The sequence below is a fragment of the Fonsecaea erecta genome, assembly GCF_001651985.1.
Source record: "Fonsecaea erecta strain CBS 125763 chromosome Unknown Scaff22, whole genome shotgun sequence".
In the NCBI taxonomy this organism is placed as follows: domain Eukaryota; kingdom Fungi; phylum Ascomycota; class Eurotiomycetes; order Chaetothyriales; family Herpotrichiellaceae; genus Fonsecaea; species Fonsecaea erecta.
In genome coordinates, this window is record NW_017387265.1 from 1 (window position 1) to 55,218 (window position 55,218).

The 55,218-nt window shown below is 49.9% G+C and overlaps 13 protein-coding genes across 13 annotated transcripts; 6 read left to right on the forward strand and 7 right to left on the reverse strand.

Moving 5' to 3' along the window:
• Window positions 1–8,700: 8,700 nt before the first annotated feature.
• On the forward strand, window positions 8,701–9,298 carry AYL99_12001 (hypothetical protein; the record flags this gene model as incomplete). Its single annotated transcript, XM_018843505.1, has 2 exons — window positions 8,701–8,788; window positions 9,030–9,298. 2 exons carry the CDS (start codon window positions 8,701–8,703, stop codon window positions 9,296–9,298), a joined length of 357 nt encoding a protein of 118 aa, XP_018687149.1.
• Window positions 9,299–10,597: 1,299 nt separating this feature from the next.
• On the forward strand, window positions 10,598–11,337 carry AYL99_12002 (hypothetical protein; the record flags this gene model as incomplete). The annotated part of the gene is made up of 2 exons (XM_018843506.1): window positions 10,598–10,981; window positions 11,008–11,337. 2 exons carry the CDS (start codon window positions 10,598–10,600, stop codon window positions 11,335–11,337), a joined length of 714 nt encoding a protein of 237 aa, XP_018687150.1.
• Window positions 11,338–12,099: 762 nt separating this feature from the next.
• Window positions 12,100–12,671, reverse strand: AYL99_12003 (hypothetical protein; the record flags this gene model as incomplete). The annotated part of the gene is made up of 2 exons (XM_018843507.1): window positions 12,100–12,349; window positions 12,403–12,671. The coding sequence occupies 2 exons, from the start codon at window positions 12,669–12,671 to the stop codon at window positions 12,100–12,102; spliced, it is 519 nt and encodes a 172-aa protein (XP_018687151.1).
• A 2,447-nt stretch (window positions 12,672–15,118) lies between these two features.
• AYL99_12004 (hypothetical protein) lies at window positions 15,119–15,958 on the reverse strand (the record flags this gene model as incomplete). Its single annotated transcript, XM_018843508.1, has 4 exons — window positions 15,119–15,124; window positions 15,181–15,371; window positions 15,657–15,851; window positions 15,901–15,958. The coding sequence occupies 4 exons, from the start codon at window positions 15,956–15,958 to the stop codon at window positions 15,119–15,121; spliced, it is 450 nt and encodes a 149-aa protein (XP_018687152.1).
• Window positions 15,959–18,765: 2,807 nt separating this feature from the next.
• On the reverse strand, window positions 18,766–19,238 carry AYL99_12005 (hypothetical protein; the record flags this gene model as incomplete). The annotated part of the gene is made up of 3 exons (XM_018843509.1): window positions 18,766–18,914; window positions 18,976–19,070; window positions 19,138–19,238. The coding sequence occupies 3 exons, from the start codon at window positions 19,236–19,238 to the stop codon at window positions 18,766–18,768; spliced, it is 345 nt and encodes a 114-aa protein (XP_018687153.1).
• Window positions 19,239–21,612: 2,374 nt separating this feature from the next.
• Window positions 21,613–22,071, forward strand: AYL99_12006 (hypothetical protein; the record flags this gene model as incomplete). Its single annotated transcript, XM_018843510.1, has 2 exons — window positions 21,613–21,898; window positions 21,956–22,071. 2 exons carry the CDS (start codon window positions 21,613–21,615, stop codon window positions 22,069–22,071), a joined length of 402 nt encoding a protein of 133 aa, XP_018687154.1.
• A 1,968-nt stretch (window positions 22,072–24,039) lies between these two features.
• Window positions 24,040–24,615, reverse strand: AYL99_12007 (hypothetical protein; the record flags this gene model as incomplete). The annotated part of the gene is made up of 1 exon (XM_018843511.1): window positions 24,040–24,615. One exon carries the CDS (start codon window positions 24,613–24,615, stop codon window positions 24,040–24,042), a length of 576 nt encoding a protein of 191 aa, XP_018687155.1.
• Window positions 24,616–27,204: 2,589 nt separating this feature from the next.
• AYL99_12008 (hypothetical protein) lies at window positions 27,205–27,930 on the forward strand (the record flags this gene model as incomplete). The annotated part of the gene is made up of 3 exons (XM_018843512.1): window positions 27,205–27,293; window positions 27,335–27,536; window positions 27,643–27,930. 3 exons carry the CDS (start codon window positions 27,205–27,207, stop codon window positions 27,928–27,930), a joined length of 579 nt encoding a protein of 192 aa, XP_018687156.1.
• Window positions 27,931–30,339: 2,409 nt separating this feature from the next.
• Window positions 30,340–31,287, forward strand: AYL99_12009 (hypothetical protein; the record flags this gene model as incomplete). The annotated part of the gene is made up of 1 exon (XM_018843513.1): window positions 30,340–31,287. The coding sequence occupies one exon, from the start codon at window positions 30,340–30,342 to the stop codon at window positions 31,285–31,287; it is 948 nt and encodes a 315-aa protein (XP_018687157.1).
• A 464-nt stretch (window positions 31,288–31,751) lies between these two features.
• AYL99_12010 (hypothetical protein) lies at window positions 31,752–34,647 on the forward strand (the record flags this gene model as incomplete). Its single annotated transcript, XM_018843514.1, has 2 exons — window positions 31,752–32,870; window positions 32,977–34,647. 2 exons carry the CDS (start codon window positions 31,752–31,754, stop codon window positions 34,645–34,647), a joined length of 2,790 nt encoding a protein of 929 aa, XP_018687158.1.
• A 2,006-nt stretch (window positions 34,648–36,653) lies between these two features.
• On the reverse strand, window positions 36,654–36,923 carry AYL99_12011 (hypothetical protein; the record flags this gene model as incomplete). Its single annotated transcript, XM_018843515.1, has 2 exons — window positions 36,654–36,775; window positions 36,845–36,923. 2 exons carry the CDS (start codon window positions 36,921–36,923, stop codon window positions 36,654–36,656), a joined length of 201 nt encoding a protein of 66 aa, XP_018687159.1.
• Window positions 36,924–49,042: 12,119 nt separating this feature from the next.
• AYL99_12012 (hypothetical protein) lies at window positions 49,043–49,627 on the reverse strand (the record flags this gene model as incomplete). The annotated part of the gene is made up of 1 exon (XM_018843516.1): window positions 49,043–49,627. One exon carries the CDS (start codon window positions 49,625–49,627, stop codon window positions 49,043–49,045), a length of 585 nt encoding a protein of 194 aa, XP_018687160.1.
• Window positions 49,628–49,650: 23 nt separating this feature from the next.
• AYL99_12013 (hypothetical protein) lies at window positions 49,651–50,385 on the reverse strand (the record flags this gene model as incomplete). The annotated part of the gene is made up of 2 exons (XM_018843517.1): window positions 49,651–50,173; window positions 50,318–50,385. 2 exons carry the CDS (start codon window positions 50,383–50,385, stop codon window positions 49,651–49,653), a joined length of 591 nt encoding a protein of 196 aa, XP_018687161.1.
• Between the last annotated feature and the right edge of the window lie 4,833 nt (window positions 50,386–55,218).

The following is a 55,218-nucleotide window of genomic DNA, read 5'->3' on the forward strand; positions in this document are numbered from 1 at the left end:
CTGTATCTTGTCACCCGGGCTCCCCGGCCGACAACACCCCATAGGGCCAGTGGCCCCCGAGTGCCAAGGCGGCCCCCACGAGACACACACAGAAAGAGATAAATAGGACCTCTATTCTCGCACTGCTGGAGAAGCCCTCAACAGTGCGAGAAGTCGATGTCTCAATGACAGCTGTATACAAATCAAGATAGGTGTTCAACCCTCTGACTCTCCGTCTAACGATCCCACCCCAAGGCTCTCTGACAGCCTTGATCTGTCTGCTGCTGAGTGTGGAATTTGCCGCCGACATTAGATGCAGAAGCCCGCAACCCCGAGAAATGTAACAAATAATGCTGATCCGATTCCACCTGTGACTAGTCAGTAAAACACTTCAAGATTTCGTGAAACCCCGAAAGGCGTCCGCTCAACTGACTTACGCGCTTACGCAAACCACGCGGCAACCCCGCCTGCGCTTTGCACCGGCAGCATATGCCTAGTTGTACTGACAGAAGCGACTGTCCGACGTCTGGTCACGACACCGCGAGTCGAAGAAAAAGGGTCACCACAAACATGGCCCAGTCGTTTAGACCACGAAAACCACACAATGAATCTCGTAAATGTTGCATGTACTGCCGAAGACGGAGGATCAAGGTAAGTCTCTTACAATGGCTGCGCCTCCTTCTTGGTCGCCATATATGGATATTTCCGCAGTGTGATGAGCAACAACCATCATGTCTCAGATGTTCATATCGGTTCCAACCATGCGAATATCCGACTCCGGCCCAGGAACGTGAAGTGTTCCCCGCAAGGGAGTCTGCATCAGAGCGAAACGTGGGCGACAAACCTCGAGCGGAAGCATCGGGACTGTCAACCTTACCCCTCCGCCTTCCACGTTGCCAAGTGAGTATACACCGGGTTTTGGCAGGAAAGAATCTGCATGCTCCGACAGCGAGACGTCTTACGGGACCTCGGAAGTCCCTATCGTCGGATAGTCCTCGACCGCTACGATATCGGCAACACAAAAACATCTTTTCCTATTCGATCACTATATGGAACACACCTGTCACGATCTGGAGGTAATTCCATAGGTGTCCATCGCCGGGAAAGTCCCAATTCCGCAGTTGGCTGTCGAAAACTCGGTCATCTTGTGTTCGATACTGGCCCTTGGTGCTGAGTGCCTGTCCATCGATGTCTTAACGGGCCAGATCTCTGACGACCAATTTGAAAATATTGAGGATCTCGATAAATTGGCCAGGACTGGGGACTATTACTGTCACGGCCGTGAAGGCGAAGGATAGATCTACCCAGATCTGGATAGATCTATCCACACCTGACCATGGGGAGCTAACGCCATGACTGGCTAGCTGAAAGCCTGTACAAGGCCCACTGGGACGGGACTAGTAGGCGGCCCTGATTGGCTACCATAGTAGGTGGGGGCTTGGTAGAGGTATTCGCCACACAAAAGTGACACCAGTGTATTCTTTCTTTCTTTCTTCCTTCTCTCTCTCCAGCTTAGTCTCTCGTACATAGGAATACACATTTTTGGAGTGCTCTCCATTACATATGTGCCCTGCCGTCACAATTACCACCGATTGGGCCTCCAATTGGCCCTGCATCAGATGAAAACAAACCAGACCGCGGATCTGGCGGAAGCCCACGCTCATGCTATATTGCTGTTTCCCTACGCATTGACAAGAACAAAAATCTCACATCTTCTGAAAGGTATTGATAGGACATCGACTTCGGAAGTCCATGTGCCTGCAGACCACCTGAGCAGTATAAGTTGCATGTTCATTCTTCGTGGAATCACCACGACACGTCTAGCCTACTTATCCAACAGTTTTGATGATATATCTGATTCAGGTAGGTGAAAGACTGCAGAAGGCTCATCCTGTGGTCGCGGCACACGTCCTTTCCAAGCTTGCAAAAATAATGGACCAACCGTTGAGGTGGAACTGCTTTCAAGGCCGAGTGGCTTCGCAACATTTGCTTTTCCCCGTGGTTGCCTCAGCCCTAGTCGTGGCGCTGGAAGCTCTTGGGTAGAGGGGTGAAAGCGTTCTTCAGCTGATGCGCAGTTATCACCGGCACGGTCGTGCGCTCGATGACGAGGCGTGCTGACTGAGAATGGCTCGCAGTACCGCTCTATCGGCTAGCTTGATGGCTATAGATCTACTGGGTGACCTGGCCAACACACTCTTTGATTCCACATCCGGCACCATGGTACCAAATCCAGAAGTTCTAGCTCCCTCCGAACCGGCATAAGGAGACTCTTCTGTGACGTGGCTGCGAGGATATTCAGCTCCACCTAGGTATGATCTAGCACTTCCGGCACTGGCGACCATTTTTTCCTGGATCAATCGTGTTGCGGAAGAGTATTTCCAGGTTCCCTTGAAGCCTTGCAATCTCTTACAGATCCTCAGCGAGGACAATCCGTGTCGACAGATGTTGATCGCGAGATCCAAATGTTGGCATGGGATACTTTAGCACGCTGGCTTGTCTTCGCCATATTCATCGAGGAAGGAATCTTACCTCACGGCTTCGGTGGGAATACCGGGCACCACATTTCTGGCTCTGTGGCTCTGTGCTTTAACCACAGACCCTAGCGCCCCGGCCGTGGGCGCTTCAGGTGTGGGACTACTTCGTTCCATTCTTGGTTTTCTGTGTGACTAGAAAATCTCTATCTAAATAGTGGTACGCTAACTCGCTAGCGCGTCTTGTGGCAGTTAGTGGTGCAGTGTTACCCATCGGCTAACCTTCCCCATAGGGTTAGGGCAACACCCCCCCACATAAGGCACAAGTGCCACAAGACCTGCAAAATCCATGTTGGCAGCCTGTGCGAGCATGTGTCGTAGGATGGCATTCATAGCCAAATTAACTAGGCAGAGCCATAAGTAAACATCAACTTTTGATAAAATATCCTAACAACCAGGCCTCAGGCAGTGTCCAATTCTCTGGTCACTCCTAGCCTGTTCTGACTACTTCTGGCCAATCCCGTCCTCGCGATCTGATTGGTCCGTTTCTATTGTTGTAAATCCATGTTGTTCAAACAGTAAAATAGCCTATTCCATTCGCCTTTTTGAACCTTTCAATCATCCTCATTCCTGACTTTTCATTAGGACGCGTTCGTGACTCGCTCTAGAGTCGTCATCCCAATTATCTCTCTGAACTTCTCAAACATGACTGGACTCAATGGCTTAGTCAGTCCATCTACAGCCATTTCAGCCGTTGGTATAAACGAGAATGCCACTGTTCCATCTACGACCTTTTCACGCGTGTAGTGGTACTGGAATTCGACGTGTCTCGTCCTCCCGTGTGTAGATGGTGTTTCTGCTATCGCTAGTGCCGCCTAGTTATCTCCGTAAATGGTTATTACCGTAGTGTTTCCACGATCTAGTTCGTTAATAAACTACCTTAAATAAACAGCCTCCTTTGTTATATTGCACTATCTAATATATTCGGCCTCTATCGAAGATGTTATAGTCGTCCGCTGTTTCCTTGATGACTACGTAATCGGTCCGTTTACAAGTGTAAATAGATAGCCTAAGGTTAACTTTATATTAATCGAATGTTTATCTCCCCAATTACTGTCTGAATAACTCACGATCTCGTCGTACTTTACGTCTTTTTCATACAGAATGCCCCAGGACTTCGTTCCTATTAGATATCTAAGTAAGTAACTTATGCATTTAATCGCCGTATCAGACGGATTAGCGTTAAACTACGCGATCTTTGAGTGAGTATAGGTAATATCTAGCCTAGTCTAATTCGCTAGCTATACTATAGAACTATTCATTTCCTGAAAACGCTTTAATACCGCCTATAGGTATTGATCCTCGCGAGGTCGTAACACTATCTTATCGTCAAACGGAGTCCTAACGGATCTACTGTCCTAATAACCGAATCGTTCCAGGATCATATTGTAGTAGTCTTATTAATAAATAAAGATCTTACCTAGTAGACGTAGGACTTGAATCCCAACGAATATCTATAAATCTCTAAGATCTCTTAGCTTATAGGACGCTAGTAGCTCTATCTTCGCTATCTCGATAGCTTATTTATTCTATACAAATAAAGCGAGATCGTCCATATAAAGAATGATTATAACACCCTAAGTATTAACAAATATAGATTAATCTCCCTAATATCTACGAAAGCCTATCTTTTTCAGCTTATGCGAGATATCTAGCTACTATTCCCGTAGCGACTGATATAATCCGAATAACGCTTTCAGGAGTAAATAATAGATACCTTTTTCGCCAAAGCCTATTAGATAGTATATATAAATAGTCTCTATAAGACTAGAATTAAGAAAGGCGTTAATTATATCTAACTACGTAGATTTAAGATCCTTAATATAAGCGATTATAAGGAGTAAATAAATCGATTCTAATCTAGTAGTTAACGCGTAGACCTCGTGATAATCGACGTCGTAAACCTATTTATTCCTATAAATAACCTAGCGTATCTTAAATCGATCTAGTTTCTTAACTAGTACCTAATGGCCTATGAGAATATTTGCTCCCGGCTTGATAGTCATAACTATCTATATACTATTATCAATATAGGCCTGATATTACTGTTTAATAGTGTACTTCTAACGGTTACGATCTAGACCTTTTATAGCCTAGCTATAGGATATAATCTTATACCTAGTAATAGCCGCCGCGTCGAGATATATCATAATAATATTAGCTATTATCTATTCTACTGTTTCTTTAGCCTTTAACGATAGCTTTATTATTCTACTACTACGATAAGGCGTAGGTAGCTAAGCTTATTATTTAACTATCGATAACTCGATCTATTATTAAGAGATAGTATTATTATCTTATATTAGATTAATAACTACTCGTTATTATTCTACACGAGATTATAGTAAATCTAGTAGTTCCTCACGTATAAAACCCGAATAGTCGACTAACGGCGTATCCTGGATATCCTTATCACTATCGAATTCATCTACTATTTTAACTAGTATAAGATAGCGATATTAGTCCTTATCGAAGACTACGTCCTTTGATTGAAATACCTTACGATTAATAGGATCGTATATCTAATAGATTAAAGGCGAATTACTATAACTAAGCATAATATAAGTCTTTAATCTATTAGCGAATTTACTCTAGCGCTTCTCTTTCGGTATATAAATATAAACGCGAGATTTAACAATTCGTATATAACTTAAATTAGGTCGTTTACTAGTGAAACGCTCGAATAGTATAATCTAACCGATCGATCGATTAGGACTACGATTATATAAATAGATAGCGGTTTAAACTAGATTCTCCTAGAGGAACTCCGGTAACTCTAAGTCTTTCCTTATTAACCTTATCTTACTTATAAGTATTCGGTTAAGACGCTCCGCGACTCTATTTGACTTAGAACTATAGGGTATTATTAACTCCTAATAGACCTCTATCTCTCTAAGATATTTGAGTAAGGTAGAACCTTTAAACTTACTACCGTTATCAATACGAACGAAAGCTATAGGTATACCTATATTCGCTACGATAGTAATAAAATATCTTATCCAAAGCTCCGCCTAAGACTTATTCTTTAAAAAGTAAAGGACTACTCGTCTAGAATAGTTATCCGTAATAGTTATTATATATTTAGATCTATTAATCGATATAGATATAATTAGACTAGCTAAGTCGGTATAAATTAATTAATATAATCTAGTAGATAGGCTACTTATTTTTCCCTTACGTAGCGTACGAGATTAGTTAGCTAGGATATAATCCTTATAGAGTTTACTAAATAAATCCGTGAAATCGATACCGTTAGCTACTATTTTTAGTCGATTAAGATAGTTAGGCGATAAGTAACCTATTCGTCAATACTATAATCTAGCCGTTTTACTATCTCGTACCGAAAGTACTATAACCGAATCCTCCCGATAGAGACTAATAAGAGACGAGATATTATCTTTTATACTTAATAGGTAACGAAAATCTTTCTTTTATATACCTATAACTCTCTTATTACTCTTATAGAGTCTAGTATTTATAAGCTTAGGAATACTCTTAAGAATAGTAGATATTTCTTATTCCTTAAGTATATAAACACTTAATAGATTAACTCCCAAAACTGGGAAATACTAGACCTTATTAAAGCGAATAGGTATTATAACGCCGTCGCGGTTATAATCTAAGATAATATCGCTATAGCCTTCTACCTTAATCTCGCTATAATCTACTAATCTTACTATTATTAATATCTAACGAAAGTTAATATAGTTTATTCTTATATAGGTTATATAGTGAGATATACTACTATCGATTAGAAAGCCCTTTTCTTTGACTTCATACGCCGTAATATCAGACGAGATAACTATATAAATATAGGCGCGATTGGCGGATACCCCCCTATCTTCGCTAGGATCTCTAGAACTCGCAGTACTTCTGAGATAATTAAGTATCTTAGGCGTTAACTAGTCTACGATAGAGATATTAGTACTACTCTTATTATTCCTAGACTTCGATTTACTCGATTCGTTATTATTAACACGATTAGGATTCGATTTGTAATTTCTTTTATTTATAATCGTTTATCTTATATATTCGATAGGCCTATTTCTCCGAGTCCTTATTCTTATTTTAACTATTATTATTATTAGTATTCTTATTTTATTTATTACTAGTTTTAGTCTTAGCCTAGCTCTAAGTCTTAAAGGTATTTATCTAATTCGATTGACTATTACTAGTAGTTTAAGTATCCTTTCTTATATCGTATTAGAAGACCTTCTAAATAGTGTTATTAAAGACTACTATATTTATAGGTATATCGAGGATCTATAACACTACTAATTTATAGTCTTTACCTAATCTCTTTAGGAAGACTAACACCTAAAAGTCGTTACTAAACTAGTATCTTAATACGTTAAAGCTAGACCGATTCGCTCTTAATTTATTTATATATTCCTCTAGAGTATTGAACTGTTTAAGCGAGTAACTATTGACTAGAATTGTCTATTAATAGATCGCCGTAAGACTATATTACTCGTAAGCCTATTTAAGCTTTATAAGTATATCTCTTATAGTCTTTTTATATACGATTAATAGCTTAACGTGATTCGCGTAGAGATTATAGATAATACTCTATACCTTCGAGTTTATAACTTCCTATTTCTCGAACTTCTTATCTTCTAACGCTCGCTATTTTCTATAGTGAGCTATTAGTACGTCCTCTAAAAAACCTTCTTTTAGTCGAGTCTCCTTAGTCGCTAACTAATCTACTGTTCTAGCCGCTCGTTCCTTTGCGTTTAGGGTGTGAGGATCGATAACTAGGGGACGAGATACTATACTATAGTACTCTTATACCCGTAGTTCTATCTCGTATACCGATAGCTATATTATATAGTTAGATTTACCCTATAGAATTAGGCGATTTTTGTTTCTATTCTGGAACTCTTGCCCCCCTATTTTGACTGTTATTCCACCTTTTCTGTAGCGTTATGGAGCCGTCCGGCTCGGCACGATATTAGAGTAGGAAAGGTTTCGTCCGATTCGATAATCGATATTGGCGCTCGGCTAGTGATCAATTCAACTAGGTTAGAATAGTTACACACCCCGCGGTGTTAGCCTATCTAAGAATTGATAGATAAATAGGTAGATTCGTGATGGAATTACCCTTAGTGAAAGGGTCGCGATTTGTATTGTCTTCGCTATCTACGAGGTTCCGTTTAGGACCCTCTCGCCGTATAACTATAAACCCGCCATAAACGAAGGATAGGTTATTCCTACTAGATAGTTAGGAAAGGATGACCTAGGATGAACTAAACGATGAAGTAGCGACGCGTACCTAAGCGTTTAGGCGCTTATAACCTGTGGGACTACTTCGTTCTATTCTTAGTTTTCTATATGACTAGAAAATCTCTATCTAAATAGTGGCACGCTAACTCGCTAGCGCGTCTTGTGGCAGTTAGTGGTGCAGTGTTACCCATCGGCCAACCTTCCCCATAGGGTTAGGGCAACATCAGGAGCTCGCAATCAATATGGGTGGCCCGGGATCATGGACTCTTAAGCACAAATGCTGAGAAGATACGAGAATCAGGAGCTTAATGTTTAGAACGGAAGCATATTTCACAGTTCTTCCTGTTGATTCTAATGAGGTGCGGGAAGAGTGCTACCTAGTGATTGTCACATGTGTACAAGAACCATTGAGCGCTCGAGAGAAGTAAGGAAGATTCTAACGGCAGCATACTCGTCCCCTTGTGGGTGCAGGGGTTCATGGAAAATGCATTCTCACCACCACCAGCCGTGGACTGTTGGTAACTGAAGCCTGCCTCATGTAAATAGCGAGCTGTGAGAATCTCGAGCATGCATAGCGAAGATGGACGTGGAACGCTCACTACCCGCAGAGTACAGCCCGCAGCTCAACCCCTGCCAAGGTTTGGACAACACAATCACCGCAAATATCTCTGATCAGAAACCAGGCTCTACAAATTGGGGCGTTACGCTAAGACAAATATTCGCAACCGAAATCGACAACGCAGTATCTCTAGTAGAGAAGATAGGAGGTTCGAACCGCGAGGTTCGCACGGGTTACGGGCCAGTAGAGTCTCCATCACAAATCAGTAGAGTCATGGCTATTTCGACGTTGAATTCAAGTGCATTGACGGCATTCACGCCTGTGTCGCTGGTGGCGGTTGGATGACCGGGCGATTTGAGTTCGAACGATCTCATGTGCAGATTTGTGGCGGATGATGTACCGTCAATCATGGTCAACATCGACTATCGTCTGACGCCAGGGCGCACTTGGCTCACCCAGCTGGAGGATGGGCTGAAGGCTTACAAATGGGTAAATGGTAAGGGGGTCGTCGAGTCGAAACCACTAGAGATTGACACGAAGGCAGGCACGGTAGGACGCTACTTTCTTTGGCGGCCATCCGAACAAGTCTTGCGCTATTGGCGGGTTAGCAGGCGGTGGATTGTGAAATATCCTTCCATGCGCAATGGAGTCTGCGATGTTGCTGCAATGGTGCCGGCAACGCTCCACTACGACCACGTTGCCGCTAAATACAAAGGCTTGATTTGAAGTATACGCAGGCAGCAAGACGGAGGTACCGATCATTAACAAGAAATCGATGGAGATGTTCAACAAGTACGCCGGCGTGGACCCCAAACACAGCGATGTGTTAACCGCGCTGTCCACAGACAACGGCAATAATTTCTCTCCCGTCTACTTCGCCAGCTGTGAAACAGATCCACTGAGAGACGACTCGTACGTGATGGGGGCAGCATTGCAGAAAGCGGACGTTCCAACCAAGCACGATCACTACGAGGGTCTACTACATTATGTCTGGATTTTCCCGTAAAGCCAGCTTGTGGAAGACATGGTCGGAGGTGTGAAGTGGTTGATTTCGCAGATGTGAGGCTCTATTGGATCTCCTGATGGATCTATCCATACTGACCCGGTACAATTATTTGAAATGCGGTACCATCTAACGTTGAGAAGATCTTGTAGAGGAAGAGATATCGAACACATGCGCTTCTAATGTCGTCGGATGCAACCCCCGCAAGTTGGCTGTATACATGCTAAGTAAGAAGAATGTCATCACTACCTTAATAGGTTCGATATAGAGTATTCCTTACATTTTCCATGCAGAGGCAAACCTCGCAGTCGATGAGGGTCTGGAGTAAATCGACGCCAGTCCTTGCAGCGTATACAGCTACCTCATTGGGCACAGTTTCCACATTGGGCAAGGTTAGTGAGAGTAGAATGGCTTCAGCAGGCAAAGAACCAGTCCACATCAAGCAGTATCACGTCAGGGAGAAGGACGTTCTGTCACCCGGTAACCAATGTAGCACACTTGCGAAGGGTCGCAAAGATCGTTGACGTGAGCGGGGCGAAGCTGACGCCCCCGCCAGGCACGTACAGCCTCCTCTGGGAACCTTGTACGCGTCTTGCAACAGAACATCTCGTGTTGCCTTCCAGGCATGTCAAGACCCTATCTCGAGACCCTGACTGCAAGCCTTGACAGTCCCCTTGACTCACAAAGCGACTGCCTCTCCGTCTCGAAGCGCACGCCCACAGCCCTAACCACCAGACTTAACGCTGTCCTATATAGCCGCCTACGCCGATCACGAGATTCGAGATACTGTCACGGCCATGAACACAGAAAGGTCAGATCTAACCAGATCCGACCACACCGGACTAAGAAATAAAGCAGTATGATTAGCCGATATCGTCCCGTACCATGTACAGGATAATAGCGTACTCTGATTGGCTACCTAGGTAGGTAGCGGCTTAGTAGGTAGGGGAGGCGGACTTAGTAGGGGTGGTAGCTATATAAAAGTGCGGCGACCTATTCTTTCCCCTCCTCCTTTCCTCTTCTCCCTCAGTTGAGTCTCTCGTACAATAGCAAATCACATCTTTAGAGCGTTCTCTGTTCCAAATGTGCCTGACCGTCACAGATACCCTACGACTACTCGATGCGAGGGCCAGTCACAGCATGCCGTAGACTGGCGAATCGCTTCGGAGAAGTCTCAAAGTCAATGCGGTAAGGGAGGTAATCGACATCAACGCTCGATTCGTCCACGACTTTGGTGCCGTAGCCAGTCAACTAAAGCGCGTGGAACCCTAGCTGGACACTCTGGACTCCACATTTCAAGTCATGAAAAGTCACATCTTGGCTGTAAAGCAGGAGAGTCGACCCATGATCGAAGGGGCGAATTCATTGCTGAAGCGCAAGAGAGAGACCAAGACAAAAGAACAACTCTTTAAGGTATTCACAGCGCATTTTCTGGTCTCGGACGAAGAGTTAGATGTTCTGACCAACCCAGCGGTCGAGAATGACGAGCGACTCTTCGTGGCACTGGCCAGAGTCAAGAAGGTCCACGCCGACTGCTCCGTGCTATTGGTTTACATGAATCTGCAATCCCGAGTCGACATCACGGTGCGGACGGGCCGTGATCCCATGCTAACCTTTAAGTTTTTCAATCTGCTAGACTTCCATCGCGGCATCCTTGCCCAGTTGCAAAGCTGTCGGGCGCAGACGGTAAATTGACTAAGGCGATCCAACAGCTACAGGCTTCGACACTCATGTTCTCTGAGACCGCGCTGAAAGAGGAGATCTCTGCCGCAGTGGCATCAACGGACGCTGAAGCAGTGCAAGAACTCACTCCGCCAGCTTTCCTCGCCACTGTATTGTCGCAATTCAGCAAGGTCTGTCGCGTGAGGGGTCCACGAACAGCGGATGTCGAACTAGAGCGCCTGTACACCGTGATGCTAAGCGGAATGGCCAGCGCTTGCGGCGAGACGGCTGCTCGGATCACAGACACTCGACAACGCACGATATACCAGATAAATTATATGACAGCGTTACGATCGGCCTTGGTGAAAATGATAGCGTAGATCTCTGCCGCACAGGCCCCGCTTGAGAGAATAGACCAAGAGCTTCGAACCCCGAGTGATTGGCTGATAGATCTCGCGGCGACCACGTTCCACCAGTACTTTGGTGTGGAAAGGCTGATGTAAGAGGTCGATGCATGTCGTAGCCACTAGCATTCACGAGAGTAGCAGCGGAAATAGTTCATCGAGAATCTCGACCAAGCAGCCCAGCAGCTCAAAAATTTCCTCGAATCTGCCCTGATGAATGCGCAGGAGGCCGTAAAGCTTCTTCTCGTTCGGAGACTGGTTCAGAGCGTGGTAGCCGAGGCAGCCGAGTGATTCTGTGGCGAAGTCGACGAGTTGAGGGCATGCTGAAGAACATTGACGTGAAGGCTGTAGGAAGCGAAGACGCCGAGACGTCCAAGGATGGCAATAAGACAGAAGCGTCAATGGACCGGTCGAGTCACTGAGGGAGTCGTATCCCAGAACAGCCGCGGAGGTTCGCACTTACTCAGCTAGCCTATTATGCGTAGATAAACGAATGGGTATTTCGGACGGATGGAGTTGAGGAGTAATATTGCCATTTGTGCCTTGTGGATTAGTACCGAGAAGCTTTTCATGATTCTTTGTTGGATATCCATCCAGACTAACTTTTGCCGGACCACGAGTATTTCGTTTGTTTTCGGGCCCTTGCTGCTGTACTCACGTCTGGAGAAAGCGCCGATGAAATTCACTATTTACTTGGGGCATTCACAGTATCTTTTCGGTGGCGGAAACTGTCCGTGGTTAGCGTTCTTCAGAACAGATTGTAGGGAAGGCCAGACTGGAGATGCCGGTGCCATCAGGTTCGACAGACGTCTTTGAGATCTTGCCATTCTCGGTGAGGACAGCCGATCGTTTGCTTCGATTGTTTCCACAGGTCCTGGCCGCCTCCAGCTCTACGTCCCAAGCGTGAGTGAATGCTCCAGCTGGGTCAGTAAGGAATCGGATGCCGCTGCTCTTTGGCTCGTCTAAGCTCTTGCCCCAGGCCTTCATACTGCAATGACCGTCAGCGAGCCTTCTGATATTGTTTGTAGAGAAGCCACTCACACGAAGGCTTCGTGGACACTGACCACGAAGGCTCCGCCGGCATCTTTCAGCTGGTTGCTGTTGATATAACCGGGGACATGATAGTCGGAGCAGCCGGGAAAAAGCTGCTGGAACGCCTTAATGACGTCTTTGCCCACAGCCAATTCTTTAGCGAGGTTCACCTTGTTACCGGGAGAGTACTCGTAAAGGTCGATGTCGGGGATGGAGTCGCCTTGTTGGACCTGGTTCGGGATCAACACGAGCGACCCAACGAGAGGGCTGTAAGTCATTGCGAACCATATTGCAGTTGTTCTCGGGAATGGTCTGACGGTGGATGCGGAGGAGAGAGAGGTGCGCAGTGGGTGACAGGAGCACAGGATGGAACGAGTGAACATCTTATATTAAGCTTGAGCGAGGTCCAAATAAGCGCTTACCCTGCACACAGTATTTGGGATGAACGGTCAGGTACGCCTCACTAGACTCGATCTCACGTTCAACTTGCATTGACTTTGCTCTCACTTCTATATTGCCAATTAGTGCAAGTGGCTCCGTTCACAGGGGTGCGTACACACCGCAACGATATCAGAGCTCCGAGACCGAGAGCTGGTGCGGTATCGAGCTTGTTTGCAGGCCCCTCTGCAGAGCTCATGCTAAAACCCCCTCAGGGACCTGACCAGCAGCTCAACAGTCACAGACCGACATGCAAAGGCCACCGTGAGCCCACCATTCGGATGATTAATGAACCATTTGTCTGTGGGGTGCAATCCTGGACTCTATCTTGTTGCCAATACAGTTGTCAAAGCCACGAAGTAACGATCCTATCGTGCGTCTTCGTTTGGGCAAGCAGCTTCTCTCCAGGCGCGCGAAAAGATTTGCGAATGCCGCTTCATCACCGCGCGAAACACAAAATCTTATCGAAGTGAGGGCTGTTGGTCACGAGTCGCTCCACATCCAGAAAGCGTACAGCGGGTTCGGAATAAAATTTGACGCAATCAGCACTGGCTGCAAATGCAGCTAGAGCCGGAATGGCCAAGGATACAGTCGATCTTTTCGCCAGTTTCCATCTGATTATGACGGGACGCAAGCGTGAACATGATGGGTTTCCCGCGACTTCCCGACGGCGGAATACCCAACAGGTGTGCGTATTCGGTTTCGGATTCAGGTCACCGCACTTCCAACTTTCCCCAACTTCAACAATATCTAAGCATCTCTGTTGAGCCACAGCCGATGTAATTGACATTTTTGGCAATGCTAGATGCGGTCTCTCTGGCCACAGCCCTCCCCTGGAACGGACAAATTCCACTGCGGCACAACCAGCGGTTCCAGATCCTCGGGGCCCGGATTTCGAGTTTCACAAAAGTCTGGGCTTCTCGTTAACGAACCCTAGCATCTTGAGATCCGGAGCTACCGCAGGTGCTCATGCAGAGCTACGGTGCGTGCTAGCGTAACTCTTCGTTCCTGCTGTTCAGGTACCTGCTTTGGAACGTCTTCTTTCGACGTGTGGTCCGAATAAGACGAATTGGCATGGTGACTGGTCTCTTCCTAGGGGGCACATATCTCACTTGAGAATGCAAAATCTTAACAGGGCTTCTCGATCGCAATCAACCTCCTATGTATTACATCCCACATTATGCAGTAAGGACGCTGCCCATTTACAGTAGGTCCGCAAAAGTCACCGGACACTAGCCTCTTGGCACGCTCCCCGACCACTACACCTGTCACCCGGGGTCCCCGGCCGACAACACCCCATGGGGCGAGTGGCCCTCAACAGTGCGAGAATAGAGGTCCTATTTATCTCCTTCTGTGTATACCTTGTGGGGGCCACTCGCCCCATGGGGTGTTGTCGGCCAGGAAGCCCGGGTGACACATTGTAACAGCCAATGTAACAGCACTGGGGTGTTGTCGGCCGGGAGGCCCGGGTGACAGAGGGATAGTCGTCACGTTAACATGCGTCTACCACGTCTTAAAGAATTCGCTCATTCTTGGAAGCCATGATTCTGTAACTAAAGAAGAAAAGGAGAGTAATTGGGTACGTACGAATGAATGGAATGAAAGGTAGTGGGTAATGGATGGCGTATTCCACGGTGACGCGTTACACGGTTGGCGCATTACAAGATGGTCCGACTTAAGGATCATCTGGGTTTTCTATAATGCTATTCCGGACCAAATATGCCACATGACGTAACGCTCATATCGCTCGTTGATCCGGGGCTTCAGCTGGTCCAGAACGTTGAAATATCGTGTTGAGTTGGGAAATTGGGAGTCTGGAGCGAGTGACCGCAGTCAGCCGTCACTCATTTCAGCAGCCACCAGCTTAAGGAAACACATTACCTCCAAAACCACGAATACAAATGGCTGCAGCTATCCTTCGCCACTTCCTGGCCTCTCTTGATGGTTCTTTTATCTCCCCACAGAGCCTTTCTGACGTACACCGATCAGCCAGCAGGGGCCATGTTTCGAGACTGCTGGTTATTTATCCGAGTTCCTGTATCCGAACCGATTGCGGAACACAACCAAGAAATACCTACCTCGTCCAAAACCGAGCATTACCGATATACAAATTGCTTCTCCAGCCGAAGTTGAATCCGCCTCTAGTTGTGTAAGTGGTCGACTGACAACCGTAGCTAGGTCATCGCAATGGCGACTCCACAGAGGCAGTGGCTCCTTGGGTGATTTGGAATGATAATTCGCCAGAAGCTAGATAGTTACCTAACGAATACTCCGTATAGCAGCCCTTTCATGGCTTGTCATTAGCGCTTCCTCATGACACCGGGCAATTCTACCTCAACACAACCACACTTTCGAGAGCTTGGGCAGAAAGTCCTTGACCAGATCGATATTTTCAAGTAACTCGGCGAGCTTCACGTCGCCTGCAATCTTTTTGATGTGGCAATCCAGGTAGTCCGAGACTAGGTTTCGCAACCCGTCATTCTCCCGGTCATGAACTGGGGTGTTGTCCTGGGTGTATTTCAGCAATTCGACCACGTCGCCTAGACGCTGTCGATGCAGTTTGAACCGTGAGAGCGTGACCCGAAGCTTTTGTAGAACAAGGTCCTAGAGGGGCTCGATACTATACTAGTCGGTGAAGAATCACAGTTTGGCGTGACAGAGAAAGGTCCTCGTTGACTTCCAGCGTCCGTGCTTCCTTCTCCGCTATGCGTGCCTGGCTAGAACTCGTCGGGTTGCTCGCATTAGCGCAATCCAGGCATGCAAAACCATTCGACTGAGGATGACGGTCTATGTTTAAGCAGTCATCTTGATTGTGTCAATCTAACTGTCGAGGGCCGCTTTCCTGGCCGCGACGTTGGAAGCGTTGATGTCGTCCTCCTCCGAGCCATCTCCCCCATTGCCGGCAGCAACGAGGTCCACCTTCTGGATGTCCTGTTTCTCACGGAGGGACACTTTCTTGATCAGGTTATAGAGTGCGTGTAGCAGTTTGTCGTATGGTTCTCTAATTTTCTTCATCCGTTCTTTGCCCGGGATCAGCACTTTCATCGTTTTAGGTTGATGTCTCGATACCTACATGGATCTTGTTCAGCCCGGTCTCGAACGCATCGTATTCTTTCCACAGTGGCATAGTTGCCGCAGTGGGTGTGGGACTCCTTGATTCAATTCTAGCTTTTCTGTGTGACCAGAAAATATCTATCTAGTAGTTGCACGCTAGCGCGCTAGCGCGTCCTGTGGCAGGCAGTGGCGCAGTGTCACCTATCGGCCAACCTACCTCATAGGGTTAGGGCAACAGTGGGAACAGCAATTGCCTTTTGGTACGCCTCTCGCAAAGCGTCGACTTTTGCCCCCTCCTGCCAACCACTCCTCTAACAATTCCCGGACCAGTCTTGAGGAAGTTGATATAGTCTTGCCATAATTGACCCGAGTCCTTGTCCATGCCGATGGTCTTGAGACCCCCAGTCAATGAGAGAGGCACGTTATTGAAAGCGAAACAGCTTAGGCCACTGGGGCGAAACAATCGCCATCCACGGCACAGCTGCGCCTACAGTATAGCGCAGCTCGAACACGACTGACCTTTCCGCGAGAAAGGCACCCCTATTCGCTGTGAGGTGCGCTCTGTACCTTCATCGAGAGAACCGTGGTTTTCCTCCAACAAACAACTGCCGTCAAGTAGGCCTAATGGACGTGCTAAAGGCCAGTCACCCCTCGATGCTGTGCTGCGGAGCTCGAACGGACACCCTCCCAGGACACGGTCGAGTTCATCGTCCTTAACCCAGATCTTGCTCTTCTCCTGGCCATCGTCAAAGCCTCCCGCAATGGCGCCGTCTACGTTGCAAAAGTCCGATTCCCTCATGCATTGGTCATGGCCTTCCTGTTCCGATCAGGGACGATTCGAGAAAAGGTCCGCCTTCTCCTGAGAACGACTAGAAAACACGCGCGAAACCTCGTAACCGTCTACAAATCCTCGATGTCAATATCGAGGCTACTGAACCCCTGAGCACCCGGAAAAGAAGGACCGTATGATACCTTTTTTGCCGGTCAAATGGGCGGATTCAGAGAGGGAGGAATAATGGCGGGAAGATAATCTCGGTGTTTTCACAGCACAAGATAGATTAATCATATATCCTTTTCCACTGTTCCGTAGCACAAGGAAAAGCTTTTGTATGGAGTACTGGAGCCAGAGGCGCCTTGAAGGAGGGCAGAGCGCTGGGAGCAAGATACACTGTGGTCAAGGTGGAGGAAAAGGCCTATAGGGGCGGGGGATGCAGCATATGTATGGCGAATAAAAACCGGGCGAGTGATGGCAAATGTGTATATGAACTTTTAGAGGATACGTCGTGTCGTGGGAAGAGGGAGTATTTACGCCGCCGCGTTGAAGATCATAAGACCTTAGTTCCCTCTTTAAACGGCGCTGAGTGAATCCACCTATCCAAGTGATGGAGAAGCGCAAGCGATATCGACAACAGACGAGCAGTCTCTGGGAGGCCTGGAAGCAGCCATTCTACGTTGCGGAAACTATTTCTGTCTCTTCTAATATTAAGGACTGGTTGGCGACGGTACGGAGCCCTCATACCATCTTTTTCTTCTCCATCCATATCCTCTCCTCCACAACATCTAACCCAGAAAGCTTCTTTACCACTACATCCAGCCATCCCACAGGCAAGGCTGTTGTTCCGAACCGTGTAAACATCGCTCCCTGTCCCCTCCAAATCCGATGCGGGGCCCCCTACCGACCTCGCTTGGAATATACCATCCCATCGCGGCATCTTATGGCCGGAGTATATAGACCACCTGTGCGCGGCCAAAAGGAGCTATGAGGCGTTGGCACTTGAAAGCGAAAATGGATGGAACGCGACGGTGTCCAGCGCAGCAACAGTAGTCCGTGTCTTCAAGCTGGCGTAGGATGTTTGTACGAGATGTCAAACCATACAAAGTCAGTACTTGGTATACTCCCTGGCGCTGGTATTCCTTTCCCAAAATCAAGCCCCGAGCCCGTTAGCGCGGTAGGTAAGAGGTGGAATTTCTCTATTATGATAAACCATTGCACAGGTATGTCTCTTACGGGACAACAATGGGTGCTCAAAACCGCGGGGATATCAAGCCAGGACGACAGAGATCGACCGTCAGTCCTCAAGCCAGCCCAGAGAAGAGGCGGAGTAGGCGAGCAACCCCGTGTGGATTGGAACATTCCTCAGTTGTGCAGCTGCAAGTCATCTCGATTCCTCGCTTGAGAGCTTGGCTTTCGTGATTCCGTCCAATTCCCAGCCACCTTCTTTTTCGTGTCTAGATCTCCGTGCTGGCGTTGCTCGTCCGCGAATACGCACTTGCTGGGGATCCAACAAAAAAAAACGCTAAAGTACCTGTATGCGCGCTCTAAGATTGCAGGAGCAAACAAGTCCGAGAGGGTAAAATAGCCAAGCAACATGGCGTTTGGAGGGTCTCACGTCTCAATCGAGGTCCATGTCCCGCAGGGAGAGCTACACCGGTCCGAAAAGGTGCGCGTAAAAGGGCAGAAGCGTCGAGGCTGACAAGAGCCGTGCTGTCGTCCTTCAGATCTCGTCGAGGCGGTTGAGTTGAGAATATTACACGATCAAGGTACGGATCGCTCAGAGGAGCAGATTGCAGAAACTAAGATATTGGTGCTTCAGAAGACGACGAGGCTCCTCTTCGATGTAAAGTGCCGTTGGGAGCGGGATATCGCTCTCCAACGACTCCATCAAAAACTGAGCATTGTTCTTGTTAGGTTAGGGGGACTGTCCATTGAAATAAGCGACGGCTCGTGTCACTGCCATAGCATGAGCTAGAATGGCTGCTTGCTTTGCGATGTTGTTGGGACAAGTGATTCGCAATCTCATACGTCCACGCATGACCGGAATGCGTTGCCAGGGGATCAAAGCACGGATCGCCTCGAGAGCCTGCTGCTTGACGGGTTGGTTAATCACACCCCGAGTCCACGTCGGCACCACTTCTCTTCCTCTTAGAGTTGCTTCCAGACGCAGACTCGTTGTCGTTGTCGGTCATTGGCGTGGCTTGCCCACTCGTCTCGCTAGATCCCTTTGGTGCGGCATCGCCCTTCTTGACGCCTTCACCCAGATTTAGCTTGCCGAGTTTATGAGCCAAAAGAGTCCTGCGATGGGACATGACCACCCTGTTTCGAGAGGACGTCGAGTCCTTTCTTGATCATGCCGGTGGTGTAGACCCTCTTGGTCTGTGGGTCGACGGTCTCGGGGTGGACCGTGCTGCAATCCACGATCAGCTTACCCGTGACGTCGGTTTATGTGCTCCAGACTCGGTATGGTCCCGAACATAGCCAGCTCCGGAGACGAGTCGAACATACACTCCAACAAGTCCGGGTCGTCGACTTCTGGATTCCACTGCAACGGTTGTCTTGACATCCGGGCCGGCATAGACGCGTTGCCTACCCCCAACGCCTCTCCGTCGAGATTTGTTGCAGTAGCTTGGCCGTCGTGGTGACGGTCGTGGTCGTCTGCCCCTTGCCTTGTCCTCGTTCGTGTTGTCATGTCATGTCCATTCCGTTGCGGGTTGGCTTTCTTACTTGCTGATGGCGATGGTGTTCGTGATGGTGGCGATGCTGCTTCTGCTTCTGCTTCTGCACCTGTATCTGCATCTCCTTCTACACCTGCTTCTGCTCCTGCTGGTGATGGCGATAATGGAATCCCGTTCGTTTGATCGTTGGTGGTGGAAGACGACGTACATACGTACCCCTCCTCGCCTCGCTTCCCTACTCCGGTCGGCACGCGGGGCCAGGCCTGCCATGTCTTGCCTTGCCCTGCATTTCCTCGTTCTGCTTGGTCTCTTTTCTCTTTGCTTCGCTCCGCTCAAACTTCGATCGATCGTGGCGCGGCGCCGACCTGACCTGACCCTGTCGTCCTTTGCCTACTGGCTTACTTACTCACTGGCTGAGTTCCTGGCTTGCTGGTGCTGGTGCTGATGATGAGGGGGGTGGTGATGGTGCTGATGATGATGACGGCGTCCCCTTCGTGGATGGTGGAAGACGACGTACATACATACGTCCTACCTCCTCTCGTGCTTCCCCAGAATTGAACTCCCTAAACCGCACAGGGCCCGGAAACCCAAGGTGGAAGAGAAACCTCCTCGATTCAACCCCCCACCCGCCCCTTTCCGCAGAGCTTTTCCGAACAGGCCAGCCATCTGGGCACTCCCTGTACGTCCTCTTAGCCTCACTCTATACTCCTCATTCCCGAGCCTATCGTCTTCCCACTCCCAGAGGGTAATTGGCGGAGATACGTCCGGTCCGGGTGTCCGAGGGGGCCCCCGGGACACGAAAGCTAATCTTACGCCCGCGCCACATCCCGGAGAGTAATTTGTCGTAAACCTCCGTACGTTTCGCGACACGCCGGTCACGATAGATTTATTTCGGGTCGAAATTCGGTGATCGAACTTTTGGCCCCAAAATCGACGGGTTAAAAAAACCAACTTCGCCGAATCGCGTCCGATCCGTATTCTGATTATCATCCGACGGAGCGGCAGAATAGGGGATGTTAGTATCATGCTCGGTTTGCCCGTGCGGGGCGTAGTTAGTGGACAGTCACGTCGTCGGCGGGGGCCGGATTTGACAGCGTTAACGGCTCTAGAGCGTCGGTATCCGGGCTGGGCGCTTTATAAATATGCTCAGGAGGTTTCCCTTAGTCTGCCTAAGGAGCTCGGTATTGTTTAGTCTGTTTTATTGGCACGTCGGGTCGTATAATCGCGAAAATCCGATTCTTTTTATATCGTTTTGGCTCGGCGCCGATAACTATACTATTCACGTAATCTTATATCTCTTTTGGTTTTATGTGTCTACTGAAGGCAATCTTCCCTCTCTTCAGCTGTCTACCACTCGCGAAGTTAAAGGCACCAGTAGTTATAGTTTTGGATGGGGTTCGAGCTCCGGCTGTGTCGGATCGGCCCGAGACGGGACCATTTTCCGCCAATTCCCAGCTCAGGAGCCGTCGATCTCGGCATTGTCAAATATTCAGTCGTTAACACCATATTTATCTTGCGTCTTTCAATACCGAATTGTCCTATAATGTGTCGGTGGACTGGTAGCGTGGAGGAATTCTCTGCAAAAGTCGATTTACAGGTGACTCTCGAGTAGACTTCCGAGTCGTCTCGCACCACCATCACACAAGATATTCAGGACCACGATCCCAATGCTGTGCGTGACATGCTGGTGCACTAATTTGGTGACAACACCAACGGCTGCACCAGTGCTGGTTCTCACTGTGGGTCCCTAAGCGACGCCGGTCCACGGGGTTCTGAGAGGAAGAGCGACAACAAAAGGTTGATATACCGATGTCGAATGTGCTTCCAGACAACCCACACGGTAAGTCCCACGGTGCCCCAACTGATTCGTACCGACAGGTCGGTGACTCGGGTTATGCTCTGTGGTCTGCTGCACTGCGCTCGGTAAGTCACAGAGGCACAGAGCACGGAGCATATCGCGTCGAAATGGCCGCTCGAACAGGGACTACAGCATTGCGGACTGCTCCTCGGGGCCCAGACACAGCAGTCTGCATGCTCTCTGGACCCCCTAGGACAGGCGGCGATATCATCATAGTGGGTGGCAGCTTGGCTGACGGAGGAGTCTTTTTCATATCTTTGCCCGAGGGTTGCCAGAACGCATTCAGCGTATCGATACACTCGATCCACTGAATGATATTGCCCTTGGACCTCCGATAGCCGTTGACTGTCAAGATCTTGCTGTGTGGCAAGGCACACCAGGCAGGCCCTTTGCCTGCTCGGGTCCTTGCGATAGACATGGTCAAGCTCCAGAAATTCGCTATGAGCTGGATGCTCAAATTGGTTGGGAAATATCGTTCCCGGAGGTCGCTTTGGTTGAGCGGCTGTTCAGCTTGGAGATCCTCGTTGGACCTCAGCTCCGACAACGTCCAAACCCTGGACTGGCTCATCGCCCTGTTCAACCTCCAGTTCAAAGACGACCGGTTCCTGGCCCGGACCGCTGGGGTTACGTTCCGCAACCCCAGCGCCAGAACAGGTCGAGCGGGCAAAAAGGGCACCGCCATCACGCTTTTCACAACCGACAGTATGCCTTTTGTTGTCCCCCGTCTTCGTATATCTCAAATCATTGACTTTTTTCCAGATGTCAAGCAAGCTCGTGACCTCGTTTCCGCTCTGCAGGAGTCGAAACAAAGTATCGATCCTCGTCTTGCAGAAATGGCTCGCTATTCGGGAGGCGGTGGCGGTGGTGGCCGTTAATATAGTCGAGGTGGCCATCGCGGCGGCCATGACCCCTTCGCTGCTTCTAACGCTGCATCTCTTGGCCGGTCCAGATGGGAAAGCGTCGGTCGAACGAGTCAAACCAGTCGAGATCAAGACGGCATTGAAACAGTGAGAACGACGACTACACGTTCAATCACCGGGCAAGTCTTGTCACTCATACACCTTTCCTTCACCGTTCAAGAGACAATAGTCTTGTTTTATGCATTGCTGCTATGTTAGGCTCAGGCGTCAAGGAGTACAGTCAAGGGGAAGATAGACCTTGTCAGAGAGCTTTGGGGTGGAATCGTTAGACGGAGAGTCAGAGGGTTGAACACGTATCTTGATTTGTATAACGCTGTCCTTAAGACATCGACTTCTCGCACTGTTGAAGGTTTCTTGAATAGTGCGAGAACAGGGGTCCTATTTATCTCTTCCTGTGTGCACCTCGTGGGGGCCGCCTTGGCACTTGGGGGCCGTTGACCCCATGGGGGCCGCTTGCCTCAATCACCCCATGGGGTGTTGTCAACCGGAGGGTTGGTTGCCAGCCCGGGTGACAGACCTAGTCTTGTACAAGAGCTGAAGGTAGCCATTTTACCTCGGCCGGCAGGTTTTATGTATTCCATGGGATTTAGAGGGGCCGCGCGAGGCGTTGGGCTCTCCGGGCGGGAGATTTTAAAGGTGATAGAGCAGTAAAATCCAGACCTCAAACAGTGGGCGAGACCACCAGCAAGATCCAGGATCGAGCGTTTACCCCAAGAAGATTACACAAGTCGCCAAATCTATGCCCCCAGACAGTGACGGTGATGATGAAGATGAACTGGCGGGAGCGAAGACTCCAGTCTGCGATCTCAGCCCCTCGGTCGAGCGTGACTCGCCGCCGCAGCGACACGAACGTGGTCGCCTGTCAAGAGAATAGGTCGGAAGCACTAGGGCGCCTAGCAAACTCCGACCGGGGAGTACAACTCTGTCTCGTACATGTCGCCGGGCTTTCGTTAGATATGCTGTCTGAAAGGCGGCAACAGCCCGGGATGGGAAGGGGAATAGCTGTGACTATCTCCCAGGGCACCCAGCTGCTCCAGTCAGTTATGGCCGTCTTCACGCCACAACTGAAAAGATAGCGATTTCAGTAGTAAGGACTATCCAGGTATCACAACAAATCTTGACCGACTCGTCTACGTTACGTATAAGCATCGACTGGTGGGGAGATGGTACTCAACGAGGATCTTTGTACTGGCAGCAGCAGAAGCGATTCTCAGAAATTGTTTGACGAAGGCAAGATAGGTCTTCATTTCATCATCGTGCCCGGAACGCATTGTCTCTGTAGTAGCGATTGTAGAACCACCCAGTGTTTGTGGACGGGACGGGGAGTTGAGACTCTGAATGAGCGCCTTTATGCTTCGTTCCAGCGTGAGGAGTTTTGCATCTAGTGATGTCTGATGCTCGTTCCCCTGCCTCATGGTGGTGTGTAGATGAAAGTTGTCCGAGAATTAGCATCGGCCTATTGAACGGAACCGGCGGGACAATATCAAAGAATGCATCCATGACTTGTCCCACTGAGTGCCCCAACATCGTTTGGAAGATGACAAGATCAAGAAACACCGACAGAGTACCGGACCTCTACCGCCCATCACTGGCACTGCGAGCATGAGCCCCTCAGATGCCAACGACGCAGCCACGTCCTTACTTGCCGGCGCGGTCGGTCGTGGCGCTGCCAGCACCGCGGGGGATATCACGATTGGATTACCGATGGAGGAGAAGCAGAAAGGTCCTAACAAGGGCCTGTCTCCTGCCTCGAGATCAACACTTGTACAATTGCCACCGCAGAGGTCTCCCAGCCACATCTCATTTTGCGACTCTGAGTTGCACCATTGTTCATACTTCTTTAGGTGATTGCCCTCCGGCAGCATGAAGAAGAACGTCTTTGTCCCTTGCAGAATGTGATAGTACACAGAGGAGCCTCCAAAATCAATATGGAAGTCCGTGTAGCTGTCGGCAACTGATATCATGCAATAGAACGATACTGGCCTCTTCTTCCTCTTTCTCGTCGTCAAGTTCGTCCTCCCCCATCATTGCGGGTTGCTCCACCGCTTTCCCCTTGTATTTGCCGGTGTCTGTCACTTCAGTTCCGTCCTTAGGGACGGTTTCGCCGTCTGCCGACATTTGGTAGCGCGAAGGGTATGATTGAATGAGATCCAAAGAGGTCAAAGTGGCCGGTGCTGTGTACTCGGTTCTATAGAAAGGTGGGACGGTCTCCGAGCAGAAATGTTGGAGGCTCTGCACTAGGGAGTTCCTTCTAGTGTAGATGTCGTGCTCAGCCTGCTCGAACTCTGATGAACATGCAATGGTCGCCTGGAGATGTCGGAGCACTTGCCGTCCAGCATCCATGAATTTCAGCGCGACGAAGTCGTTCTGATGGGCAAGATCCACCGTGTCAATGGTGTTCTGCCTCCACGTTGCAATTTCCTCTGCATCGATGTGAGCTTGTTCTGCCGCATCCTTGGTCACAGTCAGGCCGTCTGCCTCTTCTTTGCTGAAGACCATCTCTTCGCGTGGCCCAATATGACACCCTTGAAGTCGGTCTCCTTCAATTTTGCAGTTGGTTTTTGGACCACCAACGCAGTTTCCCCTGCACAGAATTGGGCGTAGAAGGTGCGTTTGAGGAGGGAGTGAAGGATAGGGTTGCGGTCGGGGTTGAAGAGAAGCGACTTTGTGTGAGCAAGGGCGAAGTAGGAACGGGAGGATGATCCAGCGAAGCGTAGCTGAGCTAGTAAAATCCGCTGTAGGGCGGCAATTGCACCCCGTGACTCCCTAAGGCAACCTGCTAAGCGTGGCGAAAAGACTGAAGGTGAAGAAAGAACGGGCACTGGGTACTGGGTACTGGACACTAGCAGTGAGAGTGGTGGAGGTAGAGGTAGAGGGAAGCGAGTCCGTAGACAGACTCTATATGGAGAATTGATTCCCATACAATTCTAGTGGTGTTAGATTCTGCCGAACTTTAGGCGAAGTCGCCGTTGTACGAAGGCGCTTTTTCCCACGTTATTGGTCAAAGGTCAGGTAGCACGTGACGGTACAAACAGCAGCCAATCGGATTTCAACACTCTTCCGCACCAATCAAATCCGCGACTTTTTTGACGAGGTTGCCTGTAATTGTCACCCGGGCTCCCCGGCCGACAACACCCCATGGGGCGAGTGGCCCCCATCAGGCGAATGGCCCCCATGGGGCGAATAGCCCCCAAGTGCCAAAGCGGCCCCCACGAGACACAAACAGAAAGAGATAAATAGGACCTCTATTCTCGCAACTGCTGGAGAAACCCTCAACAGTGCGAAAAGTCGATGTCTTAAGGACACCTTTATACAAATCAAGATACGTGTTCAACCCTCTGACTCTCCGTCTAACGATCCCACCCCAAAGCTCTCTGACAGTAATCTAGCGAAGCGTAGCTGAGCTAGTATTACCGGCTTAAATGGACAAACAGCCACGCTTCAGATTGGTCAACCCTTGTCGGAGCTTATCGATTGGTTGTTGAAAACACAAAACACGTGACCTTGGAGGATTATAGTTATTCCGCTTCCAATCTGAATTGCCCTTTTCAACCTCGCCACCAACTCAGCTTTCAACAGTAACAATTTCATCAGATCTTCATCAAACCTTCATCAAACGGCCTCAATCTGTTTGTCTAGCAATATCCATTCGTCTGTGAAAATTCTCTTAATAAAATCTCTGTGAGCTAAGTTGTGGAACCCTGAAACTGATCGATTCACAGGCAACTCAAATCGCACCTGGTTGGTCTGAAACCTACTCGTCTCCCCCACTCAATACTTTGCTCTCGAAGGCCTGCCGGCGTTGGACAGAAAAAGCAGAAATCTGGCGTTGCAGTTCCTGGTCAGACTCGCGGTCAAAGTCGGCGTGGTAAGACCCAGTAGGTTCCTTGGTGCGCCCCCCGACTCAGACATTCATTCGTCGCGGTTAATCAAGCACAGGGTTCTCCAATTGCCAACAAAGTATGCACACTTCGTAGATGACAATGGCTACGTTCTTGACCCTAGGGGGCTATTCTGGACCACCTACCACACTGCCTTCTCATACCAACGAACCCGTTCTCTGTCATCTGATTCAGTTCATCCCGCGTCAACTCTTCTCGGGATTTCCCCATGGCTCTTCCATCAAGATGGGCCAACGATGGTCTGGATGTGGAGAGGGAGGGGGCGGCTGCGGAGAGGCGGAGGATAAGAGCAAGTCCAAATCAACGAATACCACAACAAACAATGGCGAGCCCCGAGTCAGTTCAGGCGAGAAGCCTGTACCATTACAAAACCACCTCTTTGGACGAGTTTGATTTAAGCGCCCATTCGAAAAAGACGTTCGGCCAGCTGTGCAAAAGCTCCCTCTTTCGACATTCACGAATATGTGCATCCGCTGCCGGCGTGCTCCTTGAAGGCGGACAGTAAATTAGTCCGGAGCAGCAATGGGCCATTCGATGAGAATCGCTTCCGAATCGTCTACAAAGGATACTCGCGCTCTGGCGGAGGGCCCATAAGTTCAGGCATCATGGTCACAACGGCACGTTTGAATCCTACATCCACCGACGTGAGCATGTATGTTTGCCCCAAGCACCCGCAAGAGCATTCCTCTCTAGACTGCGATGCCATTGGTGACCGGGGCCGTGAAGAAATGCAACATGGCATTTTTCTTTCACAACCTACCCTAACGTCGACTGCCCCAAAGTTGGCGAGAAAGCACGCCGGACTCTCAAGGCTCTAATAGAAGTCTTCAACTGAAGTGCTTATCAAAGCTACCAGTGACGACATCCGCCCGCGGCAGTCACACCTGGAAGGTGAAGGGATGCAGGAATTTATTTTCAGTAACGAAAATTTTGAAGTGGTCGACGAGACAGAGCAGAAACTAGTCAAGCTCTTGGAATACACCGAACGGTAAATGCAAAAATACTGGTACGGATGGCCAGCAAAAGTGCTCAACTTCGCCATACTGAAACAGCTGTACAAGATAGCCATTCAGGAACCCCAGAAACAACCGCTGCTGCTGAAAAATAACGCATTCGTCTATCGCAGACAGGTAGACAACTACAAGAGACTGCAGAAAAAGAAAAAGGAGATTTCCTACCAAATAACATGTACCTTGGTCTTGCCTACTCGATTGAGCCTGGCGAGGTTCAGGACATCCAGAAATACCAGGACGCTGGCGTGAAGCTTATCCAGGCGTAAGAAGCCGCAAAATAAAAGGCAGGCAGAAAGATGCTAGCGCTTCGCAAGAAGGTGCCCGCGAAGAGGATGACTCACCGGCAGAACTCGACGTTGCTCATGAGCTAGAAAAGCAGGGCTCCCCGTTCTGCATTGAAGCTATCGTCGATACGTATTTCCAATGGAGACAAGCACAGGATGGTTACGTCGCAGTCGACACGTGGCTCGACGGCAGGCCAGACGACATCAACGAAGTCACCATCGTTTGGGAAAAGGAATTCCTCTGCTAACCCCCTCCACGAGGACTGGATCTTCAAGAGCACGAGCTCCCGTGATCCTTGAGTTGACGATTGGCCAGAATTCCTGCAGACACCGAAGTATAATACGGAGCAACTAGCGGAAGAGATCATGCCGATCCAGGTACCCAGCGTCGCACTTGTCCTGGAGTCCTCCTTCGATATAGCCCTAGAAGACGCCCAGACCAACCCAAGCGATCTCGATATCCTCGAACAACTCCGCCGTGATGCAGGTTTCAACAAGACTGTTGAAGCGATTCCGGACGTGCCAGCATCTCAGCCACCGACCTTTGAACCGGCGAGCGTCAATGTTGGGGCGCTGGACCAGAACGCCCCCCTTGAAAAGGACCTGGGGACTTGACGCGGACCAAGCATGCCACTGTGGACGACGACGATGATGACGATGACCTATTGGGTGGTTTTGAGGCAGCTGCACTATATGGAGAGGGCGAAGTGGCGATGGAAGGCCGATGAGCTTGTGGGCGGAGGGAGAAGCGGACCGGTAATCAACTCTACATGACGGTTTCATTTGTCTTGCTTTTTTAATCTACGCGGTGGTTCTGCAGCCACCATTACGGATTGGAGTCGGAATTTGCAGGTGTCCGGGGTCTGGGTGCGTCTTGCACAAGTCCTTTCCGGTGATTCGTCCAGTATCTTATGCTCTGCATCGGAGTGTGTTTCGTAAGAATCATGGTTTCATCTGTTGAAGCCTTCAACCCTCATGTTTACGCGAGCGGGCGTGCCGGACAATTAGGTGGTGTCCAAGCGATTGTTTCCTGCTTCTGAAAATTCCTCATTGTCTTCTACGTCATGTGAATTTGGCGCGTGTTCGCGAACGTCTCTCTGACCGTCCCAGTTACCCGTGATGTATTCCATGCATCGTTATGACGATTCCTGCCTGAACAGGACGTTGCCTCTAGGACGTAGCCGGTTGGTTGGTCCTGAAGGCGCGTAGAACGCGTCAAGGGCGTCCCGAAGAGCCATCGTCCAACGCGTGCTTCCGGTCCATCGCCTCTGAGTCAAGGGCACAACTCCTCATGCTGCTGAATATGTAAATGTTCTCATTTGTGTCATCACTGCCCCCACAGTCTCTGCACCAACCCTTTCATATCATTCGAGGCGACCTCGGTGTAGTCTCGGACGTAGCTCTGCATGTCGTCCTGAGCATCTGTACAACTCTTACCCTCTTCCAAGCTGTTCTGGTTGTCCACAGTCCCGTTCCACGCATCATCTTGCTCTCCTTCTGGTACTGGGGCAAGCGAATAGCCCGGGTCTGCCACAATTTCGTCCAGTGCTGTCTTTTCCTTGCATGGATGGTAAAACTCGTCCTCGTCAAAGTTAGTACTGACCTCGGAGAACATTCTCAGCCAGATGGACTCAATTCTTTCCCTCTCCAAGCGCTCCCAGCCAGCTCCCGTGTCTCACAAACTATAGCCCCTGGCCACAGACTCCTTGCTCGGCGTCACGTCGAACATTCGCCAGACTTCTTTGTTCTCCGACGGCACAGATTCGTCAAGCTAGTGGACTCGCTTCCGCCGTGGTATGACCCGGATGTAGGCACGTTCGTGCGGTGGTAAAGCACTGGCTGAGGTCGCACGGCTCGGGCTGAGTCGCTCGCTCGTCGGGTTTCAGGGTGGTTGGCATCTTGCTTTTGCCGTGGGACTGGAAATCCCGTGTGCACCTGAACCGGGAGGTCATCCAGGGTTGATCACCCGCCTCGATCAGGGGTATTACCTCCCACCAAACTCCTAACGCATCGTCTCAAGACTCCATCTGCCATGAGCATACACAGTGAGCTTGCCGTGGTAGCGGTCGAAGGCGAAGCCGAAAAGCGCGGCCAGGGGACGGGAGTCTTATGAGGGAGTAGAAGTTTGAGGCGCATGCTGATGTGGTGATAGAAACCTGCGGGCTTACTATCTACATTGCACAAATTCTAGCATAATAAGTCTCATGCTGGCTCACACACACTAAGTGCACGGTGCGGGACCAGGCAGACTAAGTGGATGTTTTTGCGCAGAAACGACGACGCCTGTATCAGGTGCCAGAGCGAGGGTGACAGAGAGAGGATGTCAGAAAGAGGGTTGTCGCTAGACAAAATTCGGGGGCTACGTACTTTGTGGTTGTGTTGATGAGCTACAGAGGCACCAAGAATCGCCGGGAATGTCATTTTGCGAGCCTTGTGACAAGCTTCTAGAGGAGTTCACAAAGGTGACGAATAATTGGAAATAGAGATCATGTAAGTGAAAAAAGGACTTGTGGTCCGTGCGTAATCGAGGAGGCCAGGTTTCGCATCAGGTTTTCTGCCCCTGCATCTCGGCGTCGGGCTAACGAAACTCCGAGAGCCAAGCCATGGTGTGCCAAGATGATCGGGCGCATCAGAGTTGGGCACCTGATTGGACAATTCTCTGCGGGCGCAGCCTTTAATTAAACGCGTGGCCGGGATTGGCTGAACTATCGTTTGCCTGGCGGCTAGGTTGCTGAACCCGTCACCCTCGTACCAAATTTTTTCCCAACCAAATTTTTTCCCAACCTCATCTTCACATTCCCCAACAAGTGGCATCTTTCTGTCAATCAAGCAGCGACCCTCACTCACCACGACTACGAAATACGACTGCGAAACCGTCCGCGAAAACTATTTCAGCCCTGCTGCCAATTCATCTTCGACTGACCTGCCACCCGAAAGACCCGAACGACGGCGGCGATCAGCCGGTCTGCAACCCTATCCTCCACCTTGCAGCTTTGCCCCCGTCCTGCGCCATAGAAACTCGCGATGTCAGCAAACGCGAATCCTCAAACTCCTCCGACTTTGCAAAGCGCTATTTGGGAGCGACTCCAGGATGTAACGCCCATCCGCAGTCATGATGCGAAAGAAGATAGCTCCAAGACCAATTGCCAGTGGCTCATAGAACAGAATTGGTGGGGGAATATGAGCCAGCAGGAGGTGGAAGGAAGACGGCGAGAGAAAATCAAGCAACCGGAATACTATAGAGTGCGTATTGGCACGCGACTGAAAATGCTTGAAGATTTGATCCTAAAATCTGGGCTACAAACACTATTCAAAACGGCAGATGCTCTGGATGGACTGTTATTTGGCCTGGGTGCGAAACCCGACGACTTTAAGAAGGCGGAACACGAGATTCCTGATACGGAGAAGGAGTATTGGGACGCGGAGCACGATTTCCAGCGAGACCGCGAAGACGAGGTCCAGCGGTCAGGCTACAATTACGACGACTCGCCGCTTGCGTCCCCTACACGGACTCCGCCGATATCCCTCGAACCACGCTCGGTCGACCGCACCTCTCTACCCTCCAAGGCAGCTTCCCAGCCAGATTCCCCGGGAGTCTCCAATACCCGCGTGCAGAAGAAGCGTCACAGCAAATACACGAAAAGAAAGCAGCGAAGCACAAGAGCATCTAAGCGGCTGAAGGCTTCTCTGGAGGACGAGCTGAACACAAGCGCCTTCGTGGAATCTGCTTCGGGTAAAGGACCAACCATGACAACCTTGAGCGAAAAGGCTGTCCCCTTTGCGCGACCTGCAAATGGGCGAGTAGGAACAAAGACAAAAGCAAATAGCACACCGCACCAATCTGAGGGAACGAGAAAATCGACACGAATTCAGAAGAAGCAAAAGGAAGCGTATCTTATCGAAGAGAGAACGAAACCCATTATCAGAGGTTACCACCTTCGCTCCAAAGATCGTGATAATATGACAAGATGAGTCGCGCATGGCCGGAAGGATTCCCAGAAGCAAGGCGTGGCTGTGAATCTCCGAGGCGTAGCGCGTCCATGTCCAGACACGCTAAGAAGTGCGGGCTTGGCAGCGGTTTGCCGTTTCACTAGCCGTTTCACCAACCGCTATACACCCTACCGTTATACCCTGTCGGTGGATCGTCTCATTTCTTCCTTCACTCACATCCTGTCACCATCCGCCCCTCCCTTCCCTGGTGCCCTGAGTGGCCCGAGCGAGCCGCCAACAGAGTCAGACTATCAAAGCGGCCAAGCTGTCCGCCCTATCTCTAAGGCTCTTTTGCTCTTTTCCAGTCCCACTCCTCCTATTTCTCCTTTAACAACTCTTCAAGTTATTGAAACGATCAAGCCACAACCAAAACCACCATCCTATCTTAATCTCGATCGCACCGCAGTCTTTCTTGCATGACTCTCCTAGACAAGGCCTAAAATAAAATGAATTTGTTCGGATATGGGAAAGACGCTACCGGCGAGGAACCCGCAAGGTGTGTCGAAGGCACATCACCTGGGGCCCCAGGCCTCGGCGACATTGCGGTGTTGATGGGTCATATCGAGGGCCGGTGGGCAGAACAATTCCTCGAACTGAATCAAGCGCACGTCTGGGAACCGCCTCTCCGCGATGGGTCGCAAGAGACCGACGCCGAGATTGACGATGAGAAGCCAGAACCGTGGCGGGGACAGATGCATGCCTCTATTTCTCTTGATCGCATCCTGTGTCATTCCTTTCTGAAGCTTCCAACCCGGCAGGACGGCTGGCGCCACGGAGCAGAAACAATGAGCTCAAGGAGAAAAGGCGAGAGGCTGCGCGACATGTTGTATCCGCTAAACGCCGAAAGTGGTATCAGCAGCTCGATGTTTCGCATCGACTTTGCGCCTGGCCCCAATAGGAAGCCTACCCCAAGAATCACCCCAGAATTAGATTCTCGACACCCCCCAATCCGCATCGAGATAGGGACAACCACTCTCAGGCGAGACTTAGGTCAAAGCGTGATGCTTGACCGGCCGGCCAAAATATACCTCAACGATAACGACCCCGACTGTCTGAATTTTTGGATATGGTCACCTACACGCAACGCGGTGGAACAGAGAGTCTTCAAGAAACACACCGATGCCTTTTATAAACGTGGGAATTGCATGGACGAGGCATACTTTCCTGGTCTTACCTCCACTGGCGGTTCCACCCGGGCTCCGTCGCGTGCGGGCTACGAGACACGGACAGGTCCGACTGTCATGGAATACGAGACACGGACAGGTCTGTCTGGCACAGTATACCAGATAGACGGTAGCAAAATTGGGAACGGTGCTTTCAGAGACGTGTATCCTGTCAAAATCATCGGTCATCCTGTTTCCAACCTAGTCGTGCCAGAGCAGACCGCCATCCAGAAACGACAGGCCGAGATGCTAAAGGAAGATCCCCAAGAGTACCAATCCAACCCCCCTAAACCAGATCTTGTCGCAAAAGTGGTCAGACTACCGGGCAACGATGATCAGTCGAAGCAGAATTATAGAGAAATGCTGGAAATAGAAGCCAAGTTTGTAATGAATCACCCGCATGTGAGTATATCTGTCCTTTCTTCTCCTATCTTTCTTGCTCGCGTCCCTCGTGCGGATGCTCCGGCTCTGGACTGGCTCCCTGCTAATACGATTGTGTTTTCGCTAGCCTCACGTCAACCAAATCTACGACATCTCCTACAAACCCGGAGCTGATGACAGACCGTGGATCATCGAACAACGCCAGAAATACTGCCTTGACGACGAGTGTCTCCCCTTTCCTATCGACAAGCTGGATATGGCCAAGCAGCTCCTTTGTGGCTTAAAGTACTTACACTTCCACGGGATAATGCATCGCGACATCAAGCCTGCTAATGTAATGCTGGAGCTCATAAAATACTACGCCGAGGGCCGTCTGCGTGTCCGATGGGTCGCCAAATACACTGATCATGGCATGGTGGCGTCTACTAACCGCATGGTGAAGGGAAGGTGTGGGTCGCCCTGGTACTGCGCGCCTGAGGTCCTAGATAACAAGCCTTACAATGAGAAGGCCGACAGCTTCTCTGCTGGCGTCATGATGTTTTGTATGATTGCGGAGTACGACCCCTTCCGGAAGCAATCGAACTGGTCGCCGGCCTCGTCTTCCCAAGTACGGCTATGGATGAATGAAGAAGTTGGTCCAATCATAGAGACGGAGTGCCCTCAGGAATGGCGGGTTTTTTTCAAAGGAATGCTTTTGGAGAATCCAAAGGCACGGTGGAGCGTGGATAAAGGCCTGGATTACCTGCTGAGCCTGGACCAAAGCCCAACACGCGACAGCTCCTCGAACGCTCCGTCTTTACCTTGGACAACAGGACCCTTTACAGAGGAAGAGAAGCGAATGACGAAGAAGGAAGTGTTCAGGCGCAATGGTGTGATGGAGTCTGATGATGAGCTGTCTGATAGTGCTAGCACCATCACCCCGACAGCTCTAGGTATACATCCTGACGGCAGAGCTCTGGAGGATGACGTACCGGTGACGCCCAAGCTCTCTTGCCCAGCGGAGCTACCTGTCACACCTTGCCAAGGGCTCGCAGGGGAAGACGCACTACCTTCCGCGACCTGCACGCCCGTTTTTGGCGACGAGGCGACGGCTCGGACCGTCAAGCAAGTGGTAGACCAGCCGGCACCTCACGATTTCAGCGCCATCTGGGACTGGGGCGAACTTCAATTTCACTGGAGGAAGACGCTCCCAGCGCGTCGGGCACCCACGAGCGCATTCGCCAAGCCGCGCCCGAATCCTAGGCTACAACCTGGAATTACCAACCGGACCTTGGGTTTCACTCCATTCCCACAGACCAGGTGCTCGACCAAGGCAGAAAGGTTTTCGTCATCACAGCAGTTGACCAAGGAACTGACAAATGCAATTCAGAGCGCAGAGGGCGAGGATTCCGAGGCAGAGACGGAGCGACTGGATGGAGACGAAGACCCTGAAGTACCACCCGACACCCACGACCACAGCGGTCCCGAGGATGAGACCGGGAGGGATATTGGAGACGAAGAAGCCAACATACAAATCGAGACGGCAGAGACCGAGAGGGATGTTGAAGACAGAGGACCTGAAGCAGCATACTCCACCCGCAGAGGGGCCCAAACGAATGCGCCGACTAACGACGATCATGAGAACGAGCAGCGTGAAGGGCTGAACGACCGCGAGTCGTTGTTTCTTTTGCGGCCGTTTCAGCCCAGGAAGCGTGCAGCCACAGATTCGACAGAGGCCAACAAGAGAGTCAGAAACAATTTTAACAATGCTAAGGAGATTAACTTAGGTGGTGGTCGTTTTGCAAGGGTGCTTCGCTAAGTGCAGAGGCCTTCCGCACATCGATTTATGGCATACATAGATGGAGTTGGATGAGTCAAAACATTTTGCATTTGGCTACCATTACCATCTTTCTGGCAGATTCTACCGCGCGTTTTGCAATGCACTTTGGCTCCAGTAGACTCAGACTCAATACTCATAAGGTGTAGGCCAATGACACCTGTGCACCGCTCGCATGAGGGAATACGCTCCATTATCTTTGTCAACCAAAGGTGTGCGAGGCAGTCCTCCGCCGCAGAACCGCCGAAGACATATGGATGGTACTGGTAAGACATACACATACGCGAACGAGCTCACAGTACCCAGTCTCGCAAAGTCTTATCCACATGACTAAGACGGGAGACCGACCAGTCGCGCGCTACGGTAGTTCCGAGAAGCACGAACTCATCGGTTACGGGAACGATGTCTGGTACGACCAGACTCTTACAAGTACTTTTTAATCTGTTGGGCGTCACGCCTTGATACCAAGTGCTGGCATCTTTCTGGGCGGTTCCCAAAGAAATCCAGGATCATGAAGACGATCCTCCGGCAGGTGAAGCCCAGGGAAACGTAGCCGGTCCAGGCTCCTGATAGTGACACGTGGCAAGTTTGATGGTAGACTTAGGAGGAGCCATGGTTTCAGTCTCCCATGGTGTTGCCCTAACCCTATTGGGAAGGTCAGCCGATGGGTGACACTGCGCCACTGCCTGCCACAGGACGCGCTAGCGCGCTAGCGTGCAACTACTAGATAGATATTTTCTGGCCACACAGAAAACCAAGAATGAGAATCAAGTAGTCCCACACATGGGGCCGAAAATGAATACTAGTCAGATTGTCGTGGCATGAATGAGAGGAGTCCTCACCAAGGGAGGCGCGGCAAGATAGAAACGGGATTGGCTTCCGGTTGTGACCTTTACGGATAAAAAGGAGCGGGCTGCCGTACTTTACGATATTCGTGGCTTGCGAGGCTAGCGTATGTACCTATTCGCCCAGGAACGCAGACATGGTCACCATAGTCCTGTTGAGCGAAGCGAAAACAGTATTACAGGCAGCCTCGTCAAAGAAGCCGCGGATTTGATTGGTACGGAAGAGTATCAAAATCCGATTGGCTACTTTTTGTAACGTCATGTGTGACTTAAACTTTGACCAATAAGGTGGGAATATCTCGGACAGCGATTTTCAAAGCGCCTTCGAACCCCTGCGACTTCGCCTAAAGTTAGGCAGAATCTAACACCACCAAGATTGTATGGGAATCAATTCTCTATGTAGAGTCTGTCTACGGAGTCGCTTGCCTCTACTTCTACCTCTACCAATACCAATACCACCAGCACTGCCATTACCAGCCAGTGTCCAGTACCCAGTACCCAGTGCCCGTCTTTTTTCACCTTCAGTCTTTTCGTCACGCTTAGCAGGTCGCCTTAGGGAGTCACGCGGTGAAAATGTCGCCCTACAGCGTATTTTAGAAGGGCTTGGATGGGTCTGGCAAAATATGGCTGTAAGGATATGTATCAGCAGACAAGGCGAAGGGGATAAAGTGGATGAAAGTAGTCTACATGGGCCGCTCAACCTGACATGTTCGCGTCCAAGCGAGCGGAGAGAATAGAAAAAAGGTTGTTCCAAGTCGAGCCGATCTGCCTGACAGGTCCAAAGATGAGAGAGCGCAAGTAATGAAATTCCTTCCCCCGCGTCGGCCGCCCTGCTGGTCCATCCACGAAAAAGAAATCAGAGAGCGAGAATCGTCCGCGTCGGCCGTCATGCAAGTCACAGTGAGCCGCCATCCCAGTCGAGCAAAGCATGTTGTTCTTCGTCCCGGCCCTGCAAGCCAAAGTAGAGCAAGGAGGTTTGGGACGGGAGACATGGAAGACAATAAACTGCAATTCTCGGTTGGGCTAAGTCGTCTGCAGCTCAAGGCTCTTGTGCACTAGGCAGTGACGGAGGGAGCGTGTGACCAAGCCTGCGGGTGACTGTACGCGGCCACGCTCAATCCGTGGCCGTGAAAACTCCCGTGGCTACCTCCTCGGCGGAGCAGGATACGCCATCAGGGCCTGTCGAGTCTCTCTTAGACTCGGAGGCTCCGTCCCCGAGGTTGATTTCCTCCGTATGGACGCTACGGATGGCGGGATTCGGGACGCTGGGGCATGTATCAGACTCGAAGCTGTTCACGGAAATGGTACCGTTCAAGCACGGGAAGTGAGATCACCCTGGGTCCCCGGCAGGGGAACCGCGGCGACGTAGACCCCAACGGTGAGGAATAGGTCGAGAATGCCGGTGAACTTCATCTTGTCAAATTTGTGCCGTCGAAGTGGTGGGAAAAATTGGCGTGGAGAAGATAAATGTGAGCTCCGGGGAGGAAAAGCAAGGTATGAGGGTTGTCGAGTGCCGCTGATGAGATGAGAAGAGTATGGGTGTTGTGTGCTTCTGGTAAGATGAGGAGAGGAGGAGGAAGAGTGTCAAGGGCTGCAGAACAGAAGAGGATAGGTTGAGCTCTAGAGCGAAAAGACGGCGTGGCGTTTCGCTTTATATCCCCCTTGGGATGCCTCAAGACAGGTAAGGCCGCGGGTACCTCGGCACAAGAAATACACCGAAGGACGGGGAAGTCCATTGACAGGGGACGACAACCATGGGATTTTGCCGCGCCACCGTCGTCTTATCGCATGAAGCAACCTTCGACGATGGACGATGTTACCTTAGTTAAATCAAATGCTGCGGGCGACTGGCTTATCTCTCTTCGCCTGTGCCTGGCCTTATGTGGCACTGTTGATTGGCTTTGTCTGACGTGGGTGTTTCAGCTCCGCGCGACGCTCCCAAAACGCTCGGCGACCCCCTGTACCAGACCGTCCCCGCAACGGCGGGCTGGACTGTGAGACGACGTGTACGGGTCTCTGAAAATAGCAGGTAAGCGTATCAGCCATGGAATCCTCTCGGCTCAGACGACTCCTTGCCGAATGGGAAATGGACGACTCAGCAAAGGAACTTGCGAGATATTGGCTGTCTGTGGTGCCATGCACCTGCCAGTCTCAACGTACCTGTTGGCTAGCATATGGGGCACAGTAAATCCCACGGTATCGGCAGATTTTTAGGGTTATAAAGTCATTAACGGGGTTGTCCGTGTGCGAGGGAAGGGTCACGGGGCGCTGCCTAGGCTTGAAGTTTTTGCCTATGATCTCGACTACAGACGTGACATCATTAAACTGATTGTCATTATCATCAGGCGTACTCACGCCAGCGTCAGAAGCCTGTCACGGCGAGTGACTCGAGCTTATAACCGGACTCATCATCAGCATTAAGCTTGCCTGCGTTACGGGTCGCACAATGGGACACCGAGGTCATACTGCCGGTCGGTATCAGCAAGAGATACTGTCAAACCTTGCCCTGAGCAGAGAAGAAGAGAAAGAGAGACTGGCGGGGAAGGTGACGACGATAAGGAGCCGTGCCAGCAGCTGTGGGCAAGTCTCATGGTCCTTTTCATGTTTACCAAAGCCTTGTCTTGGAGTGCGATGCAACCTATATAAGGCAACAGAACAGGCGAAAAGGCGGCAAAGATAATCTAGATAGAAAGTGCATCTTTTCAGGGGACGTTACGGCGTCGTACGTGAGCCATTCGGCATGGCCGGCCACTCATCAGGCGGCCATCTCCTAAACACATTTCATGCTGGGACTCATCGAGGCGTTTCGGTGAGTTGCTCGGCTCTGAGCATTACTTTAGGGCTCCGCAGCCATGTTTATAGGAGGCGCCATACAGCCAGCCGGTCCGATCTCTGAGGTAGAGGGGATTAGAAGAGAGGAGACGGATAGCCATTCGTCCAGCTGGCGTCTACTTTCCAGACCGATGAGGGCCTCACTCCTGCACTTGACGGACAGGAAGCCACCTACCTAAGCCTAAGCCGCAGTTTGGTCGGGCCGGTCATGATAGAACGGGCAAATGAGGCTCTGTCCAACAGCCTGCGGTTTTTAATTCCCTCACCGAACACTTGGGTGGCTAAGTGCCTGACTTTTCTTGGATCTAACATCGCCCCCTCTCCCAAGCCTTCAGCGAAGAAAAGGGTGAAGTCGCGTTGGTGTTGGCCCCACTATATCCACGCCGGGAAACGCCAGTTCGAATGCCAAAAACCTGAATGATACTGCCGTGTATCCTCACCAAAATACACAGATGTGGTCTTGCAAAAGGCGCGCACACTCTATTGTATGTCCCCCTATCTCAATCACGAGCTTGACATGATGTAATTCACCGTCCAGAGAATACACAAAGTACAGTGCTTTAACAAGATGCGACCGCCCGATGCCACCCTCCCTTAGCACTGAAAATGACGGCGCTGGCGGCGCGGTCTTCCAAATGAGGCTCGCAGTCGCGACGGATGAGATTATGAGTGTTAAGATGGGAGGACGTGGGGAGGCGTAAAGGGTGATATTCATGTCTAAATTGGCGTGATTTATGCCCAACCGACGCAGGGGATGTCGATGCAATGCTCTCGCCTGATTAGTCATTACCGTCAGTCGTTTCTCGCGACGACCAGATAGCAATTCACTTCACGGTGGTCGCTGAGGTTGCTCATTATTTCGTCTTAGCATAAAAATAAGGAGTTGTAGGAGCTCGAGGTGTAGCAAACGTCACGAGCTAACTGACATGATGCCGTCGTCGCTGACAGAGGCCTTGTTGACTGGTGCATGCTTGCTTATGCTTCGGGTGCAGCGAAAGAAGGAAAGGTTGCAGAAGATGTAAGGCGAAAATAAAAGGAATGCGCGCACCAACGGCAATCTATATGGGAGACATGGAGAAGCCTGGAGGAGTTTGGCCGGCTTCGCCCATGGTTTCACCTGCGTCCATGTACACCTCGTATGGTAGACATTGGCCGAATTCTGGCGAGGAAGAGATTGCGAGACCATTCAGACATCACATGGAAAGAGGACTAGGCTGCAGGACCTTTTTGCCCCCTAACATCAGGAGCGCAAGCTCCAGTACAACATTCTATTTTGCCCCACCCACCCCTCCAACACCAACCCTGCACCCCTCCAGACCCCAAGCTGGAGAAACTAAACAGAAGAGAAGGCTTCACCGTTAACTCGCAACGGGAAACACCCACGGCAACCCCGAACAGTGCCACATAGGCCGTTCCAGCGCGACGAGTCGCAGTGAAGAATTCATGCAACTGCGGCACCATTGAAAAAGAAAAAGCCATAGCATCTCCTACAATTGTCAGAAAGAACTGGAGCCGGCGAGCGAGTAGAAACTGGTGCCTGGGGAATTTCTCCATAATTGTGTGGTTTTTACACTGGGTAAGATATGTACGTTGGAATGCAGCACAAGACGGTACTCGCTCGGATGCCGACTTCAGGCACCGACTTACTAGCGACCAGAAAGCACCAGTCAAGGATGCCTTATTGAAGATAGGCAGTACTCAGCGATAGATAGATTCCGTGGTAATAAGTATCTGTCAGAGAGCCTTGGGGTGGGATCGTTAGACGAAGAGTCAGAGGGTTGAACACGTATCTGTATTGTATAAAGCTATCCTTGAGACATCGACTTCTCGCACTGTTGAGGGTCTCTCCAGCAGTGCGAGAATAGAGGTCCTATTTATCTCTTTCTGTGTATANTTCTCTATATATTCAAAGCTCTCTAAAGCCCCTTAGAGTCTTTTCTCGGTCCTTATCCCTAATAGATAGGGGGTCTAGCCGGAGTTAAGGGTATACTAGACTATCTTATCACTACTAGTAGATATTCTCCAGAATATAATGGGAGAGAGTTTAAGAATCCAAGAGTATAGATTAAACCTCCTTATATAAGAGACTACTATACTCGGTTACTAATAAGCTTATAAATGATTTATTAGATCTTACTTTATACCTTAGTCGTTTAGTAAGCGCTAATCAATTCGAATACTTTTATTATCTTTCTTAGAATCCTCAACTAGATAGTTAGAACCTAATATTACTATTTAAACCTTAGTAGGAGTCTATAGTCCCTTAGAAGAGAACTTTATATTATCGTTAATAGAGCCTAAATCTTTTCCAGGACCTAGAACGATTATATTATTCGACCTATCTTTAGTCGATTATACTTATACGCGGTTTCAAAACCGGTTTCTACCCCAAAAGTACGCGGAAAGATTCTTTATCTCGGGGTATAGCGCTAGTAGATTTATTATTTACTAAGTTTATAGAAGCTATTACGTAAGAATTTCTATATCTTTTTTCTATTTCACTATTCCTTAGGTACTTTTCCTAATGCTAGAATCTTAGCGTACTCTATCGCCTTACTAATATTATTGATCTCTATTAGTAGTATAATATTAGGATATTAACTTTCAAAGACTATCGTATCATTAAGCTATCGCTATAGGTTTTATCGTACTAGGTACATAAGATGATAAGATTATCCGTCCTTAACTATCTCTAAGTCGGAAGGGGAATCGATATCGCTCCATTTAGTAGTAGCTGATGTAGATCGTGAGACACCTACTATCTAAGGCCACGAAGATATACACTTAAAATTATATTCCTTATTCTTATAGAGATTAGTAAGTCCCTAGTCGATAGGAGCGTTATAAGGGACTATTGACAAATAGTAGATAGCTTTACGTACTCCTTTCTAGGATATAGCGTATATAGCGGTATATACTACGCCTTCTAAACGGAACACTATTCTTATTCGTTCGCTACTATTGGGAGTAGTCCGCTAGTAGCTCATATCTAGCTTTACTATATTATCTTTATATAATTAAGATAGTAGTATAGTAGAGTCGCTAGGGATGACGAAGAATTAACGGTTATTATCTAGTAGTACCTAGATACCGTAATAGCTAATCTAAAGTATATCCTAGTCGTCGCTATATGGAGAGTATAGTATATCTCGTACTATAGTTTCTATAAGGAACCTTAAGCCTCTAGCGAACTATACGAGTTAGTACTTCAATACTACGTCCTAGTCGGTATCGTCCTCGAAAACTAAGGCGATAGACACTCCTTTATACACTATCTTCTAGTATATATTAATATATATACGCTAATATCTAATAATATTCGCTTTCTAACTTATTATCTACTAGTGTTAGTAATCGTCCAGAAGCGAGTATATAAGGTAGATATATATATAATAACGCTTTTATAAGGACCTTATCGCCATATACTCCGTCCATAAGAGTATATAAGATTTTAGAGAAAGCTACTTATATAGTAAAGGTATCTTACTTATCTATCCGTTCTGAAAGAGAGATCGTATAAATCTTTTAGAAACCCAAGGTCTTATTATAAATACTATAGGTAAACTCGGGGTTTCCCGATATAAAGGTAGATATCATTTGCGAGCCTTTAAGAACCGTAGGAAAACTTTCTTAAAGGTTAAAAAGGTCATAAGGTTCTAGATTAAGTATTCGAAAAGAGGCAAAAGATATAATAAGGACTATAAGGACGATAGACGCTATAAGCCGGAGGCGTATACTAGCTACGGAAAGTATCATAACTTAAAAACTAAAACTAATTTATCGAATATTTTTGCTTAAGATAATAAATCTAAAATATATATATATAATAGGTATTACACCTAGGAAAGAGTAATAGTCGTCAGTAGATTTTGTAAACTATAACGAAATTCCCAGCTAGTCATAATGTCAGTCTTACACATACATAGTAGATATAGCCTACTAAATAGTCGGAATAGTTAAGGTACGATAGATTAGATACAGAAGTAGCCCTAGATATCAGCCTACTACCAGTTCCACTGATCTTCGTGTTAGAGAGCCTTAGGGTAGGATCGTTAGACGAAGAGTTAGAGGATTAAATATATATCTATATTATATAAAGCTATCCTTAAGATATTGACTTCTCGCACTATTAAGAGCCTCTCTAGTAGTGCGAGAATAGAGGTCCTATTTATCTCTTTCTATATATACCTTATAGGGGCTAACTTAGTATTAGGAGCTATTAGCCCTATAGGGACTATTCGCCCTATAGGGGCTAAATACCCTTTTCGCCCTATAGGGACTAAACGCCTAATAGAGACTATTCGCCCTATCGGGTATTGTCGGCCGGGAAGCGTATTATAATAGTCATTGTAACAGCCCTACTTCCCGGGTGACAAATATATAATATATAACTCTATAGAACAATCTATTATATATAAGCTAGTTGTTTGATTATGTAAGTTACCTATCTTGCCGACAGTATAAAGAGAAAAAGTAGAAGGGGTCCCAGCCAAGCCCAGGGTGTACTAGCCAATCAAAGCGCGAGACTACCTTCCTATGCATTAAATAGCTAAATTTTTAGGCTTAGCGCCCTCTAGTTCTCAGCCTAATTCTCTCCTATTATAATAGGTAACCTAGAATAGTATTATATAAATACTGAATTACTTAGATTACCCATGTGTTAAGGATACCTTAGTGAAGATAGGCAGTACTCAGCGATAGATAGAATCCGTGGTAATAAGTATCCTTTACGTATCGTATTAACAAGACTTAAAGCTTGAGAGAAGGAAGCTTTCCGTTTGTGGGAAGCGTACCTTTTCTCCTATAGGCCTAGTAAGCCTAATTAGCTTAGGGCCGTCCTAGCGGTCCCTTTACTCCGCTCTTCCACTTGAGCTATAGTGGCGTATAGGGATACTTCTCCCCTACGAGTCACGTGCTCTTCTACTGCGTTTGTGACACTATGTAACCATATAAATTAGGTCTAGGACGCCTATATATATAGTCTAGTGTAGTTTAATAGAAAGGTCTATAGGAGTATGTAGGATAGTAAACTAGTAGAGATAGAGGGTCTTGGGCATAACTATCCTTTACGCTAAGTAAAGACCCAATTGATATATCACCTATGTAGTCATATGACTATACTAGCTTAGCTACCGTTCTAATAGAGTAATATGATAATCTACTTACTATATTATATTACACTTTCCATTTCCTGATTTTCTATGACCTCACTTATCCTTGCCTCATGTCTACGAGGCTATTCTGCCAGTAGACCTTCCCTTGGGTACCACGCCTTGGTTGTATAAAAAGTCTATCTCTGACAGCGAGAGTAGAGATCTAACCAAGTCGACAATATCACTTGTGACCCGCCACTTCATTATAAATTAATCGCCAAACACCTCTCTATCTATAATCGTATCGGATATGAACGGCAATTTTCGTTAGAGAGGCTATCTATACTAGTTTAGCCTTATCGGGAGCGCCAAAGAGGAAATTGTCAGAGAGCCTTGGGGTGGGATCGTTAGACGAAGAGTCAGAGGGTTGAACACGTATCTGTATTGTATAAAGCTATCCTTAAGACATCGACTTCTCGCACTATTGAGGGTCTCTCCAGTAGTGCGAGAATAGAGGTCCTATTTATCTCTTTCTGTGTATACCTATTGGGGGCAGACTTGGCATTGGGGTCCGACTTGGCATTGGGGTCCGCCTTGGTATTAGGGTCCGCCTTGGCATTGGGGGTCGCCTTGGCATTGGGGCCGCCTTGGCATTGGGGGCCGTTCACCCCATGGGGTGTTGTCGGCCGGGAAGCGTATTGTAACAGTCATTGTAACAGCCCTGCTTTCCGGGTGACAGTATCCTTTACGTACAGTAGTGACAAGACTCAAAGCTTAAGAGAAAAAGCTTCCTAGGTGCGGCAAGCGTGCCTTTCTTGTCTGGGCTTGGCAAACCTGAAACGGCTTGGGGTCGTCCGAGGAGTCCTTTTACTCCCCCCTTCCTCCTGAGGTACGGTGGCGCAGGAGCATACTTCTCCCCTACCAGTCACGTGCTCTTCTGCACTGTTTGTGATAACGATGTACGGACGGTACGCTTCTTAGGGGTAAGGGAAGGGGTAAGGGGTACGGGAGAGGGAGAAGGAGAATGAATTTTTCCTTGTTGTATGATGTATGACATTATGACGCTGCGTACCCGTAATAAATCATTAGGCCCTCTTTGTTGATACGGGTATGTACCATCTATTACGCCGAACCCGAAGTGGTCTGACATGGCGTGATGATATGGAGGCATCTACATGCGAAACGGGCGCCTAATTGCTGCAGCATGGCAGTATGTAGAACAGGCCTGGTACAGATACAAGTTCTCTCGCAGAGCGAGCTATAGGCTGTTCAAGCCGTGCTAAAAGGCCATTCTCTTCCCTCGTCTGTCCTGTCTAACACTCGCCACATTTCCCACCCTACTCTGCCCTTCCCTGTCCTTCCTTGCCCTGCTCTGTCCTCCGTCCCGGAAGATAATACCGTACGCGTGCGAGAGCTCGACGCATCCTTCTGTGGGACTACTTGGTTGTATTCTCAGTTTTCTGTGTGACCAGAAAAGATCTATCTAGTAGTTGCACGCTAGCGCGCTAGCGCGTCCTGGGGCAGGCAGTGGCGCAGTGTCACTCAGTCGGCTAACCTTCCCAATAGGGTTAGGGCGATAGTTACGCCGGGCGGTGAATATACGAAACGGGTGATTTTCATTGCTCTTATTCGGTTGCATAAAGCAATCGGCGGTCCAAGGGTTACAAACATAGCGCACACTCATACGTGGGCGAGACCGGGCCTAATGAAACTGGGGATTTGAGTCTTATCTAGTGGTACATCCTATGACTTCGCATGTTCGGGATCGGCTGCCGAACTCAGGGAGTGATGACAGGATGCTCTCTGGTGGCAAAGACGGCGGGTTCCACGACTTGTCGGGCGAGCGAAAGCCGGTTTTCATCGATTACCTCAGCCCCTGCTGGGGTGTATGGGAAGGGGGAGTACTACGCCCGAAGAGAAGGCGACCAGGGCCGCAAAGCCTCCGTATATTAAATAAGATAGAGCCGTTCCCGGCCCTGCCGAGCTTCTCGGCTGTCTCCCTCTCCGCACCCACATCAGAGGACGCGTGACCCCAACACCGATTTTCTGCTTCTTCTTCCTGACACAGAAGCCTACCGGGGCTCTTCCCGTGCCCGGACGTTCCAAGAAGCAGAAGGAAGCATCTACATCCACCTCGGCCTCCCGATTCCACCGTGCCTGCTTTCACGTCTCCCCGCGACCCGATGGTGCAACCTGCAGAACGACATAGAGTGGCCGAAATGGGCTGGGTCACCTCTGACCGAGCTTGCTAATACCGCGAATTCTCTATGCTGGCCTTGCCTGACCCGGAGGCAGCCGGCGAGAGGCCCGGGCCAGTCCCTTGGAACCACCAGAGGACTTCCTCCTTCTTCAAAACGATTGTTATGACGGTGCTCATGGTTATGTTCTTGCTCTTAACGGACTGGTTTCCGGTCTGCCATGGGAACCAATATGGTTTGCCCGCGTGGTTACGCCTACGCTTCCCGTTCCTCTGTCCTTGCTCAGGCGGCTTGTGCGCCGGGCCTCAGAGCGACACTACCACCATGCCCGCCTCCCTTGGTCAATGTGTCCTTTACTCCATCCAAGGACACGAGTCCACACATTACGCTAATGGGAAGGTGTGAGGGGAAGGTGTTGCCCTAACCCTAATGGGAAGGTTAGCCGACTGAGTGACACTGCGCCACTGCCTGCCGCAGGACGCGCTAGCGCGCTAGCACGCGACCACTAGGTAGATCTTTTCTGGTCACACAGAAAACTGAGAATACAACCATAGTAGTCCCACAGTAACTCTCCTTGCTTACTTGATGCTACTCGATCGACATTTCTCTTCCAACGGCTGCCGCTTGCGCCGGTATCCCCCTCCCCGCAGCCTCTCAGTCTCTCGAGTTTTTCCACGCTTCTTTTACGCCTCGGCTTCACGGGTTGGGATGTGCAAGAGCAGATCTGCAGCAGCTTTGACGCACGCACGTCTCTTCAGGCGACCAGCTTCTGCTTCCCAGCTTCCGTTTTCGTCGCTCTCTTGTCCTGCCTGGCCGAGGCTACACCGGGACGAAAATTTCGACATCGATGAGGCCGAGGGAAAATTTTCATCACGAAAGAGGTTACATTGTACTAGGTATTGTGATTTCCTGAGGTAAAATGTAGAAAAGAAGAAAAAACACGAAGTACACAGGTGGAAGAGTGCGATGGTGATTCATATTGTGATGGGCAGCCAAACACGGCCTGTGCGATGTTGCCCGCCAACCCAAACTTGAATTTCAAGTCTCGTGAGAAAGTATAAAAGAAGCAGCGAGGTAGAACAATGCGATGCCAATGGCCCCAGATCCGACAGGATTTCCCACTGTAGCAGTAAATACAAATAAAAACATGACATGGTCATGTTGACCTCGATGAATTCATAGATGCTCCCGAAAGTAGATGCTCCCGAGAGTAGCTAGAAGGGATGAGGCGAGTACCGTCCCGCGTGAAGCGGACAGTTACTTTTCAAGAAACAAACGATAGCCCACGTGGATAAAGAGGCGCGCCCGCTCGTCAGGACGAACCAGATAATCGCGACGACAAACCCGGGGAGCTGGCAGATGATCCTGTTGAGCGAAGCGAAAACAGTATTACAGGGCAACTTCGTCAAAGAAGCCGTGGATTTAATTGGTGCGGAAGAATATTGAGATCCGATTGGCTGTTTTTTCTAACGTCACGTGCCAGTTGGCCTTTGGCCAATAAGGTGAGAATACGGACAGCGATTTTCAAAGCGTCACTATCACTACCACTACCACTACCACTACCACTACCACCACTACTACTAGTGTCTCGTGCGTAGTATCAGTGCGTAGTGTGTAGCGCCAGTACGCAGTGCGTAGTGCCCGTGCCCGTCTTTTTTCACCTTCAGTCTTTTCGCCACGCTTAGCAGGTCGCCTTAGGGAGTCACGCGGTGAAAACGCCGCCCTACAGCGTATTTTACTGTTCACGGTCTGTGCCGGGAGTAGACTTATCCATGAAAGGATCTTGCAAGCTAGCGTAAACGGGATGGGGACGACCTGGAAAGCGACCCAAAGAACGTTGTTGACGAAGAGATAGGAGCAGGAGCGGTAGAAAATGAGGCCACGGCCTTCGATCGTGGCAAGCCAGCCGCCAAGAATGTCGAGGAAGGAGACCACCACGGGCTGTTAGGCCGTGCCTTGAAGAAACTCGCCCGCCTTGGCCATAAGGAGGCCAGAAAGGATCTTTTCCGCTCCCGTAGCCACCTTGGACTGCCGTGTCTCGGCCATGGATGTTGGTGTGCCTGCGGTCGTGCGGCAGGCTACCAGTGAGAATGTCAGCAACCGGGTGTCAAGGAAGTTGCTCGGTGCCGGGCTGGCCTGGCCTGGACGGCTGAAACTTACTATATCCCAGTCTGTGAATGCGGGTGCGAGACGGAAGCGTGGTGATGCTTCACAATGGTGTCAGGGACGGAGAATTAGGCAGGGGCGTCCGGAGGAGAATGAGACGCTTAGGCTGCAAGTAAAGTGGTCAAGAAAAGAAAAAGAGAGGCCCCAGCCACCAGCGCCATTTTTGTATATTGTAGTTGCTGCAAACCATGGCCGCCTCGATCCCTCCCTTTCTCCCTCGTTCGCCGGTTGCCGGGGCTTGAGACCCAGGAGCTTGCCTTACACTTGGGATATTACAGAATTATCGCACTATCAAGCTAAAGCTGCACACAAAACTGGGCCATCCCTGTAGGCGCAGGTGTCTAGGGCTATGAACCAGGGCCGGCTCGATAAGGATCGTGTGCCTTCCGTTTTGGGTAGGTGGCTGTCTCCGCAATCGCGCGAGCGCAGCCTTGTATAAAGCCGCACCCGTCTGCCTATTTTTGGGAAGTAGAGCAATATTTTCTGCCGCTAGCGACCACTGAGTCGGGGGGACATACTGGGCTAGGGTGGAAATGGACCTGAAAGCGGACACCTCTCGGCAGTAGCAGGTAGATAGAGAGGGGAGTCATATCATGACAAGCCCGAGTCCGCGGGTGAGCATATAGTCTAGCCTGGGGAAAGGAAAGACGACTCAGGCGATAGTTTGGCGAAGGGAACATGCCTGAAGCTTGAAGAGAAGAGGGGGGGGGGGAAGAGGGTCATGACAAGCATGCAAGCAAGCAGACAAGTAGCTAAGAAAGCAAGCAAGTAGACAAACAGTCAAGCAAGCAAGCAAGCAAGCCAAGTATATATTTACTATATGGGCATGGAGCCTTACTCCAGCCCCGTGATCTGCTCACTTGTTGACGCCAAAGCTATCTATTGTCTTTGGTTGGACATCAACAGGGCTCTGGTACGCTATCCACAGCAGAGAGTTACAACTCACCAAATCAAGTTCCAGTAAACGTACAAAACCAAAACGATGTAGGCCGGGTCCCACCAGAATTAGCTCATGTCCCCCTCCTCATCTCTCTCTCTCTCTCCCTCCCTTGTCTCTTTCTATCTCTCGTCTCATGCCTCATCATCCGTCCCGTTGGTCGGCTGACTCTAACAGTGCCCAAATCCCTCGCACCCCCTCAACCGCATCTGACTTATCATCGCGCCATCAAACCTGTCCCTCATCCCCGTTCCCGATGGGTAACATCGAAGCCATGATGCCCACATCGTTCTAACACACCTTGCTCTAAGACCTCCCTACCGGAATCCAGTCGTCGTCGAGATTGACGTACAAGCCCGCTCCGAGCACCTCCACAGGGTGACTCGGAGCGTAGGGGACGAAAGGGTACGCGCAACTCATAGTCTCCTGGGAGAGCAGATCGCGAACCTTGAAGGCGTCGGCCACGCGGTGCTTGAAGGAGGCAGCACCTGCGTCGTCGCCCGTGCGGGCCGGGACGAGGAGCCGGACCATGTCCGTATCCAGATCCAGGCCAGCCGCGTTCTGCAGGAGCCTGGGCTGCGGCATGGCGCGGATGGCTGAGTCAATGACCGGATCTGCCAGCAGCCTCCTACTATTCCAAAAATCGGGCGCGAGGCTGCGGGAAGCCCAGTATGTGGTCATCTCCGTCCCGGGCGGGCCAGGGATGAGAGAGATCGCCCAGCGAGCCGCGGAGAGCTCCTTCGCCACGTCCGACCACTCGAGCTGGTCCTCGCTCAGCCGCTCGATGGCGACGCCGAAAGGGGCCACGCCCAAAGGGGCCGCCTTGAGCATAGTGTCGATCTTTTTGGACTCCTGCGGCACGGCTGGGAGACTGAAGGCTAGGAAGGCCATCTGGCCGTGGGCGACGCAAGTGATTAGGAGCGCGACCTGGGGTCCTTGTAGGTCGGCCTCGGCCATAATCTTGTTGACATCCCTCCTGACAGAGCTAAACGCGATAAGAATCCAGGGTCGTCGGGCCAGTCGCCGCCACTGCCGCTGCTGCTGCTGTCCGCGTGCCTCCCGAGCATCTCGACGACGTCCCGCCGTCGATGTTCGATGAGGCCCTTCTGGTCGGCCCACTTCTGCCACAGGTGATCCACGATCGCGACGTAATTGGCCATTTCCTTCCCAGAATTGGGGTTCAGCCGGAGGATGGATTCGTATAGGTATATCGGGCTGAGCTTGCGGTGCCCCAGCTGGAAGCCGCACACGTCGGGAATCACGGGGGCCTCTTCGACGATCACTCCCCGGGCGCAGAAACCCTCGTCGCACAGTTTAGAGTGGACAGCGTCCCGGTGTCGAGCCCGCTCGTCGGGCCTATTGGCCGCGATTATGACGCTGTCTCCATAGATAGACGTGTGCGTAGGACTGACGGCGCTGACGCACTCTTGGACTAGGCTTTAGAAGAGGAGGTAGTCGCGAGAGATGAGCCGTGATGAACTCGTCGTTATTGCGTGAAAACTCGATCGGCCTCAGGGTGTGGCGGCGGTGTCGAGGCTGCCGGGCAGCACATCGGGGTAGAAGGAGCTGCATTCGATAAACCTGTCCTCGAGCGCGATCTTGGCAAAGTACCGGTGCTTTTGCGCAAGGTGGAGATCCCAGAGCCCCATTACCCTGAGCGTGCTGGAGAGGCCCTCGGACCCGAAATGAGTGTAGGAGACGGGCTTTCAGGAGCCACGCGAGCCGGGCATGAAGTGGAGAGGGTATGGCTCGTGGGAAGCATGCGGCGTAGACGAGATGAGGCCTCCATCATGGCCTTCCGAAGCCGTCGGCCGCGGGAGAGCCCACATGATGAACTTGTAGGTAGCGTCAGGGTTGGGGCCAGGACCGTTGTTGCTCTCTGCTTATTGAGCCAGCAACTCCGGCCTGACGACGAGCTCGTCTGATTCAACGTTTCGCGTGCAATGTTGGTCGTTCGATCGAGCTGAGGGCCCCCTCTATGGCTCGCGATGGTGTTTCGGAGAGAGACGAGCCTATCCTTCGAGTCAACCGTTGCGACTTTGAGAGGCCGTGGTCAGAGGTGGAAGGTCCTTGCGCCTATTTCGAAGCCGGGTTTGGGGAATGACGCTGATGAAGCAAAGGCGATGAGAAGAGATCGGAAGAGCACGAGAGGAACTTAGAAAAGGGGGCGCAGGAAGTTGGAGTTCAAACAAAAAAAGAGCGGGGATGAGGTGAAGCAGCGCGAAGTGGGCGCATATTCCCTGAGCGGGTCGTGTCACAAAGTTGATATGGAGACACAGAGAACTGGGAACAGTGACAGGGCCCATGGACGACACCATATTCCCGCAGGATGACAAGAATGCAACATAGAAAGCAGTTAACGAAACAAAAAAGAATGAGATCGGACTCGACGATCGTCTCGAAATGGGGACACGTTATTCGGAACTCGCTCCGGCGCGAACATGTCAAGAAGCATATAAGAAGCGGAAGATAGGCATCGCAGGTCGTCTTCGTGATGATGGTCCCAAGGTCAAAAGAGGTCAAAAGTTGCAGAAAGCCGTCGCGTTGCGTGGTACGAACAGACCTTAGGAGCCAACCTTCCTCCGTGAGCACAACTCCATAGATATATACCTCCACCATGAGCGGCTTACTGATGCGGGTCCAGTGGCCCCACCTGTTATTTTGCGACGGCAGCAAACAGGAGTCGGCTATGCCGGCCATTCCTTGCGGGTGCAAACCCTCTAATCGGGGGAGCTGCTGTTGGCCAAAGCGAACTCAGTTAGGCCGAATCGATGATCAACTGTCTGGAAATCCTTCATCTCGTGTCAGTTCGTCTGATGCGCTTGAGCGTGATCTCAGCAGCATACCCATTCCGGCGACGCCTTTTTTATCTCCTCCTGGAAGGCGATGAGACGGAAATAAATTTTGCGGCCCACAGCTCGCTGTAAGTTGGCGAGCTTGCCGGCACTAAGGCCTCACAACAATGGCATTTTGTGGCGGATGGAAAGGGCGAGAATGGTGTCATGAGACAGATGCGTAACCTGTCAGTTGTAGGACCCCACATTTGCGGTACTGGGGCAGATTCGTGAAGCCTGCGCCGCCGCTCCAGAAAATAAGAAAAGAAGCCAAACAGCCGCGTAGTATCCTAGATAAGACGTGGCGGATAGGGAATAAGACAGAGAAACCAAAAAAATGTGTAGCGAGCGCTATCGCGGACATCATATGAAGAGATGAAAGGGCGGATACTCCCTGCAAAGGATAATCTCATCGCCGGAATAGTCGTGACCCACAGATAGCTGTGAGCCACTATCACCCCGGTCTCTCCAGCCTCGATGCTAAGATGATGTGGCTTGTGCTGTGGCATTGTGAAGCTGCACTGGGAATGCTATTTTGGTCGACGGCTGCCCGGGAACATTTCCGATGGCGAGTTGCAGTGCCTCACACCTGGCCGTCAGCTTCTCCAAGAACTCGGGGGCTGATGGAGGCCTCCACCAGCCGGGATATGTGAGAGGGAAGAGGGCGAGGGGTCCAAGGGAGAAGGGGTTAAAGAGAGAGAGGGGGGAAAGAGAGAGTTCATGAGCTGTCGTGCTCGCCTCTTCTCGTCGCGGGGCATCGACCATCTTATATAGCTTGTCGAGGGCGCTTTGGGTCTCGGGAAAGGGCGAGACGGCTGGAGAGAGGTAACGCACACGACGGGATACTTATGGCAAAGGACGAAGGCTTCTCACCGGGCTCTTCGGGTTGCGATCGAGCCGGACTGCGCCCTTGGATAAGGAAAGGTCGAGCGGTGCAACTTACTCGGAGGGAAGCCCCCTCTCCAAAAAGAAAAAGGAGGAAGAGATGGGAAGGGATCCACACTTATCTCTTGTTGGCGAGGTACCCAAAGGCTGGGCTGTGGCATTGAGATATAGTCCCCAGATCGGTCAATCAAAGCGCTTTTCTCCGTTCTGTTGGCTATCTTTCTGCTGACGTGGCATGAGTGGCATAAGGTGAACCGCGTTCCTCTTCGATTTTTTTTGGTTGGCCGTGTACGCAATGCACCATTCTCGGCTGTGATGAGCGTTCTTTAAGCGTGCAGCTCAGCTGTTAGCTCGTGCTTGAAACACAGTGGCGTCTCATTCGGCGACGCAACGAGGGGCCTATCGATCCTTCGGCCTGGGCGGCCCGGTCAATCACGGCTGACCCAAATTCCCCACGCCAGACGGCAATTGCTCAACGACATGAAAGTCATGAAGAAGGGGCAAGCCATCAAAAAGATGCAGGCGATATTACGATGTAAGCAGTTTGGTACACCAAGTGCGCAAAAGTCTAGGCATATCCATCTTTTTTTCAAAACCCACAATTATACCTGTTCCACACAAATTACAGTAACAACGCCATAACCTAGGGAATCTGTCACAAACGCAGTGGAAGAGCACGTGACTCGTAGGGGAGAAGTATCCCTATGCGCCACTGTAGCTTAAGTGGAAGAGCGGAGTAAAGAGACCGCTAGGACGGCTCTAAGCTAATTAGGTGTCAGGGACAGGTGCCGTAACATTAGGCTTACTAGGCCTATAGGGGAAAAGGTACGCTTCCTATATACGGAAAGCTTCCTTCTCTCAAGCTTTGAGTCTTGTTAATACGATACGTAAAGGATACTTATTACTACGGATTCTATCTATCGCTGAGTACTACCTATCTTCAATAAGGCATCCTTAATAGAATCTCTCTAATAATTACATCATCTAGTTCCTCTTGATCCGCGCTATCGATCGATATAGATATCGCCGCGTATACCACCACCTAGTACTTAGTATACCACCCTTTAGCCGAAATCATATTTTCCACCCTTGATGTTATTGTCACCCGGGAAGCAGGGCTGTTACAATGACTATTACAATACGCTTCCCGGCCGACAACGCCCGATAGGGCGAATGGCCCCATCAGGCGCTTAGTCCCCATAGGGCGAAAAGGGTATTTGGCCCCCATCAGGCGCTTGGCCCCCATAGGGCCAACGGCCCCCAATACCAAGTCGGCCCCCAATGCCAAGTCGGCCCCCATAAGGTATACACAGAAAGAGATAAATAGGACCTCTATTCTCGCACTACTGGAGAGGCCCTCAACAGTGCGAGAAGTCGATGTCTCAAGGACAGCTTTATACAATACAGATACGTGTTTAACCCTCTGACTCTTCGTCTAACGATCCCACCCCAAGGCTCTCTGACAGTTATACTCATCGTCGTCCGATCAATTGTCTCTTGATCTAAATTGTCCCATTCATAAATTACCGCCTGAGTAAGTAGATTATAGTCCTACTTAGATCGTCCGCCGTTTAAAAGGTGTGGCCAGTTCTCAATCAGTCAGTTCTTAAGGATCGCCTAGACGTTCTTAATTAGGTTCAAATCAGAGGAATATGGTGGCTAATCTGTCGTCGATATTTCACTATTCTTAAACTATTCTCGGACGATCTTTACTATATAGATTGAGGTATTATCCTATATAAATATCAAGCCTAGTTTCCAGCACCTAGAGATCTATTCGTTAAGAATAGCGACGTACGAGGGTACGGTATAGCCCTTTTCCGGTACCTCTGTATCTCGGATTATTATCACTAGATCTGATCTACCGCCGATTTAGATTACTACCTAGATTATGATAGTGATATCTCTACCTTTCAGATAGAGTATAATCATCTCTTTATCCCACTTCTAGCTTAGCTTTCACCCGGGTTCCCCAGCCGACAACACCCCATGGGGCGAGTGGCCCCCATCAGGCGAATAGCCCCTATAGGGCGATTAGGGCGAGTGGCCCCCATAGGGCGATTAGGGCGAGTAGCCCCTATAGGGCTAACGGCCCCTAAGTGCTAAGACGGCCCCTATAAGGTATATATAGAAAGAGATAAATAGGACCTCTATTCTCGCACTACTAGAGAGGCCCTTAATAGTGCGAGAAGTCGATATCTTAAGGATAGCTTTATATAATATAGATACGTATTTAACCCTCTGACTCTTCGTCTAACGATCCCACCCCAAGGCTCTCTGACAGTGCGTTATTGATTTGTGGTGGTAGACATATATCCGTGAGATTAAGGGATTGTCGAATTTGAGAGCTTAGTCTTGCTTCTATCATAGCCTCCTCATTCGCTCTATGACTTAAAATCCTAAATCGGTAGGAGAATGAGTTGGACGAGGTGCGACAGATGAGCTTTCTTTAACTATTCCATACTGTAGATGTCACCCGGGAAGCAGGGCTGTTACAATGACTGTTACAATACGCTTCCCGGCCGACAACACCCGATGGGGCGAATGGCCCCCATCAGGTGTTTGGCCCCCATGGGGCGAAAAGGGCATTTGGCCCCCATAGGGCGAATGGCCCCCATGGGGCCAACGGCCCCCAATGCCAAGTCGGCCCCCACAAGGCGTACACAGGAAAGAGATAAATAGGACCTCTATTCTCGCACTGCTGGAGAGGCCCTCAACAGTGCGAGAAGTCGATGTCTCAAGGACAGCTTTATACAATACAGA